Source organism: Peromyscus leucopus, chromosome 7 (assembly GCF_004664715.2).
Source record: "Peromyscus leucopus breed LL Stock chromosome 7, UCI_PerLeu_2.1, whole genome shotgun sequence".
In the NCBI taxonomy this organism is placed as follows: Eukaryota; Metazoa; Chordata; class Mammalia; order Rodentia; family Cricetidae; genus Peromyscus; species Peromyscus leucopus.
Genome location: NC_051069.1, coordinates 51748779 through 51811860, shown reverse-complemented (window position 1 = coordinate 51811860; position 63082 = coordinate 51748779). Strand labels below are relative to the sequence as shown.

The window sequence follows — 63082 nt, the reverse complement described above, 5'->3', positions numbered from 1 at the left end:
TAGAACAGGAAGTAAAAATCAAAGTGAACAATTCATGATCATGAGAGTAAACATTATTTTGCTCCCACCTCCACCCCTAATTTCAGACCAGGTTACCAATGCCAAGAGATCTGTGTATGAAACGTAAGATTTTATTGCACTAAATAAAAGTTTTCCTGAGAGCCGGTCAGTTTATGTCTTACTCTCAGGTGCTTCTTGGGTATCATAGCAGGGCACAGCTTTCAGGAGTGGAGGATCTGCTATTAGACTTGCCTCTTACTGACATGAGATAGGATAAATAAACATTGTGTTCACAAAAATGCCTACCATTTATCAAGCATCTATGTATTAGACACATAATACTGATTCTTTAATCAATCCAATAATTATTGCTGAGAGACAGGAATTTCTTTAATAAATGGTAAAGTTACAAGTAAAACATTTGAATTTGACCAAGTCTATACCCACTTCTCACCAAGTGGGTGGTTCAGCAGTCCTCAAGCCAACTCAGGGTAGGTTTCAGCTTTGGGTTCTGTCTTAGGGTTTCTATTCTTGTGAAGAGACACTATGACCACAGCAACTCTTACAAAAGAAAACATTTTAATGAGTTGGCAGCTTACAGTTCAGAGGTTCAGTTCATCATCATCATGGTAGGGAGCATGGTGTTGTGTTGGCTACATCTTGATCAAAACGCAACAGGAAGTGGACTGTAACATTGGACAGTATCTTGAGCATATGAGCCCTTAAAGCCCACCCCCACAGTGACACACTTCCTCCAACAAGACCACACCTACTCCCAACAAAGCCACACCTCCTCATAACTCCCTATGAGCTTATGGGACCCAATTGCATTCAAACTACCACAGGGTCTAAGTTCCAGAGTATTTCCCTATGAAGCTAAAGATATATATAAAAGATGTTTTGTCCTATCAGCTCTTTGGTATAGGAGAATCCTTGAATGGAGCTACTTTTCTTTTTTTAAAATATTTTATTCATTTGACAATTTGATACATTTGTAAGTTACATCTTGATTAGATCACCCTCAACTCCTCTTATTCCCATAACCAAATCCTCACATATTCAGGTTTTGTTTCATTTTATAACCACTTGCCTTCACTTAGTGCTGCACACATGCCCATGGGTGTGGGGCCATCTAGGCATGTGCAACTTACCAATTCCCAAACAACCAAAGAAAGATGAAGACCGACTGCCCCCACTACCACTTTCCATAAACTGCCAATAGCGCTTCACTTTGAAGTGGGGCCTCACAAGTCCCTCCCCAATCCGTGCTGGAATTTTGACTGGCTTGATCTTATATAGGTAACAATAGCTGTTGTAAATTCATAAGTGCGACTCAACTTTTATTTCGTGTTTCTGAAAAGGAGCCAAATGTGAAGTTTTGAGAAGTGTGTCTAGGCAAGAGCAATATTGAGGAAATTATTTTCTATGTTTTATTTACCACTGTGAAGTTCAGGATGACTTTGAATTCCTAAATTTTCTGCCTCTACCTTCTGATTAGTAGGCACTCTATACTTTGATTTAATATCAATTATAATATGCTGATATATATCTATATATATAGTGTATATCATATATGTGTATTTGAGTATATGTGAACGTGTGTGTGTGTGAGAGAGAGAGACAGAGAGAGAGACAGAGAGAGAGAGACAGAGACAGAGATTCTTTTTTTTTTTTTTTTTTGGTTTTTCGAGACAGAGTTTCTCTGTATAGCTTTGTGCCTTTCCTGGAACTCACTTGTAGTCCAGGCTGGCTCGAACTCACAGAGATCGCCTGCTCTGCTCCGAGTGCTGGGATTAAAGGCGTGCGCCACCACCGCCCGGCATTTTCCTGTATTCTTAAGACACAGAAAAGAAATACAACTCATGAAATACAAGACTAAAATATTCCAGGGCCAAAGATAAACTTGAAACAACAAACGTGAAACATGGTAGCCAGTAACTATACCTCTTATGCAAACAATTTCAAGGATATATACTTATAAGTGTGTAGGGGTCAAGTAGAAAACACAGCAAGTAAAAAGAGAGATATAAAAAGACATATACCTACACATCATTGTTCAACTCCTCTAAGTCATTGTTGTTTCCAATACTTAATGGGCAATGTTTTTCTTTGGCCTCTGTCTGGAAATTAATTATACTAAGAATCTCTGTCTCGGTCAGGCGTTGTGGGCACGTTTATCCAGCACTTGGGAGCAGAGCAGGCAGATCTCTGTGAGTTCGAGGCCAGCCTGGACTACCAAGTGAGTTCCAGGAAAAGGCACAAAGCTACACAGAGAAACCCTGTCTCGAAAACCAAAAAAAAAAAAAAGAATACAGGAAAATGTAATGTGTGCAGGAATAGGAATATACTGATCATCAAAACTCTAGATTCATGTATCCATTTTTATATTATCACACTGAGACCTATCTCCTGTGCTATGAAACAGTCTTCTAAGAACTTGCTTCAGATCCCTATTTCTCAGGCTGTAGATGAAGGGGTTGAGCATGGGAGCAACCACAGTATACATCACTGAGGTTACTGAACCCTCTCTGGAGTTATAGGATGTTTGAGAAGTGAGGTAGACACCAAGGCCTGCACCATAGAACAATGAGACCACTGAAAGATGAGACCCGCAAGTAGAAAAGGCTTTATACTTCCCTCTAGCAGATGAAATGCCTACTATGGAGTTGATGATTTTAGAATAAGAGAAAAGAATCCCAGACAGAGGAATAATACCTAGCAAACCAGTTACACAATAGAGCAGGATATCATTGGCATGGGTGTCTGAGCAGGCAAGCTTGAGCATCTGAGCAAGTTCACAGAAATAGTGAGGGATTTCTGTTTTCTTGCAGAAAGACACCCTCAAAAACATTAATGTTTGTAACAATGAATAGGCCAGGCAGATTAGCCAAGACAGTAGCAGTAAAAGACCACAAAGGTAAGGGTTCATGATAATCATGTAGTGCAAGGGGTGACATATGGCCACAAACCGGTCATAGGCCATTACGGTCAGTAACAAACTATCCAGTCCAGAAAAAAACATGAAAAAATACATCTGGGTAACGCAGCCTTCATAGGTGATGGATTTATTCTGTGCCTGGATGTTCACTAACATCTTAGGAACCGTGGTGGAGATGAAACAAATGTCTGTGAAAGATAAGTTAGAGAGGAAGAAATACATTGGAGTCCAGAGGTGGGAGTCAGAGCCAATAGCCAGGATAATAAGCAGATTCCCTATGATGCAGACCAAGTAAATGAACAGGAACAGCCAAAATAGAAGTGGCTGGATATCATTTTCTTTTGAAAGTCCCAAAAGAATGAATTTTGAAGTGGCTGTTAAGTTCTCTGGCTCCATATAATTACAGTCTTTGCCTGGAAAGAAGCAAGCATAGTTACAATGAGAATACATCATGAATTTCAAAATCATGTATGAAGCATTGTATTTTATCCCAAATGTTTTAATTTGCTTTACCGCCCAAGATTGCTGTTTCCATGACCACTTCCTGCAGTGTCTTGTCCATTGCGTCTTTCCTGCCTGATAGCAATTGAATTCCTCTACAAAGTTTCTGGGAAAGAACCCGTTTTCTGGACATCTCCCCTCTGCCTTGTAGTAATTGCCTCTTTAAATCCCAGGAAAATGTTGAGATAGGCAGTTATGGGATGTAGAATTTGACAATATTTTATTATCCATATACTTTCCCCAGACTATCCTGTTTCATTTGATCAAAAGAAGGATAGTTTGAAAATATTTTGTAGGAAATCCCACTATAGTTACTTTAGTATTGTGAGTCCTCTCCATCCTTCTAGCTCCATCATAATATTTCTTAATCCCAAAGATCAATTCAAGAACTCCATCATACATTTACATTTTCCATGCCTGTTTACATTCTTCTTCAATTTCTTTACATTGAAGCAACTGTGTCTTTTCTAGTTCATTTTCATTTCACATTTCCTGTACCACAGACAGTATTGGACAATGAGTCCTACACTTTATGGATTTAATAGGCCACATATCAAAATTATTTCAGTTGCCTATCATGCAGATGTCTTAAATTTTGATCTTCAGCAATTTGAAGAGAGACACAAAATAAAACAAAAATAAAAACTAAAACAAGAAGAGCAAATCATGCCAGGCATGGTAATACATTTCCCTAATTGCAGTACTGTGGTGAATGAAGCAGAAGGGTCGCAAATTTGAGGCAGCCTGGGCTATGTAGCAAAACTATATCTCCAACAAGAAGAAAAAATCCCCAAATATATATGTATGTATAATATGTATTGTGTATATATAAATATATGTATATATACAATTTATAAAATATGTTATAGTAATATGTTGAATAATGTCTTCATTTAAAATATATTTCTTTCAGTTTCTCAAAGTCACAATAAAACTACTATAGTGTTTATATTATATTAGTATATAATATATTACCTAAAAGTTATTTAATACATACAGAAGTATATGGAGCTTCTACACAAATGCTGTACCACTTTATAGAAGGGATTTAACAGCCACAGATTTAGAGTCATCCAAAGGGAATTTCGTTGTGTGCAGATACAGGGGAATGACTATTTTAAAAAAACTATTTCTATAAATGTTTGTTCACTGGAAGATAGTTTAGAAAAACACTCCAAGTGGGACTATAAGCAATTCCTTATTCACAAAACCCTTTAGTAAGTCTGGAAATGTAGGTCAGTGGTAGTGGGTACTCAGCATGTGTATGACTTTGAGTTTAATCCTTACCTCTATAGAAACAGAAGAACCAACATGAACAACCTTTTAGCCAAAAAGAAAGGCACCGTTTATCATTAAGATGTGTCAGTTGAATATAAAGGGAATGGAAGCTTACTATATCTTTATCTCAATTTACTGCTTTTTAAAGGCCTTAATTTATGTTTAGATACTAATTTCTGGCTCATAATGGAATTTCTTAGCTCCAGTATGAATGTCTTCATTTTTATCCATGTGTTACATAAGAGATTTCTTTCTTTAAGTTGAAATGCCTTTTGCAGAGTGCATGGTCTTAGTTTCTACCTCTATGAAGATAATTTATCTTGATTGAGAAAGTCTTTAGATATTTGGTGATATGTATATTTCCAGCTCCACCTTCTTATTTTTCCTTAACTCACAATTAGTGGACTTACTAATGCATGCCACACCATACAATAAGACTATGGATAGGGAAGAGAAAACTGTACATGCCACGCATTTGTAAAGCAGTACTTGGGAAGCTAAGATGGGAAAATATCAAGTTTAAGGCCAGGCTGAGCTGCATAGACACTGTCTCAAAAATAAGATACATAGGTCCTTCCTGACTTTCTGGAGCTTTGAGTGACACAAATATAGTCTTTGACCTGCCTCCAGTAGCTCTGGTCAAGATCCATGTGATCCAGTTTAGCAATAAGATTATTAACTATGTTAGAAATAGTAACTGCTCAAGATAAAGAAACACTGTATCAACTTTATCAAGATGCAAATTAAGACTGTTTTGAGATTCTGTCTCTTCCCCAGTCGAAATGGCTATCATCAAGAAAACAAATGTTGACAAGGATATGAGAAAAGCAAAACCCTCATTCACTGGTAATGTAATCTGAAGCATTCACTATGGAAGCCAGTTCAGAAGTTTCTCAAATAACTAAATAGAGAACTGCAGTATAGCTCTGCTCTATTACTCATGCATATACCCAAATGTCTCTATATTTTACCACAGAGACCTTGGTACATCAGTGCTCATTGCTGCCATATTCATACTGTCCAGTACATAGAAACAGCCTCAGCATTCTTCAGCTGATAGAAGGATAATAAAAATGTGGTACATTAGTATAATGGAATTTTATTCACCATAAAAATAGATGGAATTTGAAAAATATTGTTAGGTTACCAAATCCCTAAAGGAGATATTGCTTGTTCTCTCTTGTTCTCATCTAGCTCCTTCCCCTCCTCTCTCTGTGTATGCATGTGTGTGCATCTGCATCTGTGTGTATTTAGGTATGAGTATATGTGTGTAGCAGCCAGAAAACTAGAAAGGAACCTATGAGAGGAAAAATAAAGACTTCTAAAGGAGAGAGTGGGGAAGTTAATAAAACGCATGTAATATGAAAACAGAAGGAGGAAATGAAATGAAGGAATAGAGAGGTGGAGACTGGAAACAACGAAAATAAGTGAACAAAAGCCACACAGAAAAGTTCTTTATACAGCGATTAAGCAAAAATCCACTCAATATTTTACAATCCCAGGATTATCTTAAGTAATTTCATAATTTAGTCCTTACCTACCTTACCTACTGTCTTCTCCTGCAGTCCTCAATGATCAGCAAAAATGACGTCCTTTCACTTTTGTGTTTACTTTTACAGTGCTGGAGATGGAAGCCAGGACAAGAACTCCTTCACAGAGCTATATCCCTCTACTCCTTCTATACTTAGGTAGGTTCTTCACTGATACGCTCAATGAACAGGGGGCACCGTTTGGCTTCCACTGTTCCTTGCAGAATGTAGGGCTATGCATGCAACAGTGTCCCCTCTCGGGAACACATTCAAATGAGTTTGTAAAGGACTTCAGAAAGGAAGCTCTGAACCTTAGATGAAACTGAAAGGAGATGAGATCTAAAGATGGAATCAGGGCTGTAGGGCATCGTGAGGCTGGGATAGTCTTGCTCTGTTGTTTATTTGGCTTCAGTGTACATTATCTACCTCAGTATTCTGACTATCCACAGGAAACTGCATACTTGGAATCTTTGGTGACTTTCTTACCTCTGCTCCATCATCTTCCTTTCAAAGCTTCGATACCACCATGGAAATTCTGAAAACTGGAATTCTACTATGATTCCTTTCCCTCAATGTATAACATTATATGCCCAGCAGATCAGATTCAAAAGAGGCTCTGGGTGAAACTGATACCTGGCAAGGGCTATTATCTAGGGTAGAAGTTACAGAGTTATTACTTGGAGAGTTACTTATCTCACTTCTCATTAAATAAATTACTGTTTTGATTGTGTGTTTCTATAGTTTCCTTCATGGGAGTGAGGGAAGTAATTTATCCTTCTATGTTTCCCCTGTGGGAACAGACTTTGGAGCCTTCATAAAAGATTCACCTTCTCCCATGGCACAGTCCAGTTCATTTAGGCTTTTTCTTCATATAGTAATTTTTTCCTTGTGTGGCCTCTGAAGTACCTAGCTTCCTTTAGAAACTTTGTATCCACACCATCTCTAGATCTCTACAATGCTAACCATTAAAAAATCCTTTTGGATCAAACTTTGGTCTGTGTCCAGATCCTAAAGAATTCTCTAAGAAACCCAAAAGAAGGAATGTACAATTTTGTTTATATTATTATGAACATCCACCAGGTATGTCTTAAATAAAATAGAGTTCTGCAAGGTGAAATCAGAATAAAAGATAGACACTGAATGTTTTATAAAAAATAAAAATAAAAGTGTTAGGCTTCTTTGTTGGGACAAAATCACAAAATAAAGGAAGGAAGAAAGAGTATATAAAATTCTTTTAGAAGTTTCAGCTCTTGGCTAAAAGACAGAATTGCTTTTAGGCTATGGTGCAGCCCCACATCATAGTGGAAGGTTTATAGGAACAACACTGTTTACTTCATGAACAGAAAACAGAGAAAGGAACCTGGAGATGATTAGCCCACTTTCCACAATCATGTTACACATTCTACAGTTTCTACAAACTGGAAATTTCTCTTTAATTATTCACATTTCAGTGAATGAACCAATTGATGAGGTCAGAATGTTCACATTCTGGTGACCTCCACAATGCCCTGCTTCTGACTATTAAATTGGGGCCCAAACCTTAACCACTTAAGCTTTGCAGGATAATTAAGAGCCAAACAACAACAATACAAGCTATATAGATTTCTCAATTCTACTTCTTGATATAGAATTTTGTGACTCCCCATGCTCTTTGTTGATGTTATTTCAGAGATGGACATCTTCTATTATCTTTTATAAGCACAGACTGAATTTTCAATATTGGTCTCATTGCAAAACAGGTAGCTGATTTAAAAAATTTATTGAAATAAGGTTTTTTCATGCACTATATTCTAGTTAGGGTATCCTCTACTCCAAATCCTCCCAGTTTCTCCCCACCTGCCTACCCATACAGATCCACCCCTTTCTGTCTTTCTTTATAAAACAAACAGCCAACTAAGGTATCATAATGTAAAATAACATTTATATAACAAAACCAGCAATAAATAAACAAAAACAATTATATATGACAAAACAATCAGAAATTAAAGGGTCAAAGAACAAGCAGAAGAAACTCATAGATGCAGAGACATACATTTACAAATACAGAAATCCCACAAAAACACAACTGGAAGTCATAATAAATACACAAAAGGCCTGGGGAAGGGAGTGGAGAAGCAGGAAAAAAAAGTCTTGACATAACATTATGAGACAAAGAACCTCCAAACATATGCTAGTTAGGGTTTCTATTGCTATGATGAAACACCATGACCAAAGCAATTTGGAAGAGGAAAGGGTTTATTTGACTTACTCTACCACATCATAGTCCACCACTGAAAGAAGCCAGGACAGGAACTCAAAGAGGCAGGAACTTGGAGGCAAGAGCTGATGCAGAAACCAGGGATGCTGCTTACAGGCTTGCTCCCCATGGATTTCTCACCCTGCTTTCTTATAGAACCCAGTACTGCCAGTCCAGGTATGATAACACCCACAATGGAGAAGGACCCAGCAGAATCTTATGGAGGCATTTTCCCAGTTGAGGTCCCTCCCTTCAGATAACTCTAGCTCGTGTCAAGTTGACATGAAAGGCATGTCAAAGATGGTTTTGTTTTTTTCTTAGCCATCTACTCCTCGGCATGTGGCCTACTGTTAAGAGTAGTTTGTTTCCCCAGTGAAACTCCCTTGGGGAAACTTTTTTTTTCCATTTGTAAGTTGTCAACTGGAGATAGCTTCTGGATTAGAGTGGGGACATGTATTCACTTCTCCTTCCAGCTCTAGGACCCTGGGTGTACAGATTTGTACTGGCCCAGTGCAAATTGCCACTGTCTCTGAAAAGTCCTATGTGCATCAGTTCTACTGGGTTTAGAAGGTCATGTTTCATTGGTGTTCCCCATTATTCTGGATTTCTAACTCTTTCAGCCTCTTCTTCTAAAGAATTCACTAAGTCCCAAGGTGAGGGATTTGATGGAGACATCCTATTAAAAGAGAATGTTCCTAGGTCTCTCAATCTCTTCGTGTTAGATGTGGTTCTTTATTTTTTCATATGCTCTGCTGGAGGAAGATTTTCTAATGATGGCTTAGCCAGGTACTGATCTATGAGTATAGCAGAATGCCACTAAGAGTCGTTTGATTACTAAAGGAATGTAGTAGTTTAGTAGAACAGTAGTATTTAATTTTCCTCTAGGGCACTAAACTATCTAGTCTCAGATTCCGGTCACCTAAGCAGCATCAGATATAGATTCCATCTCATGGAGTAGGTTTTATATCAAATCAGACATTGATTGCTTACTCTGAAAAGCTTTGTGTCGCCATTTCACTAGCATACCTTGTGAACAGGACACCATTGTAGGTCAAAGAGTTTAGAATTGGGTTGGTGTTTACCTTTCTCCTTTAGTGACCTGCAGAGTAGTTTTCAGTACTAAGAACATTATCCCATAGGAGTAAAGGCTCTAGGAAGGTAGCAGCTCTACTTATCCCTATTTAATGAGTTATGCAGGTGTTGTCTTCAGAAATAGGGTCTTGCTTTCACTTTGTTGAGAACAACCTTTAGCCTTGACAAAAGCCTGGATAGTTTGGGGTATCCCACAGGGTCCATTTGGTCCACAACTTAATTAGATATAACCCATTTCCAGTACTGGAAACTTCATTTGGAGATGAGATGGACAGTTGGGGCTCTTTCTCCTCCATTATTTGGTGATTTCATTTATATTGCCCTTACATATGTGTACATTTTAGGAAGCTCCTACTGCATTAGGTAGTTACCAAACTATCCCTCAAATTGCCCTGAATTTTAGATTTCCCTTGTCACATTACCTTCTTCATTACTTTCTTTCTTCCCCCTCCTGATTTGATCCTCCCATTCCAGGCCTCAACCCCATTTAACCATAACTATCTATTCTATTTCCCCTTCCTAGGGAAATCTATCCCTTATAACTAGTTCCTCACTCTATACATAATCTATTTGGTTCTCTGTTTTGTAGCTATTCCATATCCCAGGATATATTACAGAGCCATAGTAATAAAGTATAATATTGGCACAAAAAAGACATGTATAACAATGATACAAAATCAAAGAAACAAATATGAATACATGTATCTTGTGCCAGAATGGCTGGCAAAGATGCCAAAATCTTAAGCTGGAGAAAATAAAGCACCTTCAACAAATGGTAATAGGAAAACTGAAAGTCCACATGCAGAAGAATGAAAATAGACCTATATTTATCACATTGCCTCCCCCCAAAAAATAACTTTATATTGATCAAAGTCTCAAACCTGAAACACAAAACTGCTAGAAGGAAAAAATAGCCAATAGTCAAGATGATATAGATACAGGAAATGACTTTCTGAATAGAACTCCATTTGCCCATGATTACGGCCAACAATTTACAAGTGGGACTTCATAAAACTAAAAATCTCTGAACAGCTAAAAATATATCAATGAGGTGAAGAGAAAGCTACAAAATGGGAATTTTTTGCCAGGTATATATCTGATAATTAATATCCAGAATTTATAATAAACTAAAATATAAAGAGTTAAAAAACAAATGACCCATTTGAAAAATGGTCCTGGAACCTTGTGGTGGTTTGAATAACAATGGCCGTTTTCTCCAATGGAGTGCTGTTGGGTATATCAACCACACTCAGAACAGTTCTATGCCCAGGACAAGTTAGCCAGCTGGTCAACACAGAGTGGATTTCATGTTTTTTGTGTACTTTTTGTTTTGTCTTATTGGTTTTATTTTAAAATTTGTTTTTTGTTTGTTTGTTTGTTTTTTGAGAGCAAAAGTATGAGAGAACATGAAGTTGGATCGTTACAGAAGTGGAAAGAACATGGGAGGAGTTGGGAGAGGGGAAAGGATATGATCAAAATATATTTTGTGAAAATTTAACTAAAAATAATTTAAAAAAAAAAAACAATGACACCATAGGCTCATATATTTGAATGCTTGGTCATTAGGGAGTGATGCTACTTGACAAAGATTAGGAGACGTGGCCTTAATGAAGGAAGTGTGTCATTGGAGGTGCACTTTAAGGTTTCAAATGCTCAAAGCAAGCACAGTGTCACTTTCTCTTCCTGCTGCCAATGGATCTGGATGTGGAACTCTGAAGCTACTTCTCTAGCATCATGTCTGCCTGCATGTTGCCTTGCTTCCCACCATGATGACGATGGACTAAACCTCTGAAACTATAAATAATACCCAATTAAATGCTTTCCTTTGTAAGAGTTGCTGTGATCACGGCGTTTCTTCACAGCAATAGGACAGCAACTGTAAAAATCCTGAACACGTGTTCTCAACAGAAGAGAAAATGGCTAAGACTATCTCAAAAATATGTAATTATGGAAATACAAATATTGAAGTTTGACCTGACTCTAGTCAGATTGGTAAAGATAAACAAAACAACCAACAATAAATGCTGGAGAGAGTGTGAGTGAGGACTATCATCTACCATTGGTCAGATTGAAAACTGGTTCCACATATGTTGCAATCAGTGTGGAAAATTCTTAAAAAGCTAAAAACTAATCTACCATATGCCCTAGTTCTACCATTTCTAGGCATATTCCCAAAGGACCTAACATCTTAGTCCACATATACTTGGTAAGCTATGCTCATTGCTACTTCATTCACAATAGCTAGGAAAGAGAATTAATCTAAATATCTTTCAATTGATTAATGGATAGTGAAAGTTTGGTGCATGTACACTATGGAATACTATTCATCTGTAAAGAAAATAAAATCATAAACTTTGCAGAAAATGGATAGAACAAGCAAAGATCATGTTGAATGAAGTAACCCAGACCCAGAAAGACAATCTCAATCTCTGCTTATTCTCTTTCATCTGAGGTCATAGCTCCAGATACTCAGATGTGAGTTCATATACTGGAGAAACTGCAGAAACTAGTAAAATAACTGGGACTATTACCAGTGTAATAGTGTTGGGTAGTAATAGAGAAGGGAATAACAGGGAACAAGTGATCTGATTAGGGAAAAGGGAAATGTGGAACATCTCTTTAGGGAGCAAATGCAAGGTAATGCAGAAGATGAAGAGAGGAGGGTAAAATAGCCGAAAGGATATCAGAAAAATTCATAAAAACACAATATGATCTAGAATCGAGATTTAGGTTCTAGTTAACCTCTTACTGAGACTTCCAGGTGATTCTAGTTGTTTCAATTTGATAATTAAAACTAATAGAAACCTGTTTTCTTCTTCTGATGGAAACTAGCTGTTATATGGTCTGCTTCATCTAGAGACTCAATAGCAAAAAAACTTTTGAAGGGCTCTAAACCTCAGAAGGAAGACAAACCAACAGAGAACAAGACATGGAAGAAAGAATCCCAGGCATTGAAAACAAGGTAAAAAATTAATAACTCAGTCAAAGAAAATGTTAAATCTAAAAATTTCAGGCATAAAATATACAGGGAATTTTGGACACTATGAAAAGACCAAATCTGGGGATAATGGAAATAGAGAAAGGAGAGAAGAAACACAGGGCAATGGCACAGAAAATATTTTCAACACAATAATAGAAGAAAATTTCCCTAACCTAAAGAAAGAGGTGCCTATCAAAAAGCATATAGAACACCAAATAGGACCAGAAAAGTAAAGTGCCTACAACACACAATAATCAAAATACTAAGCATACAGAACAAAGAAAGAATATTCATCGCTACAAGAACAAAACATCAAGTAATATAGACCCATTAGAATAATCACTGACTTTTCAGTGGAGACTCTGAAATCAAATCCAAAAACACCTGGACACACATTCTACAAACTCCGAGTGACCACAGATGTTAGTCCATATACCTATATGAAGTCAGGAGATAGATATGATCAGAGATCCTGAGAGAATTTGGAAGAGGGAACGAAGGGTAGATATGGTCAAGATACAGTATGTGACTGTATGACATTTTTAAACACTAAATAAAAAAATAAAAATGTAAAAGATCTTCATACTCTTCATATATAATTTAATCAGATTGAATTGAGGTGACTTTGGGAAGAACTTGAAGATGTTTGTTGCATTGTAATGATAAGGAATTTGTTATCCATTCTTATCAGAACTTCTGTTCACAGATGATTATTAGATAGTCATGAATGGTGGAAGAGCCATATAATCCCAGCACTGGTGAAGCTGAAGAAAGGATCAGAGAGCTTTAGCTTGTCCTAGGTTCTCTGTTTAGATGCCCCTTGACATACAGTATGTATCTATATGATAAACTCATTAAATGTTGTAAATGTTTTAATGTAATAATGCATTTAATAAACTTCAATTATAGATTATTATGGCCCAGCAACATAGCACAACATTGAGTATTAACTATTTACACTGTAGTTGTGTGTCAGAGTTGGAGTGAGTACTCATGGCTGCTATGTATTATCTCAAAAATATTTTGAATTTTTTTAATCTCAGGAAATAATAAAAATTATACCTGATTATCAGAGTATTTACTTAGTGGGCATGAAACATAGGCTTGATTCACAACAGTGCATAACATGGATATATAGTAGTAAATGTCTGTAACTCCAGTATTTTTTTAGGTATAGGGAGGAAGGTCAGAAATTCAAGGTCATTCTTGGTTACATAGGCAATTTGGGGATGGTTTGGTATCTATGAGACCCTATCAAAATCAAATCCAAATGAGACCCTATCAAAATCCAAATCCAAATTCAAGTTTCTATTGGATGCTTGTTGCCTCTGCACCACTGTACCCTGGGAAATACAGGGTTCTCTTATGTAGAGTCTTAGTATCCTTTCTTAATAAACTTAAAAACAGATGCATAAGGAAGTCCCCCTTTAAAGCCTGAGAAAAATCAATAGGGAATATGAACTGTCGCTCTTGGCAACAGCCAGGATGAATGAGATAAAGAAGAAAAAGAAAAGAAAAGGAAAAATCATGACTTTGGAGGTAGACACACAGCAATGTGGCAGGAGCAGGTGGAGGGCTTCAGAGAATGAGGCCACAGTGCTCAGGAAAAGTGCATAGGCTTTTAAAAAGTATCTGAAACAGATGATGAGAAGCAAAAGAGAAAGTTAGAGGCTCCACAGTGCTATCTGACAGAAGCTCCAGCAAATGTCTACACAGAGAGAAGGACTTCTAGTAATGACAAATATATTTTCCCATTAAGGAACTAATTAGTCCTCCTTTGCATGTCCTCAGGTGAATCACATTTCTTGGCGGGGGGCAGGGGCAGGGGGGGCACGGGTGTCTGAATTTCTTGTCAGGTATTTGACAAACTCAGTTGAATTAACTCTTAAAATGAAGGAGTAGTATGTTATTCCTCGGATAGTTTAGAATATCAAGACTCTACCCAGGGCCAGAAGAATAGATTTCCCTTAATGGGCCTCAACAAAGCTCAGATACCTCCAACTTTTCATATTGCAATTTAAATACTAGAGAGGAGTGTCTCTTTCTGATGTTACTAGAAAAACAGGAGATGGGGTCTGCAGCCATGAGGTAAAGGTTCATCCTCAATGTCCACCAAGGCTATTAATATGTGTCTAGTTATCTAAAACCATCAGCTTGAAAAAAAATATAACTTGGAACATCAAATGTCAGGAACCAGGCATTAATAGAATGCCTCAGTTGTAAAACAGGATACCTCTGATATTACAGCTGACCTTGCCCAACCTTATCAGTCAGCCACAACCAGAGGGGGAGGTTTGCAGAGACAACCTGTCTCCAAAGATATTCGGTCTTTCCTGAAGCAAATAATGCCAGCAAAGAGAGCCCATAGATCCTCAAATAGTCTCCACGACTGCTTCAACTTTCCCTTTCCCGTGAACCTCCTCTACCCCTGTAGGATGTCTGAGCCAGCTTTTTCCCCTTGGAGGCTCCTGTAATTCCCATAGGAGAGAGGCTGCCTCTCATTGTATATGCTAAGAAACACTGTCACCTGTTGAGGTCAGACTGTGTTCTCTTTCTTTCTTCTTTTCCTTTCTTTCTTTTTTTCTTTCTTTCTCTCTTCCCTTCTTTTTCTCTCTTTATGCTGTCTCAGAAAATCGAACAAGTACCATGAATCACTGGGCAAAGATGCCACTACTGAGGCTTAAGACTTGTGTTCAATCCCTGGGACACATATGATGAAAGGAGAAAGTAGACTCTGGCAAGTTGTTGCATGATCTGAACATGAACATGTCTGAGTGGCATTTGACCAAACAACAACAACAACCAAACAGACAGACAAATGAAAACAACAACAACAAAAAAAAAAAACATATACAAGCAGACATATAAAACCACAAATAATAAATAAATATTTAAAAGGTCAGGGAACATTTTTATACTCAAGGCCTGCCATCCTGAAGGCAACTTTTGCACATCTTTGCTCATTGTAATGCTGAATGAATTTCATCACCTTAAGGTCAGGTTCCAAAGAAACTATGGATAAGTCTCACTCAATACCTGTGGCTCCTCCCAGCAATTCCCTCCCTGCCTCCCCCACCCTACACCTCTCCAGACCATGGGCTGGGCTTTGCTTCCCTTCCCCTAGCTTCTCACCCCCATAGAAACTTGCCATTTTGTCTGTGTGCTCTCTTGGCTCTTGGCTTGTTCCAGGTCTCTTAGCCTCTTGGTTCTCAGCTCTCTCTTGGTTCATTCTCTTTTCCTTCCTCTTTCTCTCCCTCCCACTTCTGTGTCTCTCTATTCATTGTCTGGTTCAGTCTGGACCCTTCCAGATGCCTATGGCACACATCCACAATAAAATCCTTCTCAACCATATCTAGGAGTGGTCATGTCCTCAATTTCATTCATCTGTTGCTCTAAATACAGGAGAGACATATATGATCTCCCTTTCATGGTACTCACCCTCTGTGATGGCTAACTCCTGGTTTATGTTGCAATCAGAAATGGTAGGTCTATGAAAAGAGGTCCTCAGTCACGAAATTCAAAAGTCCCAGCTCAGTTTATACTATACCCTCCCAGCCTCGGGAGGCTTTGAGCCATTAGACATCTTATGTTTTAAGTTTAAATTACTGGGCTTAAGAAATCTACCTTAGGCTTATGCATTCCACAAACACTGTCATTATTAAATCTCTTTAAGGTCCTGGATCCAGGTTACACTTTGGACAATGGAAACAGACAGGAAACTGCAAATCTAGCCACCTAGGCCTATGGGAAAGTACACAGCAAATTCTGCATATTTCTAGAATTATTTTAGTTAACTAATGTTGTTCACTTTTTAGTAGTTATTACCTGAGTCATCATGCCCACCTGGCAGAATTATGCTTTGCTTAAGATGAGAACTTTATGGCAGCCTTTATGGAATACCAGGACTTAATGTTCGTTGTCACCCTGTGTTGACACTTGAATAGAGGCATGTTCCCTCATAGAGAAATGAGCCTAATGGCTAGTTGTCAGACTGTGATATTTGCTATGGAATATGCTATAGAATTGAAGCATAATGGCTGGATGTATGTCCTTTGTTATGGGAATGGAGTCTAATTGCCGGTCAATCCTGGGGAACAAACATCTGCATCTTGGCATTTTTATTGACACATAGGCCATTTGGATTATACTTCCTCCTCTAATTTCCCTTTCTCAGATCTCTGATAGTGTGGCATGCATAAGCCTAAGGTATGTATTTTTAGTTCAAATGAGGGACCCCAAAAATTGCAGTGCTGGAGACAATGTCCTAAACAGGACTCTGACCATGTAAAGGTCTGTTATTAGGCAAAGAGAAGCCCAGATTTGGCATTCCTCAGGAATTTCATAAGGTGTATTTCTGCTTACCAGGACCTCCCTTAATATGCCTCCAAAGGTCAACTACCTCCATTAAGGGCGTCTAGTTCCAGTCAACTGAAGAGATTGCATCACTCCAAGGACTCCCATCCTGCTTCCTGCCATATAATATCCACTTGCTTTTTTACCATTTTGTTTCTCTCAGTCTATGGTGATATTTTATTTGTACTGAAATGTGATTTTATTTGTATGTTACTAAATAAAGTTGCCTGGGGGTCAGAGCTGATAGCAAGCCATAGCAGAAGTCTGGCAGTGGTAGCACACGCCCTTAATCCTGATCACATGACAGGCAGATAGATCTCTGTGTGTTCAAGGATACAACCAGCATGGAGACACAGCCTTTAATCTCAATACCAACCATAGAAGACCTGGAGGTTTGTATAGATGGGCAGTGACGAGGAGGTCATGTGGTTGGGTTTACAACCAATGAGAAGGCAGAACAGAAAGTCTATAAAAAGACAGACACACAGGAAGTAGGTCTCTGGCTGAGGGGAAGGACGGCAGCGGCAGTGAAGGATAAGGAGATTTTTTAGTCTCAGCTCTTAGCTATTGCTCTGACCTCTTGGCTTTTAACTCTGTATTTGGCTCTGTGTTTCTTATTTTTTTATTATTATTATTTTATTTTATTTTACAATACTATTCAGTTCTACATAACAGCCACAGATTCCCTTGTTCTCCCCATTCCTGCCCACCTCCCCTTTCCCCCAGCCCACACCCCATTCCCACCTCCTCCAGAGCAAGGCCTCTTCCGAGGACTGAGATCGACCTGATAGACAGTCCAGGCAGGTCCAGTCCCCTGCTCCCAGATTGAGCCAAGCGTCCCTGCATATGTCCCAGGTTTCAAACAGCTAATTCATGCAATGAGCCCAGGACCTGGTACCACTGGCTAGATGCCTCCCAAACAGATCAAGTCAATCAACTGTCTCACCTATTCAGAGGGCCTGATCCAGTTGGGGGCCCCTCAGTCTTTGGTTCCTGTGTTTCCATTCATTTGGCTATTTGTCCCTGTGTTTTATCCAACCTTGGTTTCAACAATTCTCGCTCATATAAACCCTCCTCTTTCTCTCTAATTAGACTCCCGGCGCTCCACCCGGGGTCTAGCTGTGGATGTCTGCATCCAGATTCCTCAGTCCTTGGATGGGGGTTTCTGTTAAAGCCATTAACACCACAAAAAGATTGACTTTGGACCACAAACTGTTTAGGACAATTTCAAGATGGCTAGCTGAGATGATCCAGCTTGATAGACTACTTGAACAAGGACTAGAAACAAGCCCTGCATTTTCTCATTATGCAGAGACTGGACAAATGATACAGGACTTGACAATTAACTCAAAAATTTTCTTTTCAGGATTTCCTAAAGATGTGTTCACCCCCAGAAAGCAGGAAGTATTTTTTTTATTATTTTATTTTATTTTACAATACTATTCAGTTCTACATAACAGCCACAGATTCCCTTGTTCTCCCCCTTCCTGCCCCCTTCCTTTCCTCCCAGCCCGCCCCCCATTCCCACCTCCTCCAGAGCAAGGCCTCCCCCAAGGACTGATGGGAAGGCCAAACACCCTAATAGTTGTGCCAGAAACCCCATCCAAGGACTGAGGAATCTGGATGCAGACATCCACGGCTAGGCCCCGGGTAGAGCGCTGGGAGTCTAATTAGCGAGAAAGAGGAGGGTTTATATGAGCGAGAATTGTTGAAACCAAGGTTAGATAAAGCACAGGGACAAATAGCCAAATGAATGGAAACACATGAACTATGAACCAAAGGCTGAGGGGCTTTCAACTGGATCAGGCCCTCTGAATAGGTGAGACAGTTGATTGGCTTGATCTGTTTGGGATCTGTCTGGGCAGTGGTACCAGGTCCTGGGCTCATTGCATGAATTAGCTGTTTGAAACCTGGGACATATGCAGGGACGCTTGGCTCAATCTGGGAGGAGGGGACTGGACCTGCCTGGACTGAGTCTATCAGCAGGAAGTAATTTTAAGAAAACGATGCCAACATTCCCAAGAGGTGGGATAGGAGGTTTGAGTTTTGGATATTGTTGGTTATAAGCTGTTAATTGTTAATGGTCAGGAAAAAAGCTGAACAAGGAGATTATATTCAGAGGTTTTGTTTAAAAAAAAAGAAAAAGAAAAAAGAGAATATAGATATGAAGTAGACCACTGAATCTACTGTGAGAAAAAAGATAAATAAATAATAGGATAAATGGGTAGATGATTGAATCTACTCTAAAAAGAAAAATGGGGAATATACAAAAATGACAAAAGGTAGATTATTGAAACTTTTATGAAAAGAAAAAAGAGAGAATATGAATATGATAAGATAAAAAGGTCAATTTTTGAATCTACTTTTAAAAAGGAACTACATATTTTAAATAAAATAAGTAATGAAATTTTTTGTCTGAGTTTATCAAATGTTACTGGACTAGACATTGTTAATATATATAATGGAATTTTGGGTCTAAATCTGTCAAATGTTAATGGATATACAATAAGTATATTGTATATACCTATTGGATAGTGTTTCTTGTATTAGTTATAAGCTGTTTTAAATTTTAGACAAAATAAGGGGAAATGTGGTGGTATTGTGTTCCCCAAAATATTGTGCACCCTAATAAACTCATCTAGAGTCAGAGACAGAACAGCCACTAGATACAAAGGCTAGAAAATGTTGGCACTCGAACCTTTAATCCTAGCATTCCAGAGGTAGAAATCCCTCTGAATCTCTGTGAGTTCAAGACCACATTGGAAACAGCCAGGCATGGTGACACATGCCTTTAATCCCAGGGAGTGATGGCAAAAAGAGAAAGATATATGAGGTGTGAGGACCAGAAACTAGAAGCTTTAAGCTGGTTAAGTTTCAGGCTTTGGAGCAGTATTTCAGCTGAGATTCATTCTGGATGAAGACTCAGAGGCTTCCAGTCTGAGGAAACAGGATCAGCTGAGGAACTGGCGAGGTGGGGTGGCTGTGGCCTGTTCTGTCTCTCTGATCTTCCAGTGTTCACCCCAATACATGGCTCAGGTTTGATTTTATTAATAAGAACTTTTAAGATTCATGCCACATCAGTCTCCTGAGAGGTAGCTATGTCAGTTTGATTTCCAATTAACCTTTCTACCCATAGAGTTGTCCAATGAAGTGGTTTCACTGTATCTTTGCTTACATATGTAAATTAATAATATTTTCTATTCATGACATTAGCTAAAGCCCAATGTGTGTTACCAGTAAACAGCCTTTTCCTTATTTTCCTGAGTGTATGGAGTTATTTTTCACAGAGGTTTGCATGTTTTTAGACCAGGGCCAATAGACTTTGTACTGTGTGTTTTATAAACTCTTGGGAGAAATATATATATAGTTTTATTTTTCTGTCAAAATGAATCTTCAGTAGGATGAATCCATGTCCTCTTAATAGTATCTCTATAGTTAAATGTTACCAGAACTAACAATATCAGTTTATTTGTTCTTTTAAAAAACAAAACAACAAAAAGGGGGAAGGGAAGGGCAAAAAAGTAGAAATTGTCCAATCCAGCCATTTATAGGGGACATGGAAAAGGTACTGAACTTTCTGTTTCTCTTGAGAGGAATTTGGGATAAAGGATGGCTATGGGCATGTTTTCCCATACAGTGATATGGGAAAGTGTTAAAAAACAGGATAAGTCACTGACACACCTAATTGTTTCTCTCCCATATTTGCGATCCAGACTCAATTTAGCAGTCATTCAGTATCTGATCCCAGTTCTCAGCACAAATGACTGTTTCAGTATCATGTGTTCCTATTATATAACCACTAAAAAAAGTCTCAATTTTTCACCTTTATTTTTCATGCGTGTGTGTGTGTGTGTGTGTGTGTGTGTGTGTGTGTGTGTGTCTGTGTGTGTGTGTGTGTGTCTGTGTGTGTCTGCTGTTTGGTCTCCCTCAAAATTTTCTCTCTAAAATTATCTGTACCTGGATCATTATCATTTTTCCCATGTACAAATCAATTGATATCTGATTTTTTCATGTCAGTAAATGAAAACTCAACCTGTCAGTTGTTCACACGTTGAATTTTATTTAATTCAGAGAAAATCATAAAATAAGAACTGAAATATGCAGTAGAAGATAATTTTTATAGAGTTTCCATTATCACACTGTATATACTAAAGTCATTTCAATAAAGACTGAAGAGGTCCACATAAAGATTATTAAAGACACTAGGTAAGGTGACTCACATCTGTAATATTAGTACCCAAAAATGATACATTTCTACATAATGAGATTCTGATGAGGAAGGAAGGCGTGACAGAGAGATAATGAGAAAGACACAGAGAATGTTTCAGAGGGGAGATGAATTATGGTTGAATAACATTCAGAATATCCCATGGCTGAATTGACAATGTTAATGTCTTTTCTTGACATTGCTGAAGGAAATAAGTTAGTGGAAGAGAAATTAGAAGGTAGCATGATAGAATCTGAGAAGATTCAAAACAGAGTAAATTATTCCATGTTTCAATTCTTCAAGTAAATTGGTTGAGAATATGATGGTGAAAATGATTAGAGAATGCCTTAAGACACAAAGAAGATAACTCTCAAAGATTTTTTATAGCTAATATTCTTGCTTTATACCCGAGATGTTGCAAAAGGCATGGTGGATAACCTCAAAATATTCCAATGGTTCATGCCTACCTTTTTCATGAACCTAATGACTGCCTTCCAGTAAATATTAGAAGTGTCTTTTCAAACAATGACAGAACAAAATACTCAGCATTCTCTTGCCAACCACCTGCTGGTCGTCAGACAAGATTGCTGTAATGGGAGCAGTTGCCATACTGTCAGCTGCGTAATGGGGGAAAACCCATGTCTCAAGAAACCAAGAGAATTGTTTGAACCTCAAGAAAATAAATCTTTGTAATAGCCATGCAAATTAGTTTGTAATTCTTCTAGACAATGATTGTGATGGTTACAGCCTTGACCTATATGTTAAATTTGGACATCTCCAAGACTCTGTGAAATATTTTTGCAGATTATCAAGCTTCCATTAGTAAGTTATATTTAGAAATATAGATGTATATACATCTTTGAATGTAATAACTATTCGTGTAAAAGGAGGCTACAAATATGAAAGAGAGAAAAGGGGAATATATAGAAGGGTTTGGAGTGAGGAAAGGGAAGGAAGAATTGATGTGATATTATAATCACAAAAAGAAAAGAAAAAAATAAATCACTTCCTAAAATATGAACATCCACAATTTGAACAAAAAAGAACCCGAATGTCACACAAAAATAATAAAAAAAACCATACAACTTCATAGCATAAAATCTGAAACTACAGCATGTTTAAAACCAATTTCTTCTCAGAGATATCAATTGGGAAAATGGAAATTGTATCAGAGTCTATATACAGAAAATTATATTTAAATTATATATAAATTATATTTAAATAATTATATTTAATTATATATATTTAATTTAATTCTCTGAAAATTATATTAATCATTCAATAAAAATCATATATCAAATCTCATACTGCTATTAATTGAAAGTATGTGTTTTAGTATTCTAAGATCTCTATAATTTGGAGGTCAGAACAGTAAAATTAAGCTTCTTACTGAGCTAGTAAGGGCTATACATTTCCTGATATATTCACTTTTGCCCTTTCTCTTGTACATTACTATTAATAGATCCTTAGAGATTTGCATAACATGGAAGGCACACTTTGCCTAATTATTAGCTCTGTGAATTAAGCCTCACAAGTCTCATAAATATCCACTCTGTGTCCCAGATCTAGATTTTAGCAGTTCTGATCCAGAATGCCTTATACATGTTTCCTTCTCCTTCTCCCAACTTCATCAGCTGCATGGGAAGTGTCCTAATTGACTTTCTACTAATCCAGAACCCAGACCATGATCACATACCCAGCAAGAATGCAATAGTGTCTAAGTCACTGTTGGTCATTCTCATGTGGAACTACAATACAGCCTAGTAAGTACTAATCTATGTAATATACAAAGGAGAGGTGACAGCATTTTCATCATTGGTACCAGAAAGATATGTGGAATAATTGAAAAGGGAAATATACCAATTAGCATAGTTTTATCTCAAAGTGCTATGAAGTTTATTTTATTGATTAAGCTTATTGTTAATTTTATTAGTTAATATGAGAATTCTCATATTCTATTTAGTTTTTCTACTCTTGTGGATTCTAAATTTTGGAAGAATCTCTTCAACCAGAACATGAAACAGATACCTCTCTAAACTGTCGGCTATTCATTAAAAAATGTCATAAAGTTGGTGATGAAAATGATCATAGGAACCAAAATACCAAGAACCAGTGAGTACAGTATTGTAGCACACATGCCATTCCAGTATTTAGCAAGCTGAGATAGGAAGATTTTGAGTTTGAGGTCAGTCTAGAATCTTGAGATAAATATCAATTTCAAAGCCTACCTGGACTGCATAGACAGACATAAAATAAAAGCCAGAAAATAAAAGACAAAAATGAATGAATACAGAAAACTTTACCCAGGACTTCCAAATACCAACTTATGTATTTTCATTGAGGCTGTACCTTTATATATGTTCAATATTTCCCTAGAAAACACATATGTACTATCATGTTAATTTGAAGTTAGAAGTATATTTTATGTACCATTTGCAATTTTTTTAAATTTACTTACATTTCTCCATTGCTTTTCTTCCCTCCAAATCCTCACATAAAGCCCTCTTCATTTTCCTTCAAATTAATGATCTCTTTTTTTGCTAATTGTCATTGCATGCATATATGTATACACATATACACATTTATTCCTAAATATTACCTGTTCAGTCTATATGATGTTACCTGTATGTGTGTTTTCAAGGCTGTTTTATGTTATTTTTACCATGACTTGAAGTACAAGAGCATGACAGCAGGTTGAATACAGATGGTCAGACTCCATCCCTTGTGTACCTATGAGTTGTTAATTCTACCAGTCCAACCCAAAATTTCTCTTCCCTGCAATCCATGGCAAAACCTGTAGCCACTATTTTCTTCCCTCTGTGTCACTGATATAACATGCAGTAGAGCTGTAGGCACCTTTGACCTATGAGTTACAATGAGGATGGCTCTAACACAAGGGAAATCAAATCCATAACTTGTCCTCATTTCTTATTTTTACTTCCATTGTTTATTGTGTCATTTATTCTTGAACCCATTCCACACACACGTTTCAACTCTAGGAGAACTATAAAATCACAATGTTGGGTTCAATACTGAAGGGACAGAAAACTGTTAGAGTGATCTAAAGAGAGGGCTCATTAGGAGAGGTGTTTGCTGCACACACAGGAGGACCTGAGTTCAATTACCAGCATCCATACCCAAAATCTCAGTATGGTGGGGAATGTCTGTAACCTTAGAACTAGGTGGATGGACATAGACAGTTCTTAGGGGTTGAGTAGCCAGTCAAAGTAACCCCAGTGAGTCAAGAGAGACTCTGTCTCAAAAAATAAGATGGAAAGTAAGCAAAGTTTACCTCTCACCTACACATATTTTCACACAAAAACAACCACCATCAAACTAAAAAAGTCCTAGTATACTTGTAATTTCAGAATATATCTCAAACATCTACTTAAAACATATGAATTTGAAGAAACAGAGTAAGTTCTTTGTTTAGACCTTAAATTTTAATTAATTGAACTAATTTAATCTAATAGTTTATTAGCTAACAATTTAATTTAATCAAATTAATTAAATAAAGTATAATTTTGAATCTCATGTGTTATATGTTACCAGTGTGACACCAGGCAAATCATTATTATAACAACAGTTTAATCATCTTAGTTGACTCCAGATGTTATAACTGTTAAAAATCATGGTAATGAGCCCATGACTAAAAAATCACAGATGAAATTAAATAGAGGCATATATTTGGAATTGAAAGTATTTCATTCAGCAAAATATTGTCATTTGAAGCCTCAATTTGATCTGGGTTCCTGACAAAACTTTTAATTTTGCTGTTGCTTTTATTATTGTTATTTGCTGGACTTAGGCTCAAATCTCATGCTGCATGCATCCTATGCAAATCTTCAATGGTTGAATTACACCCTTAGCCAGGACAATTTTATTCATGTTTTTATAGGAGTACATTTTTCTTGTGTGTACTCTTTTGCCTTTGTATGTTTGAGATAAATTCTCACTGTATCACTGAGGCTGACCTGGAGGTCATGATTCCCTTACATCACTTTCCTATGTGGTAGAATCATACTCCTTCATTACCACATCCAGACAGGAACAATGATAATAATGACAAGATACACAATAAAAAAAAATACAAAAGTGTTAGGGTTGTATAGCAGCTTAAGACCTAAGAAGAACAAAAGTCTTAAAGGGGGTCTAGACTAGAACTTTAAAAATCTTTAAGATTCTAGGTGCTACAAATGAGGGAAGGCAAACAGGAGAAAGAGTCTCCATGAGCTAGGTGTTAAGGTTTGTAAAGTTACCTTCTGTAACATCTTATCAATGAAGAATACCTGAAGTTATTTGATCAATGGAGTCCTCCCTAGCTCCTGGGTAGAAATGCAAAAAGTACATCATAAAAATTTGTGCAAACACATAAAAAACAGATAATATCTGTCATGTAAGATTCATTTCAACAATCTTTACTTTAAACTCTCTTTATCTTAAATGAATTGAATGTATTTTGTAACAGTAACAGACCTGTTACTATTTAGTAGGTCTAATCAGTATGCCTATTTAATAAATAATCAAATTACTCACATGTGATTTTCTATTCATTCTCACTTGAATTCTTATCAAAATTAAATATTTTGGAAATTTAAAATAATTACTCTATATTAGTTGTATATATTACTGAGTTTCACTGAGAAATTAAATCATGTTTTGATATGTTAGAAGAAAGAAACACTCAAAGTTTTAAAATTAAGATACCTTATTTTAAAGGAAATGCAATAATCCTAAGAAAAATGTTTGAATTGAAAAGATCTTAAAATGTCTTAAGAAGGCCAAACTAAAGTAAAGCTTTGGTTCCAGGGTGGTCCTATATTCTTCAAATGCACTTAAGTGGTTGCATTTGTTAAAAAAAAAATCTATCATTAAATCTTTGGTTAGAGATATATGTAAGAAATAAAAGTTTGTACCAGATTATAACAAACAACAACAAAAGAACAAAATGTGAATTCAAACTTAGATCTTCCCTAGAGACCCTGTAGAATTTATGTAATATGATGATTCAAGGTGAGGGATGGATATAGCTACATAATTAATATACCTGTCTAGCATGTGCAAAGATTTGGAATCTGCCATCAGAATTTACACATAACAAAAAAAGGAAGGAGAGAGAGAGAGAGAGAGAGAGAGAGAGAGAGAGAGAGAGAAAGGAAAAAAGAAAGAAAGGAAGGAAGGAAGGAAGAAAGAAAGAAAGAAAGAAAGAAAGAAAGAAAGAAAGAAAGAAAGAAAGAAAGAAAGAAAGAAAGAAAGAAAGGGAAAATGAAAAAATATATAGAGTAACCATTAGAAAATAATTATTGGGGAAAATGAAAGGAAAGTAAAGGAATTTTTGTAGCTAAGTGTGATACCATATGCCTACCTGTATTACCAGGACTGGACTTCAGATACTGAGACAGGGTTGCAAGATGGATAGCAATGAGAAATAATAAAAACAAAATACCACATATTCTCATATATGTAACACTAAATTTAAATGAAGAAAGGAGAAGATTATGAGGAAGAGAACTGGAAGAAGCTGTTGGGAAGGAGGACTGGGGAAAGCAGTTGAGAATGGATATGTGCAAAGTACAATAATACATATTTTAGAATGTTGTGTAATCAATATTATTTTTTTGTACATCAACTAAAAGGAAAAACAAAAAAAATATTGTTTAACCATTGTACTTTATCAATTAATACTACCTTCAGAATCAAATATATAGAATAGGCACATATCCTGAGCCATTAGGCCATACAGTTTTAATTAACATAAGTCTCTGTGTGTTTATTTGGGTCTAAGTAGCTACAGTCCAGGGCAGAACTGGAGAAAACTCCAGCTACAACAATCAATAAAAATAATAAGTGTTTACCAAACTTGGAAAACAATGGTAAATATTTACCCATTCAGGTACATTTGAAAATACATTTACCTGATAATTTTCACATTTTCTCAAGAACTAAATCTCAACTGAATATGAGTTACAAAATCAGAAAATGAAAAAAATGAAGAAACTATATGAAACCTAGACAATATAAAAATTCTATTTGACTAACAACATTTGACAGACTAGAATCTAGATTTTTTCCTTAATATTGAAAATGTTTGAATATATGTCTTCATTTTTGTGTACAAGCCAGTTGTGTTTAGGTACCCAAGGAGGCCAGTAAATAGAGTGGGTTCCCCCTGTGTTAGAGTTACAGGCCATTGTGAGCCACCTGATGTGGGTAGTGGGAACAAAACTTGGGTCCTCTGGAAGAGCAGGAAGTTCTTTTAACTGCTGAGTCATTTCTGCATGCCAGATTTTACTTCTTTTAGCTTGTGTACTTGCAATATAAATCCAAGGAAGTGAACTTAGTGCACTTTTAGGAGATAACATATACATAATTTCTTCATAGTATTCTTTATTAGAATGATTTTTCCCCAAAGTAAATTGTTCATGGAATGGTGATTTCAAAACAATCCTCTCTGTTAGTTTTATGCTGCTCTGTGTTATTCCTTAAGTGGCACTGTTTACTGTGAGAGAAAAGCCATGAGGTACAACAAAACCCACTATGAGAGTTTATTAGGGGAAGGATTCAGAAGAGAATGTGCTTGAGCCTATTTGAAAGACATGTGCAAAAGAGGGAGGAAGAAGAAGGAGAGGGGGAGGAGTCTGTGACCCACTTTTTATGGATTCCTCTGCACATGTGTCTATAGGCTCACATAACTATGCCACGCATGTGCATAGATTGCATGATCATGCTGTGTGCAAATTATCTGACCACACAGCTCACAGATTATGTAGGACGTAAGACTCCAGGATATGTAGGAGTAAGGCCTCAGGATGCCCAAGCCTCCTGTCTGGTTACTGGATAGTGCATGCCCAGCCACATAGCAACTCTTTCTAATATATTTTTGCCTCAAGTTTCTGAAGATGATATTTGTAGAAACAAGTGATTGTCACAGAGGCCATTGAAGAAAGGGTTGTAAGAGTTTGCCACAACTAAGAAATATCACCAAAGGTACATTACCATTGAGTTAATCTGTTTTGCATCATTTTATCAAAATACCTAAGACAGGTAAGCTTTATTAGAAAAAGAATTTATGTAGCTCAAAGCTTTGTGGTCTAGAAATTCAACCTATGCTGCACTGGCTCTGTGGTCTCCTAGTGAATGGCAGAAGTGAAAATGTATTAGAGAGGAAGTCATAATAAAGAGGCCTCCAGAGAGGCTGACATCTCTCAATCTCTATCAAGGGCATATCTTATTCAGTGAAGTTCTCACCAGATTCTTTTTATTTCCTTTTTTCTTTCTTTCTTTCTTTCTTTCTTTCTTTCTTTCTTCTTTTATTTTCTTTTCCTTCCCTCCTTTCTTTCATCCTTCCTTTCTTCCCTCTTCCCTCTTCCCTCCCCCCACTACTGTCTATACCCTCCTTTCTGGAGAGATTGAATTTGTGACCTTACATTTACTAGACAAGGACTGTACCACTGATCTATATTTAAATAATGGATTCCTCTTAAATGTTTCAAGTATCTACCAAATAAACAACAAAGATCCTAGCCCATGAACCTTCATTCTAAATCAATAATGTCTAAACCTTAGTAGTTCTTATATCTGAATGCTTTCTTATGATTGCTGGATTACAAAAATACAGGCTTGTAGCCAGTTGCCTTTATAGAACTTAATTCACTATAACAGTCTTTTTCTTTTCAAAAGATATCCTAACCCCATGGAGCCATATAATTTAACAGGGACCTTGGAATTCCTCCTCCTTGGACTCTCAGATGATCCTGAACTGCAGCCCATCTTATTTGTACTATTCCTGCTCATATACCTGCTCACAGTGCTTGGAAATATGTTCATCATCCTGGCCATCAGCTCTGATTCCCACCTCCACAGCCCCATGTATTTCTTCCTCTACAATCTTTCCTTGTCTGACATGGGCTTCAGCAGCACCACAGTCCCCAAAATGTTGATAAACATGCAGACCCATAGCAAAACTATAACTTACGCAGCCTGCCTAAGTCAGGTGTCCTTCTTCTTTCTCTTTGGGTGTATGACAACCTACTGCTGACTGTGATGGCGTATGACCGATGGGTAGCCATTTGTCACCCTCTACACTACCAAGTCATCCTGAATCCTGGTCTGTGTAGACGTTTGGTCCTGGTGTCATTTTTCTTTAGTCTTGTGGATTCACAGGTACACTGGTTGATGGTGTCACAACTAACATTTTGCACTAATAAAGAAATCCCTCATTTCTTCTGTGATGTTCCAGCGCTTCTAAAACTTGCCTGTTCTGATACCTCTACCAATAACATAGTCATATTTATTATAGGTATCATTGGTGGTTTTCTCCCTGTCTCAGGAATCTTTTACTCCTACTATAAAATTATTTCCTCCATTTTTAGAGTTCCATCATTGCATGGGAAATATAAAGCCTTTTCTACCTGTGGATCACACCTGTCAGTTGTTTGCTTATTTTATGGAACAGGCCTTGGTGTGTACCTTAGTTCATCTGTTTCTAGTTCTTCCAGAGAATGTATGGTGGCTTCAATAATGTATACCGTGTTAGTTCCCATGATTAACCCCTTCATCTACAGTCTGAGAAATAGAGACATCAAGAAAGCCCTCCAGAAAATAGTCAAAATAACCTAAATTAATTACCTGTATGACCCTAGAATACATAGATTTTTAAACTGTGGTTCAAATAACTGATTGGGTGCCATGAAAAATGTAGCAACTGTAAAAATTTCTGGACACAAAATTATCGAAACTTAATGCATACATGTAGTGAATCAAGATATATCTTGCTGTTCTTATCCAAGTTAGATATTTTAGGTTCACTGTGGCCTTATTTCTGAACATTTAACATTAAAAATTCATACTGCATATGTTTCATACAACAAAAAATCAAAGAATGTAGACAGAAATACTTTTTTCTCTTTCTTTTGTCTTTTTTTCCTTTTTCTTTCTTTCTTTTTTTTTTTTTTTTTTTTTGCTGTTCAGTTGCTTTATTTACTTTACAGTTTTTCCGTGCAAATGGGCAGCACTGTACTGTTGACAGAAACTCACACTGAGTGGGAAGGCAATCTCCAATTAGAAGTTGGCAACACAAGACTCACCTGGCACATGGAAATAACACAAGGCTCACTACAAACAGATCAGTAAAGGCATGTCAGGAAAATGCAAGGAAAAGGAATACATCGGGAATCACAGTATGAATCTCATAAAAATGGCTGAAGTCAAGGCATAAGGCAGAATTCATTATGATGATCATGGTGATTAGAGAGCTCCCCCATAAGAATACGCAGACAATTTCTCAACTGTAGCTCCCTAAGTTTCCTCCTGATTTCTCTCATCTCTTCCATAAACATTTCCATATCATCTCCATCTCCACCCAGCCCATCATTAATCTGCCTATTGAGTATGGCCCATTGAGAGTTAGGGGAAGTTGGCAAGCCTGTCCTCTTCGGTGGTGGTTGTTTGCTGCAGGCTGGTGGCCATCACCTCCTCCCAAAGGGCGGTCTTCCTTGGACTGCATTAGATTTGACTGTTAGATTTGACAAGAATTGCTATGCTTTTACCATATGTACAGATGGAAATTAATGGTTTAATTAGAAGAAGATATTCAATATTTTTCTAACATAACTTATCAGCATGTAAATGTAATATTAATATATTTTGACTGTGTTGTGCAAGAATGTTTAATTTTAAAAACTGAAGTTTCTGTTACTGACTTGAGGTTCATACAATAGCTATTTGCAGGGTATGAATTCCCAGAAAGAGATAATCATTCTCTTTTGATTATGTGGCCACTGATAGCATTCCCATACTCCAGGGTTTGCCCCAAACTCAATCATATATGGCCAACACTAATGGAAATCAATGGACTATGAGAAAAGAGACAGGAAATTGGGTAAAGAATATGAAACGAAGGATATTTGAAGAATTGGGGGAGATGGAAATGAGGGATTAATATGCTTGTAAACATGTGTGAACCTCTCAAATATAAAGAAAAAATTTAAATCACTAAAAGAATTTTAACTTGAGATTAAGGCAAAATTTGCAACAATTTCTGAAATGGCCTTGAATGTACTCCAGCCATTTTTGTACTATGTACTTACCTAACTCATACACCTCTGTAGTAATGTCTTTACCCAAAATATTAATAAAGTATGAAAACACAATGAGAAGTTATACATTCTGATATATAACATATTCAGACATGGTTTTCTTTATGAAAAACTTAAACTCCTACATCTAAATAATAATTATGCAAATTTTTCTTTTTAATTTTTAATAAATACTAAATTTTTATACATGATGAAGATTTTTATTGTTATGCTGTATCAATATTTTGCATTGTACTTGATATTGTATTACATAATAATATTTTCATACAAGATCGTCAGATATTTTGAGCACATTTTTCCTTAGACTTTACTATCATCCCCCCTTTTCCCATCATGTGCTATATTCATCTTGTAGAGACAGACTTAATTCACTTAAAATGGTTATTCCCCATTATGTTTATTTTCCCTCATAGTAACATCTATTTTACAGATAAAAAACAGGCCTGGTGGTGGTGGTATATGCCTTTAATCCCAGCACTCAGAAAGGCAGAGGCAAATGGATCTCTGTGAATTTGAGGCCAGCCTGGTCTACAGAGTGAGTTCCAAGACAGTAAAGAGCTACACAGAGAAACCCTGTCTTCAGAAAACAACAGCAACAAGAAAAAAACACAAAGAAACAAAAACAAAAACAGTTCCATATTGCATATGACACGTTTTATTTATCCATTCCTCTGTTGTTGGAGACCTAGGTTGGTTTCATGGCTTTGATATCATAAAAAAGTGTTGCTAAAATAGTGTTGTGCAAATGTCTCTGTGATATATCATCTTGGAGTCCTCTGGACAAATGCCCAGGAATGATATACTTAGGATATATGACACATTTATCTTTGTTGTTTGAGAGTTCTTTATGCTGATTTCCACACTGGCTAGAATAGTATACATTTCCATTAGCTGAGTATAATTCAAGTAAAAGAAATATTGAAGGAAAGGCTCACCAACAGATTGGGTCAACTGGAAGTGAGTATCAAGGCTTGAAGACCAGGTAGAATACTTAGGTCATTCAGTCACAGAAAACGTCAAACCCAAAGAACTCAAGAATGGAACTTGCAGGAACTCTTGAATACTATAAAAACATAATAGTTATAGAAGAAGAGACTCAGATCAAAGTCACAGAAACTATCTTTAACAAAATTATAGAGAAAAACTTCTGTAATATAAAGAAAGAGATGCCTGTCAAGAACAAATAGGCATGCAGAGTATCAAATAGGCAGGAGCAGAAAAAAGCACCCCACAATACCTAATAATGAAAACATGTAGCATACAGAACAAAGAAAAGATATTATAAGCTGCAAGGGAAAAACACCTAGTAACATTAAGGCAGGTTAATTAGAATAACATCTGAAATAGTAAAGGCAATTTGCAGAAATCCCATAGTGAACATCACCATGAACAGAGGGGAACTCAATGCATTTTCACTAAAATCAGGAACAAGTATGTCTTCTGTCTTCCTACCTATTCAGTACTTGATGTCTTAACCAGAACAGTGAGACAACTGAAGGAGATCAAGGGGATACAAATAAGAAAGAAGTCAAAGCATCTTCGTTTGAAGGTGATATGGCTATACATAAAACACCCTAAAGATTCCACCAGAAAGTTCCCACAGCTTATAAATGCATTCAACAAAGTAGTAGGACACAAAATTAAAACAAAAAATTAGACTTCATATTTACAAATAAACACATCAACAAATTAATTAAAGGAACAATACCATTCACAGTAGCCTTAAAAATAATCTATGAGCCAATCAACTGTCTCTTTCCTTCGACCCTCGCCCTTCATTGCTCCCACTCATGTCCAGGTTGTTCATGTAGATCTCAGCCATTTCTCTGTCACTGGGAGATCCTTGTGTCTTTCTTGGGGTCCTATTTTCCAGGTAGCCCACCCTCCAATTCCCACCTCCTCCAGGGCAAAGCCTCCCCCGAGGACTGAGTTCGACCTGGTAGACTCAGTCCAGGCAGGTCCAGTCCCCTCCTCCCAGATTGAGCCAAGCGTCCCTGCATAAGTCCCAGGTTTCAAACAGCTAACTCATACAATGAGCACAAGACCTGGTAGGGGGCAGGAAGGGGAGAACAAGGGAATCTGTGGCTGTTATGTAGAACTGAATGGTAATATAAAATAAAATAAAAGGAAAAATATTGGAAAAAAATAATCTATGAGCAAATTTAACCATGGAAGTGACAATAGCATACAAGAAAAGCTAAAAACACTGAAAATGAAATTGAAGAAGATACCAGAAGATAGACAGACCTCCCATTCTCACAGTTTGGAAGTATAAATATTGTAAAAATGGCCATCTTAACAAAAGTAATGTGCAGATTCAATTTAATCTTTATTAAAATTCATTGCTGTTTTTTACAGAAATTTGAAAAATAATCTTAACTTTCATATGGAAATAAGAATGGTCCATGGTAACCAAACAATCCCAAGAAACAACAACAAAAACAAAAGCTACCAAAATTATCACCATCCCATATTTCAAGTGAAATTATAGGGCTTAAGTAATAAAAACAGCCTGATACTCATGAAAAAAATCAACTCATGCTTGAATATGATAAAATTGAGGACACACATAGAAATCCATACACATCCACCTGATTTTTGACAGAATCCAACAATAGACATTGGAGAAGAGACAGCATTTTCAACAACTGGTATAATCAGACTTTCCTTTAGGCTACCAACTCACAAATAATGACACAGAGACTTATTAATTATGAAAGTTCAGCTGCTGTGGGGATTCATTCCATTTAGCCAATGACTAGAATGAATCCCCACAACACTCAGCCTTAGCTTAGACTTGTCCCACTAGCTCTTATAACTTAAATTAACCCATATTTTTTTTATCTATGTTCTGTCACTTGGATCGTTATCTCATCTCTCTGTACTGCCTATGCTGCTTCCTCTGCATCTGGTTAGTGAGTCTGCTTCTCTTCTTCCCAGAGTCCTTTCTGTCCCCAGATGTTGTGCCTACACCTCCTGCCTAGCTATTGGCCATTCAGCTCTTTATTAAACTAATCGCAGCAATGTATCTTCACACAGTGTACACATATCCCACAGCAAACTGGTACTAGTAAAAGTGGATGGCTACATGTAAAACAATGCAACTTGATCCTTGACTTTCCCTCTCCTGCAGTTAGAAAATGCCAACAGCTGTCAGTAATGAGATTTCATTCTTACCCATGGCCACGCCATGCTGGACTTGGCCTTGCTTGAGCTTTTATAAGTCTCTTGCATGCTGTCAAAAATCATTGTGAATTCCTATGTGTAATTGCCCTTTTGTTTTGTCTGGAAAACTGTTTTTCTTGAAATCATTCCCTATCCTTTGATCTTACAACTTGAAGTTCCCTGAAACTTGGGGAATAGGTGTGATATATACATTCCAAATATGGCTGACCAATCTATGGTCACTTATTCTCTGCAGTATTGACCATTCAGATTATATATGTTAATAGTCATCGACTGCAAGAAGAAGCATCTCAGATGAGGGGTGAGAGATGCATTTGTCTGTGAGTATAGCAAGATGTCAGTATGATTGTTTTAGTATACTATGCTCACTTATCAGCATCAATTAAGTTTTCCCCTTGGACATATGACCTATCCTCAGGTTCTTGGACTTATTAACAGTGCCAGGAATTGATTTAAACTCACAAAGTAGGCATTAGGTCTCATAAAAATCTGGTTGGGTACTCTCATACTATCCATGCTTTTGCACTAATGAGCAATATTGTCAGGCTACTTGTGTTGTAGCTCGCAGTGTTCTCAGCTGGATGAGGCTGATTATTACTCCCACCTCCAAGTAATGTGGATATCATATTCCAGCACTATGAAAGCTAGTCTAGGGATGAATATTTCAGATCAATACCAGCTGATATTTCCATGTTCTATGAGTCTAGTATGTGGCATCTTCAGAAATGGGGTCCTACCACCAAGTTTTAGATGATAACCACAATAATTTGCAATAACAATAATAATATATAATAATAATTATTATTATATCCTTAAAGGCCTATGGGATAAAAATGGCTGATAACTCACAGAAAGAAACCCAAGACCAGTCCATGTTTGAAAAAGGCCAAAGTTGTTCATTATTTGTTTCTTAATGACTACTATTTTGCCTAGGAGAAGTGGAATTTAAATGTAGCTTCAGTTGGCATTTATGTGACAGTTAATGAGATTTATCATTTTTTTCACGGAGATCATCCATGTCCATTTGTATTTCTTCTCTTGAAAACTGTCTGTTTGGACCCTAAGAAAGACACAGGGATCGCTCAATGACAGAGAAATGGATGAGATCTACATGAACAACCTGGAAGTGAGTGGGGGTAATGAAGGGCAAGGTTTAAGGGAAAGAGAGCTTAGGGGGATGGGAGATTCCAGCTGGATCAAGAACAGAGAGGGAGAACAAGAAATAAGAGACCATGATAAATGAAGACCACATGAGAACAGAAAGAAGCAAAGTGCTAGAGAGGTCCACAGAAATCCACAAAGATACCTCCACAAAAGGCTACTGGCAATGGATGAGAGTAAGCCCAAACTGACCTACTCTGGTGATAGGATGGCCAAACACCCTAATTGTCATGCTGGAAATCTCATCCAATGACTAAGGGAACCGGATGCAGAGATCCACGGCCAGGCCCCAGGTGGAGCTCCAGGAATCCAATCAGCGAGAAAGAGGAGGGTTTGTATGAGCGAGAATTGTTGAGACCAAGATTGGAAAAAGCACAGGGACAAATAGCCAAATGAATGGAAACACATGAACTATGAACCAATAGCTGAGGAGCCCCCAACTGGATCAGGCCCTCTGGATAAATGAAACAGTTGATTAGCTTGATCTGTTTGGGAGGCATCCAGGCAGTTGGACCAGGACCTGTCCTCAGTGCATGAGCTGGCTGTTTGGAACCTGGGGCTTATGCAGGAACACTTTGCTCAGCCTGGGAGGAGGGGACTGGACCTGTTTGGACTGAATCTACTGGGTTGAACTCAATCCCCAGGGGAGTCATTGCCCTGGAGGAGATGGGAATGGGGGGGTGACGGGTGAGAGGTGTGGGGTGGGGTGAGCGGAGGAGGGAGAACAAGAGAATCTGTGGCTGATATGTAAAATTAAATTAAATTATAAAATAAAAAATACTACAAAAAAAAGAAAACTGTTCATTACATTGGCACATTTATCAACTGGGTTGTTTTTTGTTGTTCTTTGTATGTAATAGACATTAATCTGCTATCAAATGTATAGTAAACAAAGATGTTATCTAATTCTTGTAGGGTTTAACTTTCCTCAAATGTTTCTTTTGATGTGCATAAGCATTTTCATTTTATTAGGTCTCATTTGACAATTTTCATGATTTTCTGACTGACTGGATTCTTATTCAGAAAATCATTGACAATGATAGCATCCTTTTCTTTTATTGAAAACTTTTATCATACAATATATTTATGATTATATCCCTCAATTCGTACAAGATCCTTCCCATTTCCCTATCCATGTGATTTTATGCTCTTTTTCTCAAAATCTTTCTTAAAAACAAGAACAAACAAACAAAATACAAGAAATATGCCAGGCGATGTTTGCACATGCCTTTAATCGCAGCACTCAGAAGGCAGAGCCAGGCGGATCTCTGTGCTGCTGGTCATGGCGGTGGCTGCAGTATCTCTCTGCTTCAGCCTTCTGCTTCCCAGCATTCTCCTCTCTCCTTGTCCCACCTACTTCCTGCCTGGCCACTGGCCAACCAGTGTTTTATTTATTGACCAATCAGAGCAATTTGACATATAGACCGTCCCACAGCACTATTCCCTTTATTTCTTTCTGAATCCATGCCTTAGTTATATTTTGATTGCTGTGAAGAGACACCATGACCAAGGAAAATGTTAATGATGAAAGCATTTAATTGAAGGCTTACTTATAGTTTTGGAGGATTAGTTGATGGTCATGATAACAGGAAGCACACATACAATGGAGCAATAGCTGAGAGCTTTACATCATTGTCTTGCAAGCAACAGGCAGAGAGAGAGGAAGGGAAGGAAAAGAGACTAATCCTAGTGTGAGCTTTGAATCCTTAAAGTCCACCCCCAGTGACAAAACTTCATCCATTAAGACCACACCTCTTAATCTTTCAAATCTTTCTCAGGCAGTTATTCTACTCCCTGCTGACTAAGGTTTCAAATATATGAGCCTGTATGGTCCATTCTTATTCAAACATCACAGTTTATTTGTAATTTTTATAAAGTAAATCTAGTGATTTTTGTGTTAATTTTTTTATCCTGCTACTTTTCTGAAAGTGTTTAACAGATAGAGAAGTTTCCTGGTAGAGGTTTTAGATCACTGATGCACATAATCATGTCATCTGCAAATAAAAATATTTTGACTTCTTTATTTCCTGTTTGCAGCCCATTGATCTCTTTCAGTTGTCCTACTTCTCTGGCTAAGATTTCAAGTACTATATTGAATAGGTATGGAGAGAGACAACATCCTTCTCTTTTTCTTGATGTAATGGAATATTTTGAGTCTCCGTACTTTTAGGTTGTTGTTGGTTGTGGATTTGCCATAATTGCCTTTATTATGCTGAAGAATGGCCCTTGTATCCTTAGATTCCCCAGAACTTTTAAAATGAAGGGATGTTGGATTTTGTCAAAGTTTTGCATTTAATGAGAAGATCATAGGGTGTGTCATTCAGTCTCTTTATGTAGTGAGTTTGATTTATGTTTGTTAAGTCATTCCTGTATCTCCAGGATGAAGCCTATTTGAAGATAGTGTCTGGTCTTTTTGATATGTTCTTGGATTTGGTTTGGAAGTATTTTATAGAGAATATTTGTATCCATGTTCATAAGAGATACTGGTTGATATATTTCATTTGTTGGGGTATTTGTATAGCTTTGGCATCAAGGTAATAGTGGCCTTATAAAACAAATTAGGAAACATTCCTCCAGTTTCTATTTTGTGAAGTAATTTGAGAAGTATTGGTGTTAATTCTTTTTTGAAGAGCTGATAGAATTCTGTACTGAATTCATTTGGTCCTAAGACTTTTTGTTTGGAAGATATTTAATTACTGCTTCTTTTCACTAGAGTTACAGATATGTTTAACTTGCTTATTTTATCTGCATTTAATGTCAATATATCACATATATGAAGAAATTAATTCATTTATTTTAGATGTTCCCATTTGATGGAATACAGAGTTTTTAAAGTATCTCCTTATGATTCTTTGGATTCCCCCAGTGTCTGTTGTAATGTCTCCATTTTTATCTCTACTTTTATTAATTTCAATATTCTTTCTCTGTATTTCAGCTAATTTGGTAACAGAGACAGCTGAAAATAGGTCAGGAGGCTGTTAGAAACCAGTGGTTCATCATGTCCAATTCCATATAAATTTTAACGCTGGAATTTATGTCAAAGAATTATAGTTGTTCAAATGGAGCATTCTAAGCATATAGATACTGACATTTCTGCTCTTGCTTTGCATCTTGTTATTTTCATAGCCAATACTTACAAGGAATTACTTGAGACAGATATATATCTATTTTAGTCTTCTTGTTAATATGTTGGTTTCTGCTGCCAAAGTCCTGATAGAAGCATTTCCAAGGATGAAGGATTAGCTTTTATTTGGGACAGGATATGTCAGACCATCTGTGCTGGGAAGTTTTTATGTGATCTTGACACAAGCTGTAGTCATCTGAGAGGAGAGAGATTTAATTGAAAAAAAAATGCCCCCCTAAGATTGGGATCTAGGCAAACCTATGTGACATGTTCTTAATTAATGATTATTTGGGAGGATCCAGTACTTTTTTTTATGACATGGTACATCTGGGCTGATGGTATTGAGTGCTATTACAAAGCAGGCTGAGCAAGCCATGAGGAGCAAGCCAGTAAGCAACACTCCTCTCTGACCTCTGCATCCACTCCTGCCTCCAGGTTCCAATTTGAGTTTCTGACATGCTTTATTTAATAATGAACTGTGATACAGAAGTGTAAGTAAAATAAACCTCTTCTTTCACAAGTTGCTTTTGGTCATGATGTTTTATCACAGTAATAGAAGTGATTATTAAGATATTATCATTGTAAAAATATATGGTGGTGGGAGTGTTAGATGTCAGTTGTTTACTTACTGGTAGAATAAGAACTAGAGGATGAGGGGCTGGAAAGAATACAAAGATGTTAAAAACGCACAATGCTCTTATAAAAACATGAGTTCAGTTCCCAGCACCCACGACAGGCTGTAGCTAGAGTTTTCCTGCCTTGCCCACAGTCAGAACAAATCTCTGTCACCTGCCAGTACCACAGCCACTCAGACCAAGTAAACACAGAGACTTATATTGCTTACAAACTGTATGGCTGTGGCAGGCTTCTTGCTAACTGTTCTTATAGCATAAATTAATCCATTCCCATAAATCTGTACCTTGCCACGTGGCTCGTGGCTTACCGGCATCTTCACATGCTGCTTGTCATGGTGGAGGCTGGCAGTGACTCCTTCACTCCTTTCTGTTCTTTCTTTTCTACTCTCTGTTAGTCCGCCTATACTTCCTGCCTAGCCACTGGCCAATCAGTGTTTTATTTATTGACCAATCAGAGTAATTTGACAAACAGACCATCCCACAGCAATAGGCAGCTCATATTCACTTGTAACTCCACCTCCAGGAAATCAGATGTCTTTTTCTGTCCTCTATGCTACCTGCCCTCAAGTGTACATACTCATACCCCATTTACCCACACATATAAATACAGTTCAAAATAAATCTAAATCTTATAGAAAAGAAACAGAGAATGGGAGTGGAATCAGGGCAAGGAAATAACCCTCAAAGGGCCAAGTCCAATGGCTCTTACCACCCACGCCAAAAAGCATAAAGGTTCTATAACCTCCCAACATACTATTAACTTGTCCCCATTTGGGGACAAGTGTTCAAACACATGAGTCTGTGGGGACATTTCAAATTTAATTTATAACATTGTCATTATCCAGGGGTTCTGCGGATAAAGTGAAATGGGTCTTTGCAGCTGAAACATATTCTTGAGGTAAAGCCTTTTTACCCAAAACAAAACACATAATTATGAAAGTCTTTCTTGAGTCACAGAGAGCCCCATGGGGACTGAGAGAGTCACTTAGCTCCAAACCTATATTTATTGATTTGTTATTGAAAATAAATTCTTCTCTGTTACCATATATCCTGGCCAGTTTCCACTTTTCCCTGATCCCCCCACCTCAGCTCTCACCCAGATCCACTCCCCCTCCATTTCCCTTCAGAAAGGAGCAGGCCTCCAAGAGACAACTACCATACATGACAAAACAAGATACAATAGGACAAAACAAAAGCCTTCATATCGAGGTGAGATGAGTGAACCTTGTAGGAGGAAAAGGATCCAAAGAGCAGGCTAAAGAATCAGAGATACACTCACTCCCATTGTTAAGAGTCCCACTAAAACACTAAGCTAAAAGCCATAAAATAAAGGTAGATGACCTGGTGCAGTCCCATGCAGGCCCTTTGCTTGACACTTCAGACTCTGTGAGCCCATAAGAGCCCTGCTGAGTTGATTAGGTGAACCATATTCTCCTGTGTCCTCCATCCCCTCCAACTCCTACAATCATTCCTTCCCTTTTGTGTGGTTCACCGAACTCCGAGAGGAAGAACTCAATGGAGGCCTCCAATTAGGAATCTCTGAATGTCTGACTGCAGGTCTCTGTACCTGTTCACATCTGCTGCTAGGGGAAGCCTCTCTGATGATAACTGGCCAAGACACCAATCTATGAGTATAGAACACTATTATTAGGAATCTTTTCATTAATTTTTTTCTTTCTTTTTTTCCTTTTGGCCAGTTGTGTTTGGTTCTACACTATCTCTCTGATCTATCCAATTTCTGATTTGACCATCCAGGCAAGGTCTAGTCTGGCATGGGCTCCTTCTTCTGGCCTGGACCTCAAGCTAAACCAGACATTCCTTGGCCAACCACAAATTCTGCATCAGCATTGAACTAGCATATCTTGAATTTAGGGCAGTTTGTGTGTCAAAGGTTTTAGGCCCGAGATGTGTCTAGGTTTTTCTTTCAGTAGAATACAGAGTAGCTTCCAACACCAAAGAGACTAGAATACAGGAGGGAAGTCTCCAGTGCAGGTACCAGCTCTACTTCCTTATCTTCAATTGCCTGTATGGATGTTGTCCTTGGCAATGATGCCCTGCTGTCAGTTTTCTGAGCGTGACCTTCTGTCCTAGCATCAGCCTGGGCTTTTGGGGGATCTCCATGGGATCCCCTTAGGCAACAAATCTACTTAATGCAATCCTGTCCACCACTGGAAGTTTTACCTGGCTGAAAAAGATGGCCAGTTCAGACTGCATATCCTCCATTACTAGGAGTCCTCACTATAGTCACCCTCATAGATTCCAGGAAGTTTCCACAGAACTTGGTTTTCATGCCACCTCCCAAATAACCACCAATTCCAGCCATCTCTTCATGTACCCTCTCCATCCATCTCTAACCCACAAATGATCCCTCCTGCTTCCATCCCTTCCTGCTCCAGTCCACTTGCAAAATCTATTTTATTTCCCCTTCCCAGGGAAATCCATGAGTACCCCTCTTTACCTATCCTCTCTGTGCCTGTGAATTTAGCTTTGCTACCATTTACTTAATAGCTAATATTTATGTACAAGTGAATATATACCATATTTGTCTTTCTGGGTCTGGGTTACCTCACTCAGGATGATTTTTTTCTTAGTTGCATTCATTTGCCCACAATTTTCATGACATCATTTTTTAGTAGTAATATTCCATTTTGTAGATGTAACTTATTATTCTCTATCCATTCTTTGGTTGAAACACATATATGTTGTTTCCAGTACCCAACTATTATTAAAAATGATGCACTGAAAATAGTTGAGCAACTGTCCTTGTGGTAGAACAGAGTGTCCTTTGGGTATATGCTCAACTAGGTCTGGAGGTAGATTGATTTCCAGTTGTCTGAGGAACTGCACTATTGATTTCCATAGTGACCGTAAGTTTGCATACCCACTCACAATAGAGGAGTGTTCCCCTTGCTCCACATCTTTTCTAGCATGAGCTGTCATTTATGTTATTGATCTGAGCCATTATGACAGATGTCAGCTGGAATCTCAAAGTAGATTTCATTTCCATTTCCCTGATGGCTGAGGTTGTTGAATACTTATTTACATGTTTCTCAACCACTTGAGATTCCTCTTTGAGAATTCTCTGTTTAAATCTGAACCTCAATTTTAATTGGATTATTTGAGTTTTTTTATATCTGGTTTCTTGAATTCTTTACATATTTTGGATATCCTCTATTGGGTGTGGAGTTTATAAATTTTTTCCCATTCTGTAAGTTGCCTATTTGTATGATTGTCAGTGTCCTTTGCCTTACAGAAGCTTTTCAGTTTCATGAAGTCCCATTTATTAATTGTTGATAATAATGATGTTCTGTTCAGAAAACTGTCTCCTCTACCAACTCTTTTGAAGTTATTCCTTACCTTCTCTTCTGTCAGGTTCAGTATTTCTGGTTTTGTGTTGAAATCTTTAATCCACTATATGCATTCTTCTATACACAGACATCCAGTTGGCCAGCACATTTTGGGGGGGTTCTGTTTGTTTGTTTGATTGATTGTTTGTTATTTGTTTGTTTTCTCTTAGAGTGTATTTCCACCTTCTTTATTAAAAAAATCAGGTGTCCATAAGTGTGTTGATTTGTGTCTAGGTCTTCAATTTGGTTCCATTGATCAGCATGTTTATTTTTATGCCAAAACCACATGGTTTTTCTTACTCTAGGTCTGTAGTACAATTTGAAATCAGGAATGGTGGGTGAGTCCTTCTACAGGCCTTTTATAGTTCAGGATTGTGTTGGGTATCCTGCATTTTTTGTTTTTCCATGTGAAGTTGAGTGTTGTTATTTCAAGGTCTATAAATAATTGTGTTGGAATTTTGATAGGGATTGCATTGAAGCTGTCAACTGCTTTTGTAAAATGGCCATTTTACTATGTTAATCCTGCTGATCCATGCACATAATAGATCTTTCCATCTTCTGATATCCTTCGATTTCTTCTTTAAAGACTTGGATGTGGAATTGCTTTGATTTGCCCTTATTATGGTGAGGAATGCCTCTTGTATCTCTGGTCTCCACAGGCCATTAATCATAAAGGGATGTTGAATTATTTTCCAAAGGCTTTTTCTCTATATTATGAGATGATTGTGTGTTTTTTCTTTCATTCTATTTATGTGGCAGATTACATTTTTTAATTTACATAGGCTTAACTATTCCTAAATCTCTGAGATGAAGCCAACAGGGTCATGATGTATCATATTTTTGGTGATCTTAGACTTTGTTTGCAAGTATTTTTTGAGAACTTTTATATCTACATTCATAAGGATATTGATTTATAATTTTTGGTGGGATCCTTGTGTCATTTTGGTACCGGGATAATGGTGGTTTTGTAAAAAGAATTAGTAAATGTCCCTTTAGTATCTGATTTGTATAATTACAGAAGTATTTACATTAGTTCTTTTTTAAAGGTTTGGTAGATTTCTTCAACAAAGCTATCTGATCCTTGGATTTTTTTTTTCCGAGAGAGGATTTCTCTGTGTAGCTTTGCGCCTTTCCTGGAACTCACATTGGGAACCAGGCTGGTCTTGAACTCAACAGATATCTGTCTGCCTCTGCTTCCCAAGTGCTGGGATTAAAGGCATGAACCACTACCACCCGGCTTGACTCTTGGCTCCTTTGGTTGACAGATTTCTATTTCACTGGGGTTTATGACAGTAATTAACTTGCTCTCATCTTGATATAACTTTGGTGTTGACATGAAAAGATACACATTGATCCCATCCTTAACTACACATACCTATGTGTTCAGTTGGAACCTCCGGCTCACCTCTGCATGGCCCTGAGTGCCCCATTCCTGTCTCTTTCTCCAAACTCAATCAACTCAGAGAGTCTCCAAAGAAAGGAAAGGCACCAAAAAGTCCAGTTCCACAATCTGGTCATTGCAGATTCCTTACCTGAAGTTGCCAATCACCCAAGTCCCCACCTAAGCATTCAGTTTTTTACCATACTTAGGCACAAACCAAGGTTGTGGTAGACACATCATCAACTCTTGCCTACCACCTATAAAATCTCCCTACTTTCATTGGAAGGGGACTTTTCTGGCCCTGATCTCTGTAACCCAAATCGCACCTAGGAGTTGTTCTCAAAAAAAACTATTGTTATTCTTTTTCAATTTGACTTGATCTGACATTGATGGAGAGAGTCATTATTGACGGGAGGGAGAAATATTGCTACAGTCAGCTCATTATTGACAAAGAATCCAAAAACAAACACTGAAGAAAGGCAACATCTTAAACGAATGAGACTGATCAAAGAGGATGGCTTCACACAGAGGAATGCAAATAGATTCCTATTAATCACCCTGCACATAATTGTACTGCATAATGAGCAAAGCCTTGGACATGAGACGAGATACCCTGAATCTGACAGAAGAGAAAGTGGAGAATGTGTTTGAATGTATTTATATAGGAATTTTTTTCTGAAAATGACACTGATAGCCCAAACATTAAGAGTAACAATTAGTAAATGGACCTCATTTTGCTGAGAAGCTTTTTGTACATACATCAAAAGACAATGTTTTTTTCTGGCTTAGTGTCATCTTACTGAATTCATCTTACTGAATTTTAAATACCTTAAAAATTATACATCTGATAATATGTGAAACGTATTAAATACAAAAACACCAAGGGGAAAAAAACAAGCAAAAATGAAGTAGAGAACTAAGCAGAGAATTCTCATATGATGAAATACAAATGACTGAGAAATATTTAAGGAAGTATTCCACATCCTTATCTATCCAGAAAATGTATATTAAAACTACTTTGAAATTTTATTTTACTCTAGTGAGAATGGCCACGACAAATAAAACAAATAACATCCATTGACATGGATGAATTCTTAATAATTAACTGATATAGCCACAATGGAAATCAGTGTAGAGGTTCTTCATGAAGCCAGGATTCTATCTACCTCAAGATCCAGCTATATCACTCTTGTGTATGTATATTCAATCTATACATCCGAGATTCTAAAACCCTATTCTTGCCCACACAGGCACCTTCACACATACAGTGCGTGTGCACATACATATGCCCACCATGTGCACACATGTACACATAGGAGTGTGATAAAAATTTTTAAAATATTAAGAAAATAATTTAAGAATTACTAAAAACAAGGCAATAAAAGTAATAAAGAATGTATAATTCTTTAAGAACAGACTCTTAAGGAATATATGTATTGTCATACCAAAAAATGAAATAATTATTTTTAACATCAGTGAATTCCACCAAATGATAAAAATAATAAAACTGAATACATTAAGGAAGACCACAATGTAGATGTATGATAAGTTCAATAAAGAAAGATTTTGGGAAAGAAAACAAAACAGAAATACTAAAATGAAAAGCTCTCTCAGTAAAATAAGAAACCTCAGGAAATTCTCATCAGCAGAGTATATCAAGTTGAGATTGTTTTAGATCCTGAAGATATGAGTGGTGCATAGTTACACTCTGAGAATAATAGATTAAAACTATAGAAGTTACTAACAAGGCAAGCAATAGCCAAGGAACATCATTTAAAGACAAAATTTATGACTTTTTAATATAGACAAAGTACCGAGGCATAGACTAAAGATCATAGAAAATCTGCTGAGTAAAATAATACAATAGTTCCCAAATATCAGACTGCACATACATAGCCAAGCACAGGAAGAACTTGAGGGAAGGGAGGTAATATGTTTAAAATATATTGATTGCATAGAAAATGTTTTTAAAAGAAGCACTTATAAAGGCAATCAAATCAGAATAGCAGCCATTTCCTCAAAGAAAATTCAAAGGATAAGATTTTAGAATAATATATTACAAGCAATGTTACAGGGTTGGCTGCAACCTGGGTGCTAGGAGCAGGTTTATAAGGCTCTCCCCACTCCTGACTAAACCTATGTGCTGTTTGCCTCTTATCTGACTCCTGATGTCTGTGCCATTGATGCCACGCCTTTTCAGCCCCTCCCATGAAGGAGTTAGGACCCAACCAACAATAGTAGAGGTGCCCTGAAGATATAGGTGTGGGAGAAATGACCTGAGGATGTAAAATCCAGAGAACTTGCTCATTGTTGCAAGGGGTGAACTAACCAAGGCAACTCTGGAGAGCGCACCCTGATGATGAAGACAGGAGAGAGCTGACAGGCTGACCAACCCTGCAACTCTCCAGGCCCAGAACCAAGTTATGTGTTCACACACACACACACACACACACACACACACACACACACACACACACACACATTTCCCCCTCTGTGATCTGTTGGAGCATGGGGGCAGGGGAGGTGTCATGTCCTATGGACCCAGGGCTAGAGGATCTCCCTGACACAGGGTAGCAAGGGGATGTCCAGGAAGAGTTCCACTGGGCATCCAGGGTCAATGGTGTAACAGGCACCAGGGGCCTTGAACCAGACCAATGCTACTTTGTGATGAACATCTGCAGGTAAAAATATATGTGGTTTACTGTGTGACTCACTGTGTTGCACTGTGGCCTCGATGACAAGATTCTCCCCTTCATGCTTTTTCAATTTTGCTCTAAATTTTATTTTGTTTTATTTTGGGGATAGAGGGAGATGGGTTGGATCAGGTGGGGAGGCATGACGTAAAAGACACAAAGAATAAATAAAAAGACAGTTTTAAAATGTAATATATTTATTAATTTCATACACGCATACAGTATATTTTGATGATAATCACCCCACTTCTCCCTGAGTTCCTCCAAGATCTTCCCCTGCATGCCACTGCAAACTTTTTGTCCTCTTTTTTTAATTCCATTTTCTTCTGAGTCCAATTTGTACTGCCCATATACTCACAGGTGTGAGACCTCCAGTGGAGTGTGGTTGACGTATCAGGGGCCGTGCTCTTAAAGAAAACAGAATCAATCTGTTCCCTCCCAGCAGCCATTGGCAATCAACAGTTCTTGGCTAGAGTGTGGGAACTTGAGAGCCCTTTCAAGCTCCATGCTGGAATGTTCACTGGTTTGATTTTTTAAAATAAAAAGTATATATATATATATATATTATGTAGGCAAACACAGTTTTCTTTTCCTTCCTTTTGTCCCTAGACAATTTCAATTATATGTTCATATATATGGAATTTTATGTGGGTATATAAATTACAGTAACCACAAGTACAAACAAACATATGATATCAGTATTTCTAAGACTGGATAATTTTCTTAATATTATTATTTCCAGGTATATTCATTTTCTTACAAATGCCCTTGCTTTAAAACAGTTATTGAGAATAGATGAATGCAAATTGTCTTAATATCACATTCAACTATATAAATTGAATGATTGACTATCAATTAAATAGGATTTTATAGAACATTCCATTTTACAACTTTTGAATATGTATTTTCTTCAGAGACTCATGGAACTTTCTCAAAAAACATCACAATTTATTCAATAGCACAACTGTTAAATAAAAAAATTGAGATAATTTCTTACATCTTTGATTGTAGTGGTATGAGACTAGAAATCATGTCACTCTGTATGCTGTGAATGTGTTACTCTGATTGGTTAATAAATAAAGTGCTGATTGGCCAGTAGCCAGGCTGGAAGTATAGGCAGTATAAAGAGAGAGGAGAATTCTGGGAACAGGAAGGCTGAGTCAGAAGTCCTGAGCCAGACACAGAGGAAGCAAGATGTAAAGATGCAGGTAAGCCACAAGCCACATGGCAAGATATAGATTTATAGAAATGGGTTAATTTAAGATGTAAAATCTACCTAGCAAGAAGCCTGAGCCACCAGGCCATATAGTTTTAATTATTATAAGCCTCTGTGTGTTTAATTGGAGGACATCTGTGGGAAAGATTTGTCTTGACCACAGGCAGGCTTAACAAAGAAAAACTTCAGCTACAATCATCAGCAAGAAAACTTCAGAAATTTTACAAACATAGATTTCATGAATAAATGTGAGTTACTAAAAATGAAACAAGAATTAAAATTTTCATAGAATAAGTTGAAAATCAAAACACATCATATAAGAATATATGACAGAATTGAGAAGGACTCTTAGAGTCCTCTCCCTTACGACTGAACTACTGGTTATTGATAGATTCTAGGAAATAAGTAGTTATGTACCCACTGTTGTGCCTACTAGTCTCCAACACATAACTTCTAGCTTAGGCAACACAGAGGGTCCTGGCTAATAACAGTGGGTAAGAAAACAAAACATGTACACAGAATTATGAGAAAATAACTTGTAGGGAATAAAGTTGAGAAGGAAGTAGAGAGTAAGAGGAGACAATTGTTGAGTACACATTATGTATATGTATGAAACTGTCAAAGCACAGATTTAATTAAAGAAATAAGAATATATGGAACACAGAAAAGACAGTTTGTTCTAATGGGATGCTTTATAACTATGACTGTCTATACTGAAATATATATACAAATAAGAAAACAGATGGTGTGTCTTATGGCTGTGAGAAGAAAAACTGCCAAAAATAAGGAAAGAAATATTAAGAGTCAGAGTTGAAATGGATGAAATTAAATCTAAAAGAACACTACAAAGTGTCAAGGGGAAGGCATAGGTTTTCATTAAAAAAAATCATGAATGGGGGTGTAGAATTGGGGAATCCTTATGTGATGTATGGAAAGTCCTGGGTTTGAATATCGACACTACTAACAATCAAACACAAACAAAACTCAAGACATATTGAGAAATCTTACCAAAAATAACCAAAAGGAAGAGAAAAAAAGAAGCATGTTAATATAATTTCAGTTGAAAGCAGGATATTATAACAGACTATTAAATTCCATAGAAACATAAGATTTATTTTCAAAATTATAATCCATTATATTGGAAAATCTGGAAGAAATTGGTGTGTGTATGGAAACACACCATGACCTACTGAAACTGCAAAAGCTGTAAAGTTTATAATATCTAATGATGTTGTGCATTCAGAAAAATCTTACTGCAGATCAGTGGAATATTGTTGTGCCATGAAAATTATAACATTACATGAGTTGAAGACAAAACAGTGGATGGAACTCAGGGCATCGTGTCAAGCCAAGTGTATTAAACACAGAATGAAAGGTATTATGTGTTACTTCTATAAATATGAGATGGAAAAAGGACGATATGGATATAGAGCAGAGAGAACTATGGAAGTCAGGCTGATGGATCAGAGTGGAGGTAGTGGAGAGAACAGGATAGGGTGTGTACATGAGCAAAGCAAAATTTGTGTACTAACACAAAAAATACCGCTCTACCTCAAAGGATATAAGAGATAGTTTATTCTGGAGTCAGCTATAAATAACCATAGCTTACCAATGCAGGTTTACATTACTTCAAATACTGTTTAAATGTTGTAACAGTTTGTAAAGTGTTTGTTGTATGAGAGCAAATCCAGTCTTAAATCATAAACCAAGATACTTTCAAACACACTGGTAAAAACATAATGTAGGTGGTTGAGAAAAATGGGAACTCTCTGCCTTAGGCCTCTAATATTGCCTAAAATTACTCATAGATTTTAGTGGAACCTAAGGACTTATTTGTGTATTCAAAAAGGATTTATCTGATAAACATAAGGAGGTTAGATCACACAGAGAGGTGGGCTATAAATGCTCTGTAGGAAGCTAAAAAAAGCCCAAGAAAATTTGACTGTGGGCTTACAAAAGCCCTATTCTAGACAGTCATTTATGTGTTAATCAGCCTTGTAGAATGTTTAATGTTGATCCAGCTTTTCCTGATAATTTGACTTAATGGCAAGCATAGAAATATAAAAGTGATGATTATCATTATATAACATTGAAGTGCATCAATAATTATAATATTTAAAAATTTGAGATCCATGCATAAAAGGGATTCCTTGAACACTTTTCTTGGTTTGGTTGGTTGGTTGGTTGGTTGGTTGGTTTAGTTGGTTTGGTTTTAGAGACAGGGCTTCTCTGTGTAGCCTTGGATGTCCTGGACCTTACTCTATAGACCAGGCTAGCCTCGAACTCAGAGATTCACCTGTCTCTGCCTCCCAAGTGCTGGGATTAAAGGTGTGGGCCACCATTTTCAGGCTAACCACTATTTTTAGAACTGTAAATAAGAAAGGAAAACAACAAATAAATACCAAATTATTGTATTAGCTGGTGATCTATAAGGTACAATTAGAAGAAAAATTAGTAGGTCAGAAAAGTGTGTGTGTGTGGTGTGTGGTGTGTGTGTGTGTGTGTGTGTGTTTTGAAATAAACCAAGTAGAGTAAGGAAAATTCAGTATGATCTTATTGATATTTGGAACTTATCCAGTTTACACTAGAGAAGTAAATGAGGGGATTATCAGTGGCGAGACACTTAAAGGGTCATATTAGACAAAAACTTGTCAAAGATGACAAAATTACATTTAGGCCTGAAGAATACATAATAGTTTGAACAGGAGAGCAAATATAATTAGTGATGATATATTCCTGAAACATGATACATGTGGAATAGTTTCATATTAAAATCATAGTTTCACGTATAAGTTAATTCTCAGTTGTAATTAATGACTAATGTAAAATACTCTTAGACATCATATTTTATGGACTATATACATAATATTTTATCTGTCAAGTTAAATAATTACTTTGGTTAACAAAATTGAAAAATAAGTCCTGGAGTATTATAATAAAAAACAGTATTACTTTCCTTTGTGATAGCACAGATATTATATATCTCAATCCTGAGATTAATATTAAAGGAATTGTCACAGGTTTGTCTTGCATTGTTTGTTGTAGAATTGATATTTTCTTTGGGGACATAACATGATTTTTAATTAAACCTAGATAGAGAGTTCTTTCTTGAAGAAAATAAATCAATCTCCTTTTGCTATTAACTACACAAACACAAAATTGACTTAACAGTTTTCAACTTTCCTTTGTACCCCAAGGGAACTAAATAGTTTAGAGACTGTAAAAACAATAGAGCAATTTAACTAATGAGGAGTTTTGAGAATTCAAACCCTGGGACATATGAAAGTTTAATAATGCTCCTTCTCCTTATCTATCTCTGATCCTGTGCTGTGAAAACTCACCTGATCCTTCTGTGAGTAGATGGTTAAGAGGAAACAGCTTCAGTAACGACCATTGGAAGAGCTGATGTTCCCCCATCAGGGCTTGTGGGGTAGGCATGGGAAGCAGTGAGGATGCGTATACTGGGCTAGATCCTTAGAAGAATGCAAACTGGAAAGTGCCTAGTTAGTCCATCACTGTAAAGACCCTGTACTTGAGAGGCACTTCACGTTTCACTGAGTCTCTTTTGTCGATCTTATTCTGTTTCCATGTCTCCATCTTTGCAATATTGCTTATTTTTCCAATATCACTATCTAGAATATCTATTCATTCACCACTTCTTTCTGAGATTTGTAGAATCCTGTAAGACTTCCTTTGCCCAGTTTCATATTCCATAACTATTTATTCAAGTTCTATTTCTAGAACTATGATTTCCTGTTCATCATGAGTTACTCTCTTTAAAAATTGTTAATGCATTTTTGTTTAAATTCACTATACTTACATTTAGCTATAGAAAATATTGGAAGATCCTCCTTTTGTAAGTGATTTCTCTTCAATATTTATTTTACTTCCAATGTTTATATTTATTCAAGTCTTAATATTTAATAAGCAAAATGCAATTCCCCCAATTTACAAATGGTGGGACAAAACAATCAGGATCTCAGAATAATAAAGAGTGTGACTCAATCAATGCTAGAATGACATAAAGAAAAGAGAGAAGGCAATATGAAAACCACATACTTTGTCCTTGATGCCCCCATCCTCTGATTGTTTCCCTGCCGTATGCCAGATCACCATCTCATGGAGAAACTACATACTGTTCTCTCAGCTTTGCATACTTCGCTCCTTTGGGTTTTGTCTTTTGGTCCTTGCTCAAATATTCTCATTTCAGAAAAGATGCTACTATTCACTCTCTCCATCTCACAGGAAGAATTATTTTATCATTTTTCAGGTATTTTGTCCCAAATTAAATAGCATTCTCGGGTATTCATAATGCCAACACTTTCTATCATGGAAAATTTAGTAATTTATATAAGTCATAAATCTGACTTTTATTTTTCTATGACAATTTAGCTTAAATTATCTTTCAATATCTGTAATCAGATTCATTGGTTATATATTTGACCATTAACACTCCTGATTTCAGAATAACATATTCCTACTCCTGCCTATGGATATATAAGAACATATAAAAACACACTCGCTCTGCTTTATTATACTGATGGTGTGCTTTCTTGTTTCCTACTCCCATCTCTATAGCTTCTTTCTCTTCCCAGAGACATTCACTGGGAAGCAACTGTTCAAAAGGAGAAGCAAAAAACCTCATTAATGATAAGTGGTACATAATTTTCAAAGAGGAAACATACCTCTTGTATTTATATAATAAATACATCATCATTTGCTGCTGCTCTAGTTAAAAGAGTATTCTCAACATAAATATGCATGATAAATTGGAGAGTTCACATAGTTTTCTCAAGTTTACACAGATGTCAAAGGATGAATCAAAATTATATTAAAGAGACCTGACAAAAGATTTCAACATCTAAATCACCGTTCAAAATTTACTTTTGAAATTTTGTGTACTGAAAATGATTATCATAAGGGAGTAGATTAATTTTATCAATAATAATGTTAAGATGGCCAGTGACACCAATTGAAATATACTGTTCACAAGGTACTTTTAAATATCAAACATAACAATAGCAACAATTATGAAGTTAGAAAACAAGAACTCAAGAGTGACAAACACATGAGAATTATAGAGGGAAAATCTCATTCGATGAACATTATTGAGCTATTAGGAGAAATATATTACTACAGTTATATAGAGAAAGTAATAAGATAACTTCATTTTGAAGGGGAGGGTTTAATTAAAGAATAAATTGTCTATGTAGGTTTATGCAGAAAAATTCTATCAACAGCAGTTATATATGATAAAGGAGAGAGATATATGGCCAAATAAAAATAAGAATAATTACAAATATTTACAAATGGTCAAAAAAAATCACTTGGTTAAGTAAATGAGGTTAAGTAATTATCCTGAGGAAAGACAAGGTTCCCCAGGTTATTTTTTGACTTGACAGTGGCTATTACTTTAAAACTATACTTATCTCATCTCCAGCAGATACAAAAGTCATATGGAAACAGAGAACCACACACTGATATCAGAATTTCTCATCCTGGGTTTCTCAGATGATCCTGAACTGCAGCCCATTCTTTTTGGACTGTTCCTGTCCATGTATCTGGTCACAGTGCTTGGGAACCTGCTCATCATCCTGGCTGTCTGTTCCAACTCCCACCTCCACAACCCCATGTACTTCTTCCTCTCCAATCTGTCCTTTATTGACATCTGTTTCATCTCAACTACAATTCCAAAGATGCTGATGAACATATGGTCACAGAGAAAAGACATCTCCTATACAGAATGCCTTACACAAGTATATTTTTTTAATACTTTTGCTGGAATGGATAATTTTTTACTCACTTTAATGGCCTATGATCGATTTGTAGCCATCTGTCACCCCCTCAATTACACTGTTATCATGAACTCTCGGGTGTGTGCCCTTCTGGTTCTGATTTTTTGGATCATTATGTTTTGGGTATCCCTGATTCATATTCTATTGATGAATGAACTGAACTTCTCCAGAGGCACTGAAATTCCACATTTCTTCTGTGAACTGGCTCAGGTTCTCAAGGTAGCCAACTCTGACACTCACATCAATACTGTTTTTATGTATGTGGTGACTTCCCTGCTAGGTGTGATTCCTATGACTGGAATCCTTATGTCTTACTCACAGATTGTCTCATCCTTATTAAAGATGTCCTCTACTGTGAGTAAGTACAAAGCATTTTCTACCTGTGGGTCTCACCTCTGTGTAGTCTCCTTGTTCTATGGGTCAGGACTTGGAGTTTACTTCAGTTCTTCTGTTGTCCATTCTTCCCAGAGAAGAATGCTTGCCTCATTGATGTATACTGTGATCAGCCCCATGCTGAATCCCTTCATCTATAGCCTGAGAAACAAGGATGTGAAAGGTGCCCTTGGAGAACTTTTCATCAGAGTTGCCTCTTGTCCATCTTGGATTATTGACATCAGAACTAAATTCATATTGAGAACTCTAAGGAAAATTTTATGAACACACCTATCTTGGGTGGTCTTTTTCTATCATACCCCATGTGCCTAATTTACACTATTCTAAAAGTATATGTAACTTTGTGTTTTTGTATTTTTTACAGAAATGATTTTAATTCACTATGCATGTTATTTAATGTTTACAATTGTTCTTATAGTATTTTTTGATATTTTAAATTTGATGTGAATTATGGCTCATCAATTCATATGAGTTTATCATAAACCATTATTGTAAGGTTAATGTCCTTCACCTTAACTTGATAGTATTCTTGTTTTCCCTAAAGGGAATATGGAAACACTAACATCAACATTTTTATCTTATCAGTTCTGTTATTATTATTTAGTATATATGATTTTATCCTGAAAACATCGTTGTATTGTTTTTCATTTTTATTTTTTTATTTGTGAGATTATACCTTAATTAAATTTCTCCCCTTCCTTTCCTTCCTCCAAAATCTCATCTATATACCCCCATTTGTCCTTCAAATTCATGGCCTCTTTAACTAATATTGTTATTGTAGGTATATACATATATGCATATCCATATGTATTCCTAAATATAATCATTTCAGCCTAATTAATGCTGCTTGTATGTATGTCTTCAGGGGTAATCATTTTAACACTAGTGTGCTCTTCCCTGGGAAAGACCACCTCTTTTCTGTCCAGATTTTCTCAGTTGTCTGTACTTACAGAAAACTATTTGTAGTTTGGTATATTTATTGGTACCATCCTAGTTCAGCCCATACTCGGCAGTCATGTTTGTGAGACTTTATGGGTGTCGCTTCTGCTATTACTAGGAGGCACAATCTCACAGTTCCTGATACTTTGGCTCTCATAATTTCCTTTCCTTCTTCTACAATATGTTTTGCAGATGTATCCATTGGGATTGGACTCAACAACTGCAATTTGATTGATTGTGCTTTTCTGTAGTGGTCTCTGTTGGTTGCAAAGAGAAGTTCCCTTGATGAGTGATGACAACTATACTTATCTGTCACTATAAGGTCAAATGTTTATAGATTGTTGTTAGAGGTTATACTGATTTAGTAAATTAGTGGTTGTAGACTTTCCTCCAATATCATGGCACTCAAAGGTGCTATGCAAGCACCCAATGTAGATAGGCAAGCAATAGTTCTACCCAGTTATGACTCCTAGGAACCACATTGATGACCAGCATATCATGGTAACCTTAAGGGTACAAAGGTGGTTCACATATTTTTGTAGTAAACACAGTTCACTCCTTGGACTTAAGACCTTCCCAACAAGAGAGAAACCATGCCTGGCACTGGAAACCTAGCTTACTACATATAGTTAGTGTGGTCATGATTTCTTAGTTTTATGGTTAATCATGGAGAAACCTGAGATTTCTGTAATTTAAGCTGGACAGTGAGTCTTATTTTTACTGTGCTCCTTTATGCAATGACGATTGGGGTTTGAACAGGAAATGTCCATATAGTTGTTTTGTAAGAAGTTTCATTCCTATAATTCTTTTTTAAATTTTTTGTACAGTTTGTTAGTCTGCTCCTTAGAAATTTGCACTATCACAGAAGATTGTGTCACTAGAGAATCTCTACTCCTTTAGCTGTTATCCAATCCCCAGCTCACTTTTTGCCAGAAGTTTTTACCAGTTATACAGATTGTACTTTTTCTTGTCATTAACCCATTATATAATCTTGATATTTGGAGTTTATCAGATATGTTTTTGCAAGTTTTTTTATAGTATGATAGTTTTTTTAAAGAGTTGTTTATTACTAAGTATTCATGTACTATAGAAGAGATCTTTTGGAGTTATTACTGGAAAACTGAAACCTGTTCCTTCCTAACATCTGTTTAAAACCCTTCCCTTATACTCTGACAGTCACTTCACTCCACATGAAGTCTACTACTTAAGATCCACATTTAAGATAATGCATGCAACATTTTTATCTCTATTACTTGATTCGTGTAGCTGTATATTTTTGCCTTACAAGTGTCACATTTATCTGTGCATCTTATAATAAACACATAAATCCACAAGCAATTAAAATAATTCTGTCAAGATAATGATATTATACAGAAATCTTGATGTACCAATTTAATATCCATTGGATAGGTATGTTTAAATGAGACTACCAAATCTTATGGTTATTCTCTTTTTTGAGAAAATTGTATATGTTGTTTTCTATAATTATATTAATTTATGTTGCCAACATCATTCAAATATTTGCTATATTTGATAAACATTTATTGTCTACTATGTTCATAGTTTTTTGAAGCATACACTATTTTATTACAGTTTTATAATATGTATTACCTTTATGATTAGTGAATTAGTGAATATGTTCTATATAACTTATATTTAGCTATATTCTTTTGAGAATTTTCTGATCAGAACCTTTATTGATTTTAAGCAGATTATTTTCTTACAGTTGGGTTGTGTGATTTTTCAATATTTTTATATTGAATTCTCCACTAATAAATGGTTTTAAATATATTCTCTCATTTAATTTTCTTTTTTTAAAGGTACTTATAGTATTTCAAAGTATATTTTAATGGTTTTATTATAATGTTAATAATAGATAAAATGTGTTTCATTATGAAATTTTCATGGATGTCCAAAATGTATTTTGATTAATATATTCCCCCAATAACTCTCTTTTTTAAAGCATTTTATTAAGAAAATTTTTTATTCATTTTACATACCAATCAAAGATCGCCCTCTTCCTCCCTCCCGCCCCTCCAGCCTCCCCCTCCCAAGCCATTTCCCATTTCCTCCAACAAGAAGGTAAGGCCTCCCATGGGGAGATCCAAGTCCCTCCCCTGCCTCAAGGCTGTGTGAGGTGTCCCATCATAGGTAGTGAACTCCAAAAAGCTTGCTCATGTACCAGGGATGGATTCTGATCCTACTGCCAGGGGGCCCCTTAAGCAGATCGAGTAACACAACCGTCTGTCTCACTATGCAGAGAGCCTATCCCAGTCCCATGCAAGCTCCATAGCTATTGATCTAAATTTCATGATTTCCCACTAGTTTGGTTTGGTTGTCTCTGCAGGTTTTCCCATCATGATCTTGATGCCCTTGTTCGTAGCCTTTTCTCTCTGTTTGATTGGACTCCTGAAGCTCAGCCTAGTGTTTGGCTGTGGATTTCTGTATCTGCTTCCATCAATTACTGGAGAAAAACTCTATGATGACAGTTAGGGTATTCACCGATGTGATCACTGGGATAAGAAAGTTCAGTTCAGGTACCCTTTCCACTATTGCCAGTAGTCTAAGCTGGGGTCATCGTTGGGGATTCCTGGAAACTTCCCTAGCACCCAGTTTCTCACTATCGCTGTGATGTCTCCTTCTGTTATGGTATCTTTCATTGCTTTCCCACTCCATTCCTGTTCCAGCTCGACCATCCAATTACCTTATGTTCTCATCCCTCATTCCCTACCCTCCATTGCCCACCCCTCATCCCCAGTTTATTCGTGGAGATCTCATATATTTCCCCTTCCCATGGTAATCCATTTGTCCCCCCTTTGGGTCCTCCTTGTTAGCTAGCTTCTCTTGAGTCTGGTTGTAGTCTGGTTATCCTTTGCTTTACATCTAGTATCCATATATGAGTGAGTACATCCCATGTTTGTTCTTCTAAGTCTGGATTACCTCATTCAGGATGATATTTTCTAGTTCCATCCATTTGTCTTAAAACTTCATGTCACTTTTTTCTCTGCTTAGTAGTACTCCATTGTGTATATGTACCACATTTTCTTAATTTGTTCTTTAGTTGAGGGGCATCTAGGCTGTTTCCAGGTTCTGACTATTATGAATAATGCTGATATGAACATAGTTGAACATGTGTCCTTGTGGTATGATTGAGCATATTCCTTGGGTATATGCCCAAGGGTGGTATAGCTGGGTCTTGAGGAAGATTGATTCCCAATTTTCCTAAAAACTGCCATACTGAATCAATAAAATAGAAACAAAGAAAACAATACAAAGAATCAATGACACAAAGAGTCAGTTCTTTGAGAAAATTTCCCCCATAATCCTCTCTATCCACTTTCTTCTTTCCAACAATCTTCTTTATTTTATGTCATTTTTTATAACCTGATAAGTGTCTTTAGATTGTTTACAAGAACATGTAACTTACAAATGAGTATCCTACTGAAATTATATTTTATCCCCCATTAACTGTAACTTCAGAGAGGGGTAGGGCCCTCTGAACCTCTCTAGCATCCATGAGCATGTTTGACATGCTCAACTTTGTGGAGATCTTATGCAGTTAATCTCATCTGCTATGAGTTCAAGAGTACAATATCAATGTCATGTCTGGAAGCCAGCATTCCACATCACCCTTCTTAGTTTTCTCTGGCTTTTACATTTATTTTACACCTTCTTTGAGAATGTTTTCTAAGGTATGTGTGGGGCAGATATTATGGATGTTCCACTTATGGCTGGATGTTCATACCTGATATGGTAAACCTTGAAAGAAAGAAAGAGAGAGAGAGAGAGAGAGAGAGAGAGAGAGAGAGAGAGAGAAGGAAGGAAGGAAGGAAGGAAGGAAGGAAGGAAGGAAGGAAGGAAGGAAGGGAGAAAAGGATGGAGGAAAGAAGAAAGGATGAAGGGAGGGAGGGAGGGAAGGAGGGAGGGAGGAAGGAAGGAAGGAAGAAAGGAAGGAAGGAAGGAAGGAAGGAGGAAAACTCCATGACTGGGAAATCATAGTACCTAGTGGGGAAGCTACTGCTGTCATTTTTTCCTAAATGAACATTCTGTGCCGGACGAACCACCTTCTAATTGGCTGACTTGATATCCATACAGTTATGCATATGTCATCCATGGTGAGAGAAGTACCTGTCTGCAAGTGGTCAAATGTAACTTCAGAGACTCATAGCTTTCAGAAACATGGTGTAGATTGTCTCCTCTCTCTGCAAATTGTTCATCTGTGAGTGGAAGGTGAGGAAGATGTTACTTTTATCCATTCGCAGTTTGTGAGTGCTTTTACTGTCTGCACTTTTGGTACACACACACACACACACACACACACACACACACACACACACACACACATATATATATATATATATATATATATATATATATATATATATATATATATAATTGATCACATCTATCACTTATCTTCCTACTCAACTCCCTCACCAACAGCCATTCAATAGTTGCCTAAACCAACATCATAGAGTATTCTCACATTTGTGCTTTTATTAGTTTTACATTTGTCTTTAATCTATACTTTCCATATTGTTCTTAATGGTGTAGGGAAATATAATCTGATTCTTCCACATGTGGATTTCCTAGTTTCCTATTACCTTTACTAATTAGACCGTCTTTTACTCAATATGTCCCTGATATCTATGTCTGTCAAAAAGCTATCAAATAGGCAAATTAACTTATAAATGTATCTCCAGATATGTAACTAGTGACACTTTTTCATTTTAAATAATTAACATGTATAATTACATAAATTAATTGTGACATTTCTATGCTTACATCTAATTTACATACTTAGTAATTTATAATTACATATATAACAAACTTGTTATGTCCATTTTCCTTCCTACCTTTTCCTGTTTGTCCTTTCACCTCTTTCCCTGAGCAGCATTCCCATTCTCTCATAACCCTGCTTTGACATTATCTGATTTTATACTTTTCTGTTGAGAGAACAGATGCTATGCCTGTCCATTTGTCTGCCTTATTTTAAAGCATACTTAAAATCATGATCTCTACATTTACTTTCTAGCATTTCATTCTTTTTTATGCCTAATTAGACTCCAATGTACAAATATATGTCATAATTTTCTTTCCACAAACATGTTAGTGGTAATCTAGAATGATTTTATAACTTGGCTATTTTGAAGAGTGTCAGAATGAACATAGTTTTATACTTATCTCTTTGTATGCTAAACTTCATCTCCTTCAGATACATAGCCAGGAATGCTACAGATGGTTCCTAAGGTAGTTAAGTTTTATTTTGAGTTTGTGTGTGTGTGTGTGTGTGTGTGTGTGTGTGTGTGTGTGTATTCACATGCTTGCAATGGTCAATGTTGAGTGTCTTGCTCTTTCTGTCTCATTTTTTTGAGACAAGGGCCTTGCTGGCCAGCCAGTTTATCCAAAATGACTAGTTCCAGCTCCAGGAAGAGACAGGTCCTTCTAATACTTTTAAATTTATGTGTATTTTATAGTAGAAATTCTAGGAAAGATGAAACCTCAACATAGTTTCAAAACTGATATTTATTAATTGTTCAGAATATTTAATGATTACATGTATACAATGTACTTTGATCATATTAACCCCCAATATCCCTTCCTTATTATCACCTTCTGTTTGTATCCCTCATTCTAGTGTCCTATCAATTTTTGTTTGTAAATTTGGCCCATTTCAGCACAGTACTTCAGTATGTGAGTTATGCAATCTGAATATCAAGCAGATAACCTAAGAGCAGCTCCTGTTCTTCCTAGCTTGCTGATTTTAGATGTAGTAAGAACCATGTAAGAAATGTTACATGTCAAACTATTCAGCTGGCAGCAATACAAGTTCAGACATTTAAAAAATATTCTTAAGTTACAAAGACAAAGCTCTCAATGCCAAAGCCCAACCTGATCCAGCAACAAGAAAATGGGATGAAATTCCTAATAAGCAATGCATATGAATAATTTTCTACTTTACGAAAATGTAGTTTAAGTCTTTGATTTAAAGAGAAAGGCTGTATATGAGGGGGCAGGTACTTCAGTATCTAGCTTGTCTTATGGTCTCTAATAAGAAGCATCTGAATAGGGTCTTGCCCTGTATAATTAATTTAGCAGTAGCTAAAACCTTGGAATTTGTATAAATTCAGTATTCATTAACTTCTCTTCACTGAGCAAGCTACTTCTCCTACACAAAAGAAACCAAGTATGTAAATAAATCTGGGACTCAGATAGAAGTTCCTGGACATAATTTACAGAATGAGAAGCAGGATCTGTGTGGCAATGAGTGAAATGAGTTTCCATTTAAAATCAGTTATTAAAATTATGGGAGAGAGAGAATAAGTGCATTAGCTTGTCGATCTGTTCACAGACATTACTTTATATGAATCACCGAGGGCAGAGGTTGCTTTCTCTTAGTTGATTTACCCATAAGTTTATAATGTTCAGAGCTTTTGTGAGTACATATACCAGCACACGCATGAACATTCTACACACACACACACACACACACACACACACACACACACTGAAAGAGCATCATGTATCCATGAACAATAGAGTCCAAAATGATCTAGATAGAGTCTATAATGATCCTACAAAATAATGACCTTAACTCCATGCTGTGGGACGGTCTGTATGTCTGTATTGCTATGATTGGTCAATAAATAAAACACTAATTGGCCAGTGGCCAGGCAGGAAGTAGGTGGGACAAGGAGAGAGGAGAATTCTGGGAAGTGGAAGGCTGAGGCAGAGAGACACCGCCAGCCGCCGCCATGATCAGCAGCATGTAAAGATGCCGGTAAGCCACCAGCCATGTGGCATGTATGGAAATGGATTAATTTAAGCTATAAGAACAGTTAGCAAGAAGCCTGCCACGGCCATACAGTTTGTAAGCAATATAAGTGTCTGTGTTTACTTGGTTGGGTCTGAGCGGCTGTGAGACTGGCTGGTGACAAAGATTTGTCCTGACTGTGGGCAAGGCAGGAAAACTCAAGCTACACTTGGCGCCCAACGTGTTGGCAAGAGTTTCCACCTAAAACCTGAGAAAAGATTCTAAAACGGAGCTAAAAACAGCTTCCTAATTGTCTCTCTCAAATGAGCAGCAGCTGCCGGTTTGAGTTACTGGCGGGTTCCTAGCGTGTGTGCTCGATCTGCAGTATGGCGGGAATGAGGCCTCTGCAAGTGGCACATTAAGCTGAATGGTGGATTTAGCCTTTGCTAGTACAAAACAAAAAGAGGTTTCTGGGCTACACGCTGCTTTGATAAGAAGCATAGACCCACTATTTCTGAGAGTTGATGGCTCCCAGAGCTGGCGGAAAATGTACCACCGCCGTGTTGGGAAACTGAAGTGGGCGGAGTCAGCAGCCACAGTGCTAAGAAGGCTGCAGTTTAAAGCAATAGTCTCAAGGTAATATAAAACATAAGCCACATAAAGATGGCTACCACACAGAGAATCTGGATTATGTTCTCTTTGATATTTGTAACTGAAGAAAAACATTTGATTGCAAAAGCTGTTGAGTTATGCCAAAATGTATATTTTAAAGGTACCTTGACTTCAAAATTTGGATGTAAGGATATGTTGCTTTGGAAAAGAGGCTCTGCTTTTGTTTCTACAGAAAGCCAGAGGCTATGGATTTGTTCCAGATTAAGATACATCAGGTTTGACCAGCCAAGACCCCCTGAAAGGTCTCCGATGACACCATGGCCCAGATGATGCAACATCCAGAATCTTTTCAAGGCAACTGGCTCAGATGATACAGTCTCACGGACTACTCCATGATCCTAAAATTTTCTTTGTGTCCCCATAATATACAGCGCCCCCCTCCAGCAGGAAGTAGTAAGAGAAGCTACGCCCAAATTCCCAAATATACCAAGCTGGCTTTGGAGATGTGTAAAAGTTAAAACATTCCTTTTTAAAAAAAGAAAAGGGGAAGTGCTGTGGGACGGTCTGTATGTCTGTATTGCTATGACTGGTCAATAAATAAAACACTAATTGGCCAGTGGCCAGGCAGGAAGTAG

At 36.9% G+C, this 63082-nt stretch overlaps 3 protein-coding genes and 1 pseudogene across 3 annotated transcripts; 2 read left to right on the top strand and 2 right to left on the bottom strand.

The window, feature by feature from the left end:
- Nucleotides 1-2368: 2368 nt before the first annotated feature.
- Nucleotides 2369-3334, bottom strand: LOC114687681 (olfactory receptor 7D4-like). Its single transcript, XM_028862272.1, has one exon. It carries the CDS (start codon nt 3332-3334, stop codon nt 2369-2371), a length of 966 nt encoding a protein of 321 aa, XP_028718105.1.
- A 25473-nt stretch (nt 3335-28807) lies between these two features.
- On the top strand, nt 28808-29733 carry LOC114687685 (olfactory receptor 18-like). The gene is given in 2 exon segments (XM_028862277.1): nt 28808-29129; nt 29132-29733. Coding segments are annotated over 2 exon segments (924 nt in total).
- A 341-nt stretch (nt 29734-30074) lies between these two features.
- LOC114687680 lies at nt 30075-30619 on the bottom strand (annotated as a pseudogene).
- A 22791-nt stretch (nt 30620-53410) lies between these two features.
- LOC114687688 (olfactory receptor 867) lies at nt 53411-54406 on the top strand. The gene has a single exon (XM_028862280.1). It carries the CDS (start codon nt 53411-53413, stop codon nt 54404-54406), a length of 996 nt encoding a protein of 331 aa, XP_028718113.1.
- The last annotated feature ends 8676 nt before the right edge of the window (nt 54407-63082 follow it).

What these genes read in the sequence shown, in the direction of transcription:
- LOC114687681 (XM_028862272.1), bottom strand. Translation starts at nt 3,334, where the DNA reads ATGGAGCCAGAGAACTTAACAGCCACTTCAAAATTCATTCTTTTGGGA.
- LOC114687688 (XM_028862280.1), top strand. Translation starts at nt 53,411, where the DNA reads ATGGAAACAGAGAACCACACACTGATATCAGAATTTCTCATCCTGGGT.